The sequence below is a fragment of the Microchirus variegatus genome (genome assembly GCF_963457635.1).
Source record: "Microchirus variegatus genome assembly, chromosome: 16".
Classification (NCBI taxonomy): Eukaryota; Metazoa; Chordata; class Actinopteri; order Pleuronectiformes; family Soleidae; genus Microchirus; species Microchirus variegatus.
In genome coordinates this window covers 23,237,860-23,309,948 of record NC_139817.1, presented here as the reverse complement: position 1 = coordinate 23,309,948, position 72,089 = coordinate 23,237,860, and the positions used below count along the sequence as shown (strand labels likewise).

General features: G+C 41.2%; 2 protein-coding genes across 2 annotated transcripts in view; one reads left to right on the top strand and one right to left on the bottom strand.

Moving 5' to 3' along the window:
* atad1a (ATPase family AAA domain containing 1a) overlaps positions 1 to 3,653 on the top strand; it is a gene marked incomplete at its 3' end in the record, with an annotated part of 6,475 nt that extends 2,822 nt beyond the window's left edge. Inside the window, exons 4-10 of the mRNA XM_083903044.1 lie at positions 1 to 80; positions 513 to 713; positions 939 to 1,045; positions 2,567 to 2,656; positions 2,916 to 2,966; positions 3,097 to 3,269; positions 3,524 to 3,653. The exon at positions 1 to 80 is cut by the window's left edge and continues 41 nt beyond it. Coding sequence (XP_083759170.1) covers positions 1 to 80; positions 513 to 713; positions 939 to 1,045; positions 2,567 to 2,656; positions 2,916 to 2,966; positions 3,097 to 3,269; positions 3,524 to 3,653 — 832 coding nt within the window. The remainder of the gene's footprint in view (positions 81 to 512; positions 714 to 938; positions 1,046 to 2,566; positions 2,657 to 2,915; positions 2,967 to 3,096; positions 3,270 to 3,523) is intronic.
* A 35,685-nt stretch (positions 3,654 to 39,338) lies between these two features.
* On the bottom strand, positions 39,339 to 71,112 carry htr7c (5-hydroxytryptamine (serotonin) receptor 7c; the record flags this gene model as incomplete). The annotated part of the gene is made up of 2 exons (XM_083902244.1): positions 39,339 to 40,077; positions 70,646 to 71,112. 2 exons carry the CDS (start codon positions 71,110 to 71,112, stop codon positions 39,339 to 39,341), a joined length of 1,206 nt encoding a protein of 401 aa, XP_083758370.1.
* Between the last annotated feature and the right edge of the window lie 977 nt (positions 71,113 to 72,089).

The following is a 72,089-nucleotide window of genomic DNA, read 5'->3' as shown; positions in this document are numbered from 1 at the left end:
TGAACTGCAGGACACGGTGATCCTTCCCTTTCAGAAAAGACATCTTTTAACTGCATCCAAACTCTTTCAGCCTCCTCGAGGTACCGCCGCACAACTGCTATTTTGTCAATGTTACACACAACTTTGAAAGGTACAGCGTTTGATACATTTAAGAATAAAACAGGACACGTTTTTTCTGTACAGTACTTTCAGTGATGTGATATACGATGCGATAATTACATTTAATATGTTTTGTGATCTGTAGCACAGTAATTAACACTTAATTAAATAGAAGCACAAAGAACAGAAACACATTCCTACAGCGTGCAATCATGCAATTATATGCCTACATCTATTTTTAAACTCATGTCATGTAAAGGCTATAATTTAACTATTTAGATTAGTTATGCTGCACCAAACTCTCCATGTGTTCATATGGTAAAGATTACACAGACGATTTAAAAGGAGTTTGAACAACATCGTAACAGGAGGTTGAAAGAAATAATGAAAAACACGTCATTTTGTACTCACAGGTGTTTTATTATTTGGACCTCCGGGATGTGGGAAGACCATGATCGCCAAGGCAACAGCCAAAGCCTCGGGGTGCAAGTTCATTAACCTTCAGGCATCCACTCTGACAGACATGTGGTACGGAGAATCACAGAAGCTCACGGCTGCTGTGTTTTCTTTGGCTGTCAAAATCCATCCCTGTATCATCTTTATTGATGAAATTGGTGAGCGAATCTGAACCGGGTGATTACACCGTCGGATGTGATTTATCCTTATTATTTACTCGTGTACAATGTATTAGTGTACAATAACACAACGTTGTTCTGTTGTCATCCCTGTGGAACACCACACGCTGATTTCAGCCTCTTGATCTCAGGCTGTGATGATGGGTTTTGGACTAAACTCTGTTTCCATGCCTTGATTTCCCTTTTTTTTTTCTTGTGTGTCAGAGTCATTTCTAAGGAATCGTTCCAGCCTCGACCACGAGGCCACAGCCATGATGAAGGCACAATTCATGAGCCTGTGGGATGGTCTGGACACGTCCGCTACCACCCAGGTAACACACCCACATCACTGTCCTGTTGTGTTAGATATACCCTCTAGACCAGGGCTCTCAAACTCAAATAACTTGGGGGGCCAATGAGCATTTAGGGGACCAAATATCTCTCTTAATATTAGGAAAATATCTATATTCTATATTGTATATTCTATATATGTTTGTAAGGAAACATGATATTAAGTGGCGGGCTGCAAATAATTGATTATAGTGCAGCATGTGGCCCACGAGCCACGAGTTTGAGACCTCGGCTCTATTCTGAGTTTTTATTTTTATTTATTTTTTAAACCCGTTTGTGTAACATTTAAATATGAATAAATGTCCACTACATTAACCCACCACTACTTGGGAGGTGTGACGGTAGAATCACACAGAACTTACAGAGTTCTGTAGAATCAAAAGTCTCTCTTGCTCTCTGTACATTTTGTGATTGAAGAAAGCTACGTCCTGGAGACTGCTATGTTTTAGTAATTACTGAAATGAATAGGGCTGTAACGATATGCATATCGAAATCGCGACACTCGGAGCCACGAACCTGTCTCGTGGCGTGAGAAAACAGAATTGCGAAACGCCCTTTCTAACTCCCAGTTATTTTCCAGTCAGCCACATGATATGAGCTGATAGTGCTACCACACTTATTTTTATTAGAGGTGTCAAGTTATCGCGTTAATTGTGATTATTTAATTACAGTCATCATTAACACGTTATGTTTTTTAATCACGTTAATCTCTTCTTTACTGATGTCCTCAGTACCGGGGGCAGCGTCAGACGCAGCGACAAAAGCGTGATAAAACCATGTCTAAGTTTAACAAACACAGACGTGCTGCATACCCACAGAAAGGTCAGAAACTCAGCTAAAAGCTCATATAAACCATTCTTATGTTCACCAAACAGTTAAAACACCGATGGATCAAACCAGCAGGAGGTTAAAAAAAAACGTTACAGCGCACTCATTGAAAAGCGACACCGCAGATTTTTATCACTCTAGGAACAAGATTCACGGATCCAGCCCCAAAATAAGAGCAAAACAACAACTGACTTTCAAGAAATACAAGCGGAAATGTTGTCTTACCTTTGCTGTTTATCAAAACAAGTTATTTCCACTGGAACAAAACTGCTTCTCATGAAGAACTACACTTCCCAGCATGCTTTGGGGACAAATCCCAGTCTGATTGATCATTTACTTTGTAATTTTCAACAGTATTGCTTTGTTACAGAAAAGAGAGAATTTTTTGGTTATTTATTTATGTTCAAATCTGTTCACAGTGTTCCAAGATATTTGTTATTAAATAACATTAACATTAAGTTGTTCTATAAGTAAATGTATTTATATTTAAAAAGAAATTGTGGAATGTATCAAATCATTGTGAGTTTGTGTGTCGTTACAGCCCTAGTAATGAAGCTTTAACAAATGTTGCTGTAGTGCTCATGTAAAGAAGTGAGGCATCACAGCTGTTCCAAATTGTGCCAAGTGTTTTAATTTAGCCTAATAGCTTAATGTAGTAATGGTTCTGATTGTAGGTGATGGTGATGGGAGCTACTAACAGGCCACAGGACGTGGACCCGGCCATACTGCGCAGGATGCCCACCACTTTTCATGTTGGCCTCCCCGTAAGTTTCAATCACCAGCACAACTGTCACCTCTGTAAACCAACATTGTCAAACACAACTTGTATACAGTATGTTTGTATGATATCATTTTGAGTTGTGTACTTGCAATAGCCATTACATAAGTAATGTACAATAAGTTCAGGCAGAAGTCTGTTAACGGGTGGTGACTTGCTTATTGAGAGGTTGTACTTTTTTTGGGGGATTTTCTGAAAACTATTCTGCCTTTTTCTTCACAAGAACTTCTGTCCCGTCTTTGCAGAACACGAGACAAAGGCAGGAAATCCTCAGGCTGATCTTAGCAGGAGAAAATGTAAGATGCAATTTATGTTCGTCCTAATCCGAACAAATGATTCTATTCACAGCTTTTCCTTTGCCGTTCTCTGACACACACATTACACATTAGCAATCCATCCATCCATCCATTGACTTTTTCTGTACAGTTGAGCAACGCCATCAACCTGAAAGAGATCGCTGAAAGGACAGAAGGTTACTCCGGCAGCGACCTGCGGGAGCTTTGCCGCGACGCCGCCATGTACAGAGTGAGGGACTATGTTCGCAAGGAGCAGATGAGGCAGATCGCTCAGCAGCTGCAGGACTGTGAGGAGGAAGAAAGGTATGAGTCATCATCTGGCACCCACACCATTGTGTAGCCCTTATGTCGACTGACATTTCTTTATTTAACTACAGTACGACCCTGAACTGTGTGAGGTCAGACCAGCAGGACTTTTTTTTTGACTAATTGGTATAACCCAGCAGCAGATTTATTCAAGTATAAGAGTATAACAGCATGTAGTATGGAATCACTGTTGTCTTATTTTTACATTGCACCTGTTCACGACCTCTGTCATCTGGTGTTGTTTGGTCCAGGCCTGTGGACGAAGAGCGTTTGCGTCCAGTCACTCAATTGGACCTTCTCTTCGGCCTGGACAAGATGAAGGAATCCAAGAGAGCCACAGCCTTCATGTTACCCAGTGCTCCAGAGGTTCCTCTGGACTAAACACCAGCACGTGGGAAGTGGAAATGTTTTCTTCTCACTTTTGTCCTCGGTGAGTTCCAGCAGCTCACCAAGCACAGACTGAGGTGAAGTCTGGCGAGACGGCATCGTTTTTTTTCCCTTGAACTTGCTTCAAATGTTCATTTTCAGCACAACCTCACTTCACAATCTCCTCCTTACACACCAGTGACTGCTCCAGTGGAGCAATGTACTGTCGATGTCTTTCTTCAGAGCACGAGCAAAGTTTTGTTTTGAAGAGGACGAGGGATTTGTTGTTTCATTGCATTTATCAAACTCGTGACTCATTCAGAGTTTGGACTCTGGTCTTTTTGGTCCTTTGACATTTGCTGCTCGATCTCTCGACTGAGCTGTCATTTTCCATTTTGTTTTTAAGGACAAAAACATGTTTGAATGACGGCAGCTTTGATTGCCAAACCACTTAGAAGGAAAATTAGTACAAGTATTCACTCAAAGTGCTTATTGTTGTAAATGCATTAATGAAGTCACGTAGAAATAGAAGTTTAAATATTCCAAAAAACAACAACGACAAAATCTCAGTAAATGTGCCGATACCTTCAATCAACTATTGGTTGGTTTATTTCTCATCTCATGCTTTTAAACGTGAAACATGATGTTGTTTGTGTAGCAGTGTGATGTTCAGGGGTCACTGTTATTGAAAAGTCATCATGTTTCTACTGTGATTTCACTCTACATTTAAATGTGACGAGTCACGTGATCAGCGTCACCGTGTCTGCTGCCAGGCGACAATATGTCGTATCTGACAAGGACGAGGAAGAGCAGACTAAAGTCAGACGGCCTCTCGTGGAACATAATACATTGGCAGTCATTGGTCAACAAGCTCAGACGAACTACATTACATCGATCCTGTGGGAAACTGTAAAAACACACTTATTTACATTGTGACAGGATGATTCCAGCTTCAGGCATGAAGTCAATCACAGTGCGGCGTGTTTAGTCTGAAGGGAAAAACTTGAGCGCTCTGTGAATGTGTGGATAACAAAGCAAATCATCATAGGTCTAATGGGAAAACTTCCACCACTCAAAGCCGTTAATAGAAACCACACTGCATCTAATTATCTCAGTTAACACTGTCCGTCACAAAATGACTGTTAAGTACACTTAACCTTTCTATCATTTCTCAGTACTTTCTCACTCATTGTGTAAAATACTGGGCTGCAGACAGTTGAGACCCAAGAGTTTGGATTTATCTGGACTTTATTTTATTCAGTGCTGTTTTCTGAGAGACCGAGTCCTCTCAGTTTGGTATTATCTTGCCATCAAATGACAATAGCTGAGATGTTAAAATCCTTTTGTTTGTCTGTCATATTTATTTTATTATTACAAAATGTGTTTTTATAATGGACTTTTTATTTATTTATTTTTTTATGGTTCCTGCATCGATCCACAACTGACAGAGCTGCCCGTTAGCGAACAAACAACAATGACTTTAAGGACGACATGGAAATTCATAAAGCTTTTAATGAGCCGTCAGTGTGAAGCTGATGTGACAAGCTTTTCTGTCTCTGTATGAAAAGCCCTATTGTTTCGCATAATCTCAGCATGTGTTCGTTGAAGCGTTTCCCACAGACCTTTTTTCCTGTTCAATCAGAAAACAAGCCAATGTGTCTGTGTGTGTGTGCGTTGCGTGTCACTCGAGCACGGCCACTTGGTGGCACTGTAGCTGCACTATCCTGCTACTGAGGCAGGTTGTGTATTTATATATTTGTGAAGTTCTGTCTATTCTCTCTATTTTGTTTGGGCCCCACAACATTGACCCGGTTTTAAGGCTAGAATTGGGTTTAGGTTGGGGTTAAGGTAAGGAACTTGGTTGTGATGGTTAGAATAAGGGGCTCGGGAATGGATTATGTCCTCGCTCGGATATAAAAACACGTTTGTGTGTGTTTAATCACAATTGTGAGACAATGAAACGGAGATCCCTGCATCATGTGGTGATATCAACAATCTCTTTTTCTTCATCAAAGTACCTCAAGTGACAGTTCAAATCAACAAATGATCTGTTTGCCATGTAAAGCAGTGAGTGTGTCGCTGCAGTCTCGCAGGACTCACTCATGTTCTGTGGGTGAAAGATGACGCCTGTGTTCATGCTTTCATTCAGTGCAATATCACTTATATCACTTCAGTCTCTATATGTTGTTACTGTAAATCCACTCGTGTGTACGTGTGAGATGTTAAATATTGAACCTGAGCTGTAAATACACCGAGAAATTTTAATTTTTAATTTAATTCAAGCATGTATTTTGTTTTTGTCCTTGTTCACGTGTATAAAATGGAATAAATATGAGATTAAATCCAAACTGTCAAAAGCAATGGCTGCTTTGAATACATCCAAATGTACACTTTGAATTAGGAAGTCGATCATCAGTCATTAGGAACGTTCCTAATTCTAGGAATGTGTGAATTGGTGTGTGTGGTTTGTAAAATCGGGCACCACAAGTTTTTATCCAAAAAGTCATCACCACTCTGAACTTGGCATTGAAACACATGGAACGGTCCAATGTACACTATGTGCAATAATCTATTTATATTTTTTAAGGCCACATGTTGGCACTGTGTGGGAGTGTTGAATATGTTTAGAGTGTGATGCCTTTTATCTATTTCATTTTTTTAGGGTGCCTGCTTTGCAATGCAGGCATCTATTGTTGTTCTTCCGTGTTTCTTAGTATTGTTACTTGACCACAGCTTTGAGAAAACCGCACATCCTGTATCAAAACGTGTGATTTGATCGGAAAAGAACACAACCCGATCTGGAGCCTCACTCTGTCGTCATACTTTACCTCAGAGACGTGGTTTAAACTTCAAACTGGTCACAACACTAGATACTTTTCTCACCTAAATCAGTCTTGATATCTATTATCATTTTTACACAATCGCAGTTCAAGTGTTGTACTTTTTTGTGTGTATCGCGACTAGAGTGGTACACGTGAAAATAATCACATAAATCTCTAAAAAAAATCTCTTTTCCTGGCCACAATTTCCAACCTACAAAGACATGGTTGTTGTCTAACTGTGTGTGTATGTGTATATCTGTGTTATATGACATGCAGTTTTTCTTAGAATCACCCAAAAGTGCAGAAAGTTCTGGTCAAACATTGACTCCCATGTTAAAGAAAAAAAAAGATTTTAAAGCTGTCATTTCTGTCAATTCACACCCCTTTTTCACAAATTTAAATGTGGGAGCTCCTGAAAGCCTCTTGACGCTCACTAACCAAAACAAAAACAATCGTTTTTTGCAATATCACAACTTGAAAACATGTTACTTTCTCTGTTTTTCACCTGTTTTCGACTGTTAGACACAGGTGGTCTAAGGGAGGGGGAGGGCCATCACTGACTGATTCTTGTATTTCAGACCGCGGCAGAAGAGCTGAGCTACTGAAAAAGCTATTTGATTCAGAAAACAGCGATGCTACCACCACGCCACTGAGAAATGTTTCTCTACTGATACTCCATTACCAGCTCAGGTCCTGCACCTGACAACATTGGCACCGAGAACCAAGTATTTAATTTAAAACGCATATTTACCACCACAGGTTACTGGATCAAGTCTGCCTGATTTTTATTTATTTTCGTCTCTTTTTTTTTTTTTGGGTTGGCCCTAATACTCCTTCGTAGTGATGAGCTACTGCGTGATTTGAGTTTAAGCTCCGCGTGTGGCTTAAAATGTCGCCGCTGAGTAAATGGATGACTTCCCACGACCGCTGTCCCGCCTGCAGCGCGCTACAGCATCATGATGAACTTTCACACATAGCTCAATCGGAGCGTGGATATGAGCGTCTAATAGATTAGTTTCTCATCCTTTTAACAGGAAAATGAAAGGCATCCTTGAAAGCAATTTACTGCTAGGGTCTTAGGATTTGTGGCAGTCGCTCTGCTTAACATTCATGACACAATTACACCAGGGAAATACTCCGTATAACTATTATTATTTCCGCACGTGGCGCGAGTCTCTGTGTACAGTGTGCTAAAAGGCCTTTGATGTGTGTGGGAAAGTCATTTCCGCCAAAGAAACAGCGTCTTTCCTTACCATAAGAATGTTATTTTGACCTTTCTCTGCAGCAAACATGCTCACACGTCTGCTCTTATAGGACGACAAAGCAGCACTAAGACTGTTCCTCTCCGTCTCTGATCCAAAGCCCCAATGTGGTCCGGGATTTCCAAACTCTAACTCAACCACTAGTGTGTTTTTAATGAAGTGATGCCAAATAATTGCTGTCTGCAGCGCGTGTATATATATGGTAAGGTGATATTTACAGTTCAGGTTTTAATGAGGTAAAGTCTGGAGAGGTTTCCACCAACTAAGTCCTGCAAGTGTGCGCGTCTGATCTTTGACTCGGGAAACCATTGATTAGTTATTCATAAAGCTATTGATGTGTTATTCATGAAGAGGAAGCCAAAGTAGAAGTCTCCATTTCGGGCTATTTTCAATTAAAGGAAGACGATCGACATCGAAACTCTCTCCCCCGCAGCACAGCTGGCTGGAGATGTCAAAGGCTTCCCATGGAGAGGAGAGCTCAGGCACAGATAGATTTACTTTTGTCTGGCTATGGTCTGTCAGTGCAGAAGCTCTTAGCGCTGGGCTGATGGTCTCAACCTTTTTTTTTTTTTCATCAGATAGGATCAGTGGAGAGAGTGTATAATGGCCCCACTCATGCTCTGTGACAGTCCTCTGAAAGCTTCAGCGCCATCGGACATGATTGAGCAAGCCCAAAGAAATCTGCGGCAGCTGTTATCCCTCGCACATTTCTCAGCAGGATATCCTGTTTCCTGCCGATGCTCAGGGTTTTATAGCCGGAGCAGATAACGCACAAAGACACATTGCATAAGCGTACGAAGGGGCCGCAAAGTACAGGAAGATCCAAGGAGTACCAGAGAAAAAGGTGCTGGACGAAGTGTTTGTTTATCATTTTTGTGTGTTCTTATCTTTCTTGCTTTATTGTATAACCATACTAAAAAATAGAGTGAAAAACATGACTTAAACACCATGTGTTAAATGCAAATATAAGAGCTTTAGAGTACATATTTCATCATGCATCTTCCCTATTAATCATTTGGATCCTTAATGTTGCACATATTATACAGTACATTGTGCATACTATGATATATATATATATATATTTTTTATTTAGAACTAACAATCATCATTTTTTTACTTCATTTTAATATACATATATTATCAATCTAAAGAAATGCATCACATGCTTGATGAGGAGAGTAGAACCCACTCTGTCTGTATAATTTAGAAGCTCCTCGTCCAGCAGCTTGTAAGCTTAGCTTTGCATAAAATAGGAAAGACTGTGGAAGAGTCTGTGTCATCACTGCCCTGTCACATGCTCCTCTGAAGATCAGTCATTCAGGTTAAATTTGTATCAAAATCAAAGGCTGAGCAACTGCAGCTCTTTTACTGTAGATACCTCCTATATAACATCACTGCCTTATTTCTCTGATCAGACACGAGGGCATTGAACATGACGTTAGACACGTGTAAGGTGTGTGTTGACCAAACTACATTTCCCACAATGCACGGCGATTGTGTTACCCGCAAAGTGACGGCATCCCGCCGCTAGATCGCAGCGTATCGTTGTATACGCATCATGCGACGAGTGAAATCGAATAAGTAACAAATTACAGAAAGTTATTTAGCAATATGTTACGGAGTAGTTACCTTTATTTTACATTATATTTATATACATTTATTCTGTATGACGGTTACATCTGGTCCTTTGAGGGTCACCATTATGCTCATGTGGCCCTCAGTGAAAATGAGTCTTTTGCAGACTGCAAATCATGTTTATGTTTTGAAATCATGTTTTGGCATGTGGCGCCATCTACAGCCGTCTACCAGTCATTCCAGTCAGTAGAGTCTCAGCTTCCGAGCAACCACTGGTTGCCAGTTACGTCAGAAAACTAAACCTAAAAGACCTCGGTATTTTTAATTTGAATGTAGTAACTGTTTTTGGCCACATTCTTACACATGGCACCTTTAAGCCCAACAAATGCTTGACTCTAATTCCAAGGGCTTTTAATTCAGTTGTAAGTGATGGATAAATAATGAGAATTTGTCATAATACATCTGAAAAAATTGGTTAAAAAAACGGTGAAATTATTATTCACACATGCAAACATACATATTATGGGTCATGTATTCGATTTCTACCAATAAACTCTGCTAAATGTTACACACTGGACCTCTAATGACAGCTGTTTTATTCCAGAATACGCTCAACACTGATTCATTTGCACTTACTTATATAGCTCCCTTACTGCTTTAGAGATAATTCATTACATTTAAATCACATTACATTTTTCCAATGCCAGAAAAGGGGGCAGCTCATCGTGAGCTAAGCAGCTTCATTTTTAACGTGCCTCCTAAAAACAATGTGTTTTGGAAGCTTTCCAAAGTCTTTACGAGGCCACAGATGGCAGAGAGGGAAAAGCATAAGTGGAATTAACCGGCGCAGTCATTTTTATCACTGTAGTGATATGTATGGTAACTGTCTTGAATGTAAAATAGTTTTTTGTTGTTGTTTGTTTTGTTTTGTTGTTGTTTTTAAAAGAATATGGTTGACATGATTAATGAACTACGTGTAAATCATCCACAGACTCAGTTCCCATAATATTTAAAGCAGCATCAGTGTCTGTGGTGAGTGCAGAGAAGGGCTCTTGTCTCCATTAACCTCCTTTTTGCATTACCATAAAATCCACAGAACCCTTGCTCAACCTGAACCAGGATGTAGTAACGTCACGTTTATGTGTTGACAGACATCGCGTTAAAAACGCGGTCACAAATCAACCGAGCTTTGTGTGTTCGCTGTCGTCTTTATGACCCACGGAGGAGTTTTATTAGAAGTTTTAACAGCGAAAAAAAAAAGCCCCAGGGTTAGCTGTGCTCTTTCAAAAAGAGTCATGTTATAAAAAAAAATCCATTCAGTCATCATTAAAAGGGGAAATAGCACATTCAGCCATTTATGGTAAAATACCAATTTGTGGAAACAAGAAGCCGTAAATTATATTCTATGTCTATTTAGTCAGCTGTTTAAAATATATTTAGTGTCAATCACTTTTTTGTTATAGTGCCTGTAAAAATGAGACTGAATCTGCTTTATCTCCATTATGGAGCTCATATTATAAAGGCTCTAATGTACTGTCTACTCTGACAGCTTTGTGTATATATACAGTCTGTGGTAATATACGCCATAATACAAAGGTTGACCGTTTACATTGTGTCACTGCAGCTTCTTTTAGATCAAGTTCAAGCACATGAACCGTCCCACCATCACTGAGAGGTGCAGGGTTCCTACGCAGCATGGAATTTAATTGGAGTATTTTCCAGGTCGAATATGGAAAAAGGGGAAAAAAAGTATGGAAAAATGTTTGTGTTTGTTTGTATTTGTATTATCTCACTTTCTAAAATAACATATATCAATATATACAAATCAATTAAAATTACTTACGCAATGAAACTAATCAAGCTGGCTGTAGATTGGTGTCGGGTTACCATGGTTACTGTTCGCCGTGCAACTGCGATTCTCAGGTTATTTAAAGGTCCAAATATTATGCAAAATCAACTTTTAATCATTTAAAAAAAAAAAAGAGTATGGAATTTTGCTGCCCATAGTCCACAGCTCTGTTTCAATTATATAACAACTTATTTGGTTTATTTGTGAGCAACAGGTGGAGGAAAGCAGCAGCAGGTTGACCATGGCAAGCAGAGGCTATTCTAGAGTCTGTAGGGGCCCTAAGCAAAAATTCCCAGGGGGCCCTTCCTTCCAACCAGTGTTCATCACCATTATGTTATAAATAATCTGACACTCACAAAAAATGTATGAGTTAAATTTTTATTTTTTTGGAAAAAACTTGTAATTAAAAAGTATGTGAAAATATAAATGGAAAGAACAATAAAATACTGTAAATAGCATTTAAAAAACATATATAAACAGAGTAAAAAAGATATGCATTACACTGTAAATAATCCTCTTCATTTTCCAACTTGCAGAACGATAACTTCACACAGGTTAAAGTGAGGTGGGGCCCCTTTAGGGGGGTTTACTACTGAGATGTCATTGTTGTTTAAGGGGGACGGGGAGGCGGCTGCTCACTGCACATTTCACTAAAAACAGCCCTCAGGCTCCAAGTGTTGGGGGCCCCCTATCGGCTCGGGGCCCCGAGCAGTTGCCTGCCTTGCCTGTTCACAAGCTGCGCCTCTGATGGGAATTCATTTTACCATTTAATTTTTAGACAGGATATTCACTACGTTGATTCTTACTAGTCGAAACTACAATTACAGATATCTGCAATTCAGTTTTTTACGAGTCAAAATGGCGTCACGTTTGTGCACGATGAGACTTACTATTAACGTCCAATTCCAGTTTCAGAGATCTCCACGGTTCATTCAGCAGTTCCCGCTCACCTGACTCCGCCCCACTCTACCTGCCAAAGACACACCTCCTCCTCACAGCTGCTCCTCATCTCCTTGTTCTCAGCCCTCATGTTAGACTCTCCAGCGTGTGTTTGCTGACCCTGTCTGTCCTTGACCTACTTCTGCTCTGCCTGAACCCTGGACCTCACCTCAGTCTCCCTGACCACGTTTGTGCCTCAGCGTCTCTGGTTAATATCTGCCTGTTCCCTCAACTGTCTGGTGAGCTTCCATTTCCTCTGCTGTGTTCAAGATATCTTTAATTATCCTCATTTGGTCATTTTACATTGTCTTTTTTTTTTTAAGATATCTTGAGCTGAGTTTCACAAAGTTAGAATGAAGTTGCAGATATCTCAAAATTGAATTGTGAGGTTGTAGATATTCACGATTGAATTTGCACGTAATGTCAAACCCCATACAAATGAATGGGGAAACTCCATAGATCCACACTAGTCACAAATCACAATGGCATCGCAGACATTTGTTGTGATAATTCCAGATCGTCAGATTTGCCGATTAAAGGCACATGAGGAGAGGAGACGACACCATGGTGATAATAACAAACCATAAAAAAAACATTAAATACTTTACATATCCACTGACAGTGTGTATGAGAGAGGCAGAGAGCTTACATTACAAAACCCTCTCTGCTTCTAGTCGTCTACATTTAAAGGGACACATCTCCCGGCAGACCTTATTTATTTATCTATTTGGAGGGAGGCTTTTTAGGTTCAGTAATGTTTGGTTTTTACCACCCGTAGCTACAGCTTAAAGCAGACCTAGACCGGACTGCGTCATTACCTTGTTTATGAAGCCCTGAAGGTTCAAAACAAACAGTTCAGCCACTCGTGTGTTTTATTGTAAATCTCGGGCTCAGCGAGATCTCTGAAAAAACCCGGTCCGGTTACGTAAACAGCGGTTCTCCTGAACAGCAGATCCTCCTGCTCCGGGCACTAGTCCGGGCACATCCGATTGCGTACATTGAACCGCAGAAGAAGAATAACGTCCGTTGTGGAGGTGTTTCACGAGCGACAGTGTCTTCTGACTCTGGGTCTGACTCCGGGTCAAAGGTCGTCAAAGGGACTGCGGCGGGGAGTCATGAAGAAGCTATTTTTAAACACTGTTAAAACAATGTTTTGATAATGAGGAGCAGTGCATCCACTGTTCCAGAGGGGGGAGCTGTGCTTCTGAGAGCTGGTGTGCTGAATATGTCACTTCCGGGTACTGGCCAATCACAAGACAGTTGGGAAGCCGGGGTGAGAGTTGAGTCTGAAACATCGCGGCTGGCGAACAGCGTCAGAAAAGAGGATTTCTATCGGCTAGTTTACAGCAACTAGGAAGTTTTTGTCCTGGTCGTGTACTCATCACTGTCAGACCCACGCAGCTGATGAAAACCATCAGATCACTGAGTCCAGGCTGCGTTTGGATGGATGTGTTTTGTGGTTAAATCATTGACTTGTTAAAAGCATTAAGGTCAGACTTAGACCTCCCTATCTCTCGATGAACGTCTTATGTCTTTGTGCAGAACTGAACTTTATGTAATGTAGATTAATGGAGGCATAACCCAGTTGGACACGTATGCACACACACAATTTTCTTTGCTTAACCCACTGGTTAGGTTCTACTTTTTTATCTATTGATTGGTTTAAATATCACCCTTTCTCATCACCCTCATCTTTTCTATTATTATTTCACAAATCGCATTATCGTATATATATTTAAAGGGAGTGCTCCTAAGTGCTCACAGTCCAGGTGTTCTCTTTTTATCTGGCTACTCTCTCACCTCGCAAGACTGAAGGCCAGGTTGGAGAAAAGGCTGTTACATTAGGGAGCGTAATTGGAGTGTCTGATGGCTGCGCTGCACCAGATGAAAGGTAATCAGAAGGTGTGCGGCTGTGGAGAAGGTGTTAAGAGACGGGTCAGCTCTCAGTGGCCGTGGTCGCTGCTGTTACTGAGCATTACTCCTTGCACTGAGAGCACTTTCCAAATCAGAGGAAAAAGCTCTGCAAAAATCGTCAATATCGCAGCGGGTGTCGAGGACAAAATCCTGATGCTGCAGCTACAGCCTCAGATGCATTTATATATTATTTATTTATTGTTTTAGCATGTGCTGAAATCCATGCCAACACGTCAGTCACACCAGTCTTCACAGCTGCTGTGTCCAATTGGTGACGTTTCGGATTTTAAAATTGCAGAATTCTCAGTGCATCACGTCTAACGCCACAGTTGGTACCGAGTGACAAGAACACGGTATCTTCATTATATCGGAATCACACTTTGTGTCCAAAAGCTGCTTAAGAATTTACAACATCTTAAAGCGACACACGGGCGGATTTCAACCTTCAAATCGTGTATTTTGATGCCACATGGACTCAAAACAGTAAATGTACAGTCATATAAAAATATCTGATCTGCATCGAAGTCACAGGTATTGATAAACACGATGACGACTTAAAAAGCTTCACAGTTTGAATGATTTATACAATAATATGGTCAAAACTTCTCTGAAAATCTGTATTTTCAGTTATATTGTTCATTATTGTGACTTCAATGAAGATACGACCGTGATAAATTCGGCCTTCGTCTGGATCACGGATATAAATAGACAAAGAATAGAGTTCACGTTGCCTTTTTTCTCCCTGACTGATCACTCGTGTGACTGACTCATCAGAAATCTGCAGCTGAAAAAAACACAACTGCATCAATACGCTCAAGTGTCTAATGAAGGTAATATTTCTTTTTTTAAAAAGTCCACAAACACGGTCACAGACACACGACCGCTCCATTAAAAACCAGCATAGTGCATGTTGTTTCTGATGAACGCATGTTAATTATAAACTTTGTTTAGTCGGGCTTTTCCATTAATAAACCACTTCTTTAAACTGGGGCACAATAAGATACTTATCCCCCCTGAAAGACTTCTAATGACACCCTTGCTGTCAATGTTCTTTCCCTCCTTCCTTCCTTCCTTCCTTCCTTGCTTCCCTTCTCCATCTCATATTGTGAAAGAAATGTTAGCACAACACGATTTCAAGCGTCCAATCAGAATACCGGACGGCCTCTGCCAGACCCTTTGCCACGCGAGCGTTCCTTATGTTCCCGATTCACTTCAAAAGACAGTTAGTGGAGCAGCTAGCGTCGTCTAATAAAGACGAGGACAAAAGCGTCGGCACCCACCGAGGGGAGCGGGAATGGGATAATGATCAATAATTAATCATACGCTGGGGTCGTGTGGCTCATCTATTCACCACCGACACAGGAGCAGGAGGGAATGACTCACTTCCTGCTGAAGGCTCCACACAGGATAGCAGCAGAATGAAGTGAGACATGGGGATCTCAGATAGAGAGATGCCTTTCATTAGCCTCATCCAGTGATTCACATGAGTGAGCTGCTCTGGGAGGGGAAAAAAAGGAGTCATTTATGCATGTCCAATCATTTATTATAACACATGCATTTTAAAAACAATATTCATTCTTGTGTTTGGGTGAATTCCAATTCTTTGCTTAACCCTAAATCTCAAAAATGTTCTCCCTCTAGTGCAAATTCTGTCCTGATTCTCAGAAAAATTAAGTTGAGGGGCGAGTTTAAGGGCTGTATCGCCCTCAATATTGAGATTTTCCGAGACCACCCTTGGGAGCAAGGGCTACCCAGAATGCATTGCGTGTTTTCACATGAGAAAGATGGCGTCGAAAGCAGCGAAGCGAGTGTTAATAGAGATATAAAAATGATCTTAGTTTAGGCCCATATTATGGATTACTGACGTCATTGTTGTGTAACATTTATTTTTATTTTACCATCTTTTGTCAATAGTCGATGGTTTGCTATGGTTTACTTTTCAATAAGTCGTGGTGTGTGGTAACTGTCAGCTGAATATTTGTATGAATATCATCTTATAACTAACTGACAACCTAATAACTTGACTGAAATAAAATAATTAATAATTAATCCTGACGTAAAGGTCTTCTTCTTCTTCTTCTTTTTTGGAGTTGACAGACTGGACGCAGCTTTGGCGTTATTCTGCCCCCTACAGTCTGAAGACGTATCTGCATTTAAGGGGTGTCCCATTTCTAAGTGACAAAATAACCCTCAACACTTGGTTTTGAGGGCCAGTTAAGATTAAGGGTTGAGCTTGAGGGTTAAGATAGGAATTGGAATTGGCCCGTAGTCTTTGCGGTGGTAGCCCCTCGGCTTTGGAGCAACCTGCCCGGGCTCATCACATGTGCACTGGCTTTTTAAATGTTCTTGTTCTCCTTGGCCTTTACTAAAGGTTGAGCTGGACCTCCTTTTTTGTGTTGTGTATATATTATAGTTTTTAATTTAATATACTGTCACTATAATGCTCTGTGTTGTTTTATGTTTTGCTATTTCATTGATGTGATCTGAGTTGAGTTCTGCGATTTTCAATTTCAATGAATGTTTATTTGGACGGCTGCATATTAATGAGCATACAATAAATTGCAGTAAATATGCCAGATTTAGCACAATGCTAATTTCCCTCCAGAGTCCCAGACATAAAAGAAACGAACAGTAACAAAAGAAAACAGTGCAATACAATAAACAATGCAATAGAAATGAGCAAACAAGGTCATTTTCTCTGTTATCAATGTTTGTTGTTGGATAAAATGCACCCAACAATGGCAGCCATCACATCTCCATCACTTTAGCGACACTTAATTACTATTTACTATTTTCTTTTGTGTTTGTGTGGACTTGGTTTTGAATAATTTTATTGTTTTAGTTTGGTCTGTTGCTGGTTGCTTTGCTTTTGGTCGTGTGTTTGTTGTCGTTGTGCTGTTTTCCACCATGTTGTGCTTCACCTGTGTCTCATTATCTTTGCCTCCCTCATGGATGTCTCTCTGCTCCAGGTCTACTTCACTGGATTGTCTGTTGTTTAGTTTGTTGTGATATTGTGTGTCATGTGCTCCTGTTCTCTCTCATGCTCCCAGTGTTGCAGTCCTTTTCTTTTGGTTTAACATTTGTTTGTTTTGTTTTGGTCTTGAAGAATCCATGCCAAACCATTAGTTACTAAATCACTAACGCATCTGCATGTGCATCTGATATATTTACGAGCATTACTTCCACAACTTAACATTATATTTAATAATAGGTTATGGGAGACAGACACAGTACACCACTCATCTCACTGACATATAAATGAATACCACCATCCAGTGGCATATGAAATTCCACCTAAACCCACAACATTGAATTGCTGATTGCACATTAATAATATATAAATATGAGATGCATCATTTCATTTTCAAAGTGGTGCATGAATGCGGGGCCTAATTATTGGCTTGTAGAGCAGTGTTTTTTTGTATTTTTTTTTTGTATTTGTACTTAAACATGAGTCAAAGACAGGCTTACATAATGTTTGCTGCAGCAGCTTCTGCTCCTGCAAAAGCAGTAGAAAAAAAAAAAGCCTGATAATTAAGGAAGTGGGTTTTAAGCAATGAGGATGGATGGACACTTAACAGGATGTAATTTCCAATCTGCTGTATGGATCATATAATGCAATCACTCTGTGGTGATTAAGTGTAGATGCAGAAGACAAAGAGAGAGGAAATGAGCGAGTAGGAAATGGACATTTTAGCATTCTTCTCAACATCTTCTAATAAGCTGAATTAATAAGTTTTTGTTTCCCGTTGTTGTGTTTGTTTTCCCCCTGTTTGCCTACATGTAGCAGTGGGGATGGTAATGATTGCAATCAATTTTACTGTGTGTGTGTGTGTGTGTGTTTGTGTGTGTGTCTACACCTGGGGACTGATCTGCTGTGGAACTCACCTGCAAGCAATCACTCAATCAGCCTTCCTAAACCTGGCAGGTTCTTCAGTTCAGTGTTAGATTGTTGCCTTCACTGTGTTGATAATGTCAGAATGCTGCTGTGTGTGTTCCTTATCAGTCGGTTATTTTAGTCCGGTGCTAACCTCTGGATATTTGTCTCCATGCTTAGTTCAACCTTCAACTGATGACTCCCGCTCTGTCCTAGTGTTGTGTCGGTCATGAGTGATTCGTTTGAGTGAACGAACTGACTGGGATCACTTCATGAACTGATTCGTTCTCTTTCTTAGTTCAGTTGAGCTCAGCAGTGATCGTGGCGGCCGGGAGTGGAACTGCCGCGTTCAGTGACTCACTCGTGAAGTCGTTCGCCGGCGCCGTCACTCACTCGTGAATCTTTCGGCGAACGAAGCCAACCAACGTTCGCCGAGCGGGGAGGGAGTGACTAGTAAGAAGAACTGTGTCTGCCGTGCTGCTGTGATTCGTTTGCGCTGTCGGTCACTGACTCAGTCATGATTCGCCAACGAACTGAGACAGAGAGAACTGATGAACTGTGGCTGAGGACGTGAATCTCGTTCACGCTGTCACTCACTCACTGACCCGCGCACGTACAGACACACACTGAACTGTGGCTGTGGACGTGAATCTCGTTCGCATCGTGAACGAACTGACACACAGAGAACTGGTGAACTGTGGCTGTGGACGTGAATCTCGTTCGCATCGCGAACGAACTGACACACAGAGAACTGGAGAACTGTGGCTGAGGACGTGAATCTCATTCGCATCGCGAACAAACTGACACAGAGAACTGGAGAACTGTGGCTGTGGACGTGAATCTCGTGAACGAACTGACACACAGAGAACTGGTGAACTGTGGCTGAGGACGTGAATCTCGTTCGTGCTGTCACTCACTCAATGACCCGCGGCGCGAACGTCCTGCACTCAGGGAGGACGTGAGTCACGAGCAGGACACTGGGTTCCTGCTAAGCACTGAACGATTCGGTGAACGAATCATTTGAACAAATCCTTTTAATGAACGTATTCTAGTGATTCAGTACACTCAAATGAACTGCCGATCCCATCACTACTCTGTCTACCGGACTCTTCCTATGCTTCGGTTAACCCGCCCTGTGACTTGCTTTCACGTGGTCTGTGGTTGGCTGATTGGTCCACACCTTTAGCAGTAAAATAGCAGAAAATAATTGTATTAAATAATAGATAAATATTGAAAAACTAGACTAGAACTGACTGGAATTAAGGCAGAAACTTTGCCATCGCAACAAACTGATTTGTGATACTTGACAGCTTTTAATAAACATGGACTTTTGTCTGGAGTATGAGAATAATCCATCTTGAGCTAAATATTTATATTAATAAATGTATTTGTTTCCATATGCGGACATCTTCCATATTAACATTAAAAGGTGCAGCTGATTCCAATTCCCTGCATTTACATAAAGGAATGAAGAGGGGGATTTCCAGAATGACTTGAAGTGGAAATGGTTCACTAATGAATATTCAGACGGGCACTTGAGAGGCATTTCAGAGGAATGGGCAATGAACGCAGCTCCAGTTGTTTACGACACTGGTCGCTAAGTACGTGTTCCCCGTCAATAGCAAATGTTTGCCGTTATACAGCTGTGATGAGAATGTGAAACATGTTCATTGTTTTCAGGACGGTGCAATGCTTTAATGGATTTGGTTTGTATGTGGTTGATAATATTGTGCTTGCAGTCGAGTGATATTAACGGACTATTGCTGTTTTTGTGAGGTGAGGAGTAAAACTAAGCTCTGAGTGAAGGGTGTTGGTCTTTAGATTGTCTCTGAGAGCCTGCGCTCTAGTACTTAAAATTTCAGTTTTGTTGTGGTTGATCCATTATTTTATATCCAAAACACAGTTGAAAAGGGCACCGACAGGCCCAAAGTCATCAGGGTGTAGAGCTGTGTATCATCAGTGTAACTGTGTCAGCTGATACTGTGCGTCCTGATGTCTTTACCAAGCATTGTATAGGCCACCTGCTCCACAGCTTCATTATTCAGAATCATTCTCTGTTGAATTTCAGATTTCAATGAGAGATTTGTATCAAACACAGTGATGTTTGTCTTTGATATGTCAATGGTACGATGAGCTTATTGGTGATTAAACACTCTGATATGTATAGCTTTCTGTGGATGCGCTCATATGTTATTGTCATCTGCATACTTGGAACCAGAGGAAGTTTGTTGGTACATTTTGTGCCAAACTCCACTTTGGCACAAAATTCTGTTCTGCTAATGACAATCAAAATAAATAATAAACTGGGTTATGGATTTCCATACAGCACAGTATTCATTTTCTTCACGTCTCATTGGAAATTGTCAGCCTTTTGCTGAAGAGGCACTTTGTCACAATGCTAAGCTCGGGGCTGTGAATGGGAAATAAACAAAACTTTAATGCAGACCAATTTCCATTTGCAAAAGAGACATTTGTCATCACCTAAATATTTAAATAAAAAAAGTAAAATCCTGTTATTTTCTAAAAGCCTGATTTTCTCTTGTTGCTCTGTACCAGGGGACAGATACTGATTTAGCCTGTCATTGATCTGACCTGTGGGAGGCAGCAGCAGGACACTGACACTGCTTTCAGATTTCAGCGGCATAGTCAACAAATTCAAACGATCACACCTTCGCGGCCCGTCTCTCCACTCCGCTGTTTTTTGTGCTAAAGTACAAAAGCACAGTCGATACCAGTTGTGACTGATGGACGAGGCATCGTTGCCATTGACGGCAAGACTGTTGTTTGTCATGACCAACAAGTCCTCACAGGCGGGGTAAAAAAAAAAATCCACAAGTCTCTAGAATTACAGAGGAGTGACATTCACACACCGCCCACAGCGGACTGCAGGACATGCAGTAAACACAGATGAGATAAAATACTGCAACCAATAGATACTCAGACTAAAGTTCACTCTCACAACTTTCCAACACAGTCGATTAGAGAATATGGGAGCTTTCACACCACTAGTTAGATTATTTGATCCGCACCAGACAATACAATTGTTATTATGTAACATATGACTCCAGTGTGGTCCGCTTTCACACCAGCAAACCAACCAAAATTGGCCCGATTGACGTTTCATCAATGTGTTTATATCTTCCGGTAGAAAAGCGCCAATTTTGACTCACTATGGAGCAACACGTTCGCACATTGCTACTTGCTCTGATCTTCGTTTATTACATTCTCTGTATCGGCCATTTTTGGCAAAATATCCAATTTGAGAATGAGTCGCGGCTGCGTCTGGAGAACAATCTGCTGATGCACTGGAGTCGGCGAAGACGTATAGCGCGTCATTTCAGGCAGAGGAGACGCGCTATTTTCATGAATGTGATCTCGTGTTCTTTTAGCCGTTCAGAGTGCCACAAGCTAGATACTATCTGGATATGCTTCAAGAATCCAATCTGGGCTGCAGTGTAAACAAGACCTTTTGTGTACACATGCGTACACTTGTAGACTTTTACAAATATGATCATTTCACATCTCACATATTTGCACATTTCTGCTCACATTCACTAAGCCGACAACGCATTTGCAGATTCATTTTACACATTTACAAATCGAACTATGCACACATGCTTTGGATACAGATACATATCTCTGTACACACACACACACACACACACACAGTAGCAGCTCTGTAAACATCATGCATTGGTAAACGTGTCTCTGCTCATTGAAATGACATTTGGCAGCTGGTTCCTCTTGAGGTTTTGTAGTGTGAAGAGATTGAGGCCTAATCACACATCTGTTCACAGCCCTGAATACTACACTCTCTTCTGCTATGTGTGCACATATCAAGAAGTAAGTTAGATGGAGGTATATCTAAAAATTAGATATATAACGGAGGAGGAATTTCAATCCTGTGACGGAGGAGTGTGGGCAGATTCATCTGTGTGTGTGTGTGTGCACAACACTTGAGTGGATGACTTTGGGGTCCTGGGAGTCTGGTGAATCGTCTTCTCTTATGCCCGACGTTATTTTCACCTCTATGACTCAGCGCAGCCTGCTGTTGCCCTGCTTGACATTGTGATGTGGAACAAACAGCCGGCGGCCTAGTGGCTCACCCTCATCAGCAAAAGCTGTTAGCGACTGTCTATCTTTCCCTCCCTCCCACTGGCTTCCTCCCTGTCTTTCTTGTTATTACTTTGATCGGTTTAGTCTTCTACCCTGCAGCTCCTCAAAGCTGCCGAGGGAGGGTTTTTTTTTCCTGCTGAGCACAGGCATAGTCTTACTGTACAACGCCTTTTAAAATAATAGAAGTCATCCATACTTCTTTGTTGAAAACAGACACCTGACACACTGCAACCTGTCACTTTCAGCTCTGCTTAAGAAACACATTAATGCTGTTTACAAGCAAAAAAAAAAAAAAGGGATGCAGCCTTTTGTCTCCTGCAGCCTGTGAGATTGCAGCTTTCTTATCACATCATTATAAATAAGATCTAACAGACTGAAGTCGCCAAGTAATCAAGCAACGTCAGTCGTAAACAATCACACGCAGGCAACCGCTCTGTTCATTGTGTGAGCAGATCCCTGATACACAAACCCCCACAAACCAGCATCCATTTGTTTTGCCTCTATTGTATCTGACTGTTTGGTGATGATAAATATATATGCTGTAAGTCAGGACAAGTTTGTGTGCAGATAAATGGAACTCAGCCATCATCATCCATTAGATTATCTACACCTGCCATGGAAAATGCTCAAAGTCTGTGTGAAATGGGCTACTTCATTTTATTGTGACATGTGCAATCGTAATACGATGTTTATCTGCGTTGATGCGTTAGACAACGAGTGAGGCTCCCTGGGTGTTTACAAAGCTTTTTGTTAAAGTGTGCATCATTTACTCTTGGCCATTATATGTGTCTGTTTCTGAGCGTTAAATTGATGCACTGTGAATTACCCTGGAAAAACAATATAATGTGCCGTAAACTGCAGCTCACTGTCCCACACTTAAAGGTGCAATATGTAAGAATGTGGCCAAAAACGGTTACTACATTCAAATTCAAAATACCGAGGTCTTTTAGGGTTAGTTTTCTGACGTAACTGGCAACCCGTGGTTGCTCGGCAGCTGAGACTCTACTGACTGCAATGATTGGTAGACGGGGGTAGGTGGCGCCACATGCCAAAACATGATTTCAAAACATAAACATGATTTGCAGTCTGCAAAATATTTTTTTTTAATGCAAATATTGTCTGTACTGTTGTTGTTGGTGAGTTCAGTTTGTTATATGAACATTATTCCTGAGTCTCTGTGACATATTAGGAGGATTTTATGGCCAGTTTTTATGGCCAACAGATGCTTAACTTTGTGGTGGCACAACACTGCAGATGTCGGTGGTGATGCAAAATGGCAGCGATGTGTCGGACATCGCAGTTTTCCGCTCACTTTCAGCTGACGTACTGCGTGTTTGATTTAAAATAAAGTGAGAATGACTAAACAAGGAAAGGATTTCAAACCCAGTCGTTGTTTTCCTCTCTGTGTGGGTGACGGCAAGCTTCACTTTTCCATGAAAAGCTATGAGTCAAGTAGCTTGTAGTTTACCGTCTGACTTGATGTCTTTTGGCTCATGTTCAGTTCATTCTTGCTCCAACCGCCACTGTAAAGCGTGGAGTAGTTTGATAGAGATGATTTAGTGACTTTATTGTCTTTCCACCATGCTGTCAAAGTTGAGAGGAGAACACTGTGAACCATTTCATATTGGATGACACCTTTTTTTGAAGTGAAGCAGCATGGACATCCAGCCAGCTCGAGGCAACAGCTCAGCTTTGGCTCCTTCACTCGGCACAGTCTGTTCTGACTTTAAATCACTGTCTACACCTGTGCTTATTTGTACAGTACATTTTCAGAGAGTGGGGCTGGCAGTCCAAATAAAGCCTGAGGCAATTGAGGCCCCTTGGAGAGAAAAGTGGGTGGAGGGTCGTGTCGCACCAGAGGCAACCTTACGGATAAAAGCCACTTCCCCGAGGGGAGTCCAGGTCGGCACACAATTACATTTTCATTAAAAAAAAAAGAAAAGAAACTGAAAAAGCCTATGCATAAACATTGATTCTTCCTATAGATATATATTATTACATTTCTCATTTTAGTGCCAGACTGCATGAAGTTTTTCCCGTTCCCCGGAAATGTAGTTTAAGGTCAACACATGTCTTAAAGCAGCATAGACCTCGCGGGCCACATAAAATGATGCGGCGGTCCACATCTGGCCCCCGGGCCTCGAGTTTGACACGTGATCTAGTGTGTCAATCACTCTGGGGTCCACTCGTGCACATAATGTATCATCTATTTTCTACTTCTGAACGTCTACTTTGTCTATGTTCCCTTAAATTGGTACAACGTCGTTTTACAAAAACTGGCTTCGTGTGCGATTACATGAGAGGCTGAAACTGCTGATTAGATCAGACCATTAACTCCTCAGGAAAAAATGTTTACAAAAGAGCTTTAGAATTATTCCCCCATAGATTTCCATTCATATGGAGCTCCTCCTCCTTACAAACAGTGGAGTTGCTCCCCCGGTGGTTAACTGCTAATTCCGTCCTTCACTTTTCGAACCAGATGACTAAGTCCGTGCAGTCTATTGCTGGAAAAACATAACCTGTTCCACTGATGTACAACAGAAAATCAACATCTTTTCATTCCCACTTTTCCCCCTCACTCGTGCAGATTGCAGTGATAGGATTTTAGCTGTAAATTGCTCTCCTTTTCACCGAGTGCTGCTGTCTGGATAGTTCTATTGTGCATATTTGATACATCTGACTTTTGGCCTGTTGTTAGCTTTTATTTAAAAAATGCATTTCATTTACATAATGTGCAGAGAGAGACATCTAAAGTAGGTGATATATTTTGTTTGAAAGATTTAGAGAGAGAGAGAAGCAACATCCATCACAGAGGACTGTAAACTATACACTGAGAGGCTGGAGTGGTCTTGTAGCTCACAGACATGTTGCACTTTCAGAGATGGTCTCTTCTGCATGGCTTGATTGTTTTGAGTGGTTATGTCCGGTCTGGTCATTCTCCACTGACCTCTGACGTCAACGAGGCTTTTTCACACAAAAAAGTGACGCTCGCAGATATTTTCTGTGTGACCGTTATCTGTAAACCCTGATGGTTTTCCATAACATTCCCACGTGGTGAGCGGTTTCTAAAATACTCTGACTGAATGTTTTTCTTTACCGTTCTCATGCTTGGTTTGAAATCCAGTCAACGCCCACCAGATGCGCGATGCAAATACTATGAGAATATCAGTGTATCAGTAATTATGTGCTCTCTCCAACTGACTCCCTTGCTTTCATGCATTTTCTTTAACCTCCACATGAAGGTGATGGGGGAGCTGGAGCCAATCCCAGGCGTGGCCTGACCCTGGACACGTCACCAGTCCAACACAGGGCAATACTTATCCACTTGATTATTCTTGTGCAAACCAAGCAGATTTGGGAGGGTTGAGCAGCAGCAGCATGCAAATCTGATGCTCACACCTCAGAGATTTCTTCACACAGGGTCTCCAGTGTGGGACTATATTCTGGCAAGGTGGATTTTTAATCTGGTCACACAGATTTAAAAAGCTGTTTTTAGTGTGTATCTGCGTCATTACATTACATTGAACCGCAGAAGAAGAATAACGTCCGTTGTGGAGGTGTTTCACGAGCGACAGTGTCTTCTGACTCTGGGTCTGACTCCGGGTCAAAGGTCGTCAAAGGGACTGCGGCGGGGAGTCGTGAAGAAGCTATTTTTAAACACTGTTAAAACAATGTTTTGATAATGAGGAGCAGTGCATCCTCCGTTCCAGAGGGGGGAGCTGTGCTTCTGAGAGCTGGTGTGCTGATATGTCACTTCTGGGTATTGGCCAATCACAAGACTCTGTCTTCTGGGTGTGAGAGTTGAGTCTCAAATCTCGCGGCTGGGAAACAGCGTCAGAAAAGAGGATTTCTATCGGCTCTTTTACAGCAACTAGGAGGTTTTTGACCATAAAAACAAGTTAATGTATGTAAGTAGACCTCCATAACTAACATATATGTGCAACAGGACCACTCTATGTGAGCTTTAATACTGCAACATGAACAAGTTGATCCTCCAAACCATGTTTATTTAGGAACGTTTGATCATAATATACAGTTTGTGGTGTATATTACATTATAGCATTGCTAAAACCGCTAATCTATGTCATCTTAGCTTATTTACTGCACGTACCTCTTGTGCGAGTTGGGAAAAAGTTTCTTAAGCAAGTGAGGAACTGATAAAATATAAGTGAACCAGAGTTATGTTTATGAGTGCAGCCAAGTTTGAGCTGGAGATTGACTGGGGGATTGATGTGGTGATATTCTGGACATATGTCCCAGGGAAGAAAAATCCTGCAGGATTATTATATTCAACACAGCTTTCAGAGTCCCAGAGGAAGTTCTTCCTCTGGGACGAGGAGTGTGGTCCATCCTGTGCAGCAGAAATAGTGCTGATCTTCTTTTTTTCTTGCGTCCATGGCCACAGTTATGCCTCCACATTTTTGATGAGAAGCTTATTTTTTTTACTTTCAATGTCCCAACAGTCACTCTGATACTACTAAGTACTAAACAAGTGGCCTTCTAGAACACACTGATGTGTACAGTGCATTACATTTGCTTCTTGAAATGAGACCCAGTTCATGACTTCTGACACACCGTCTGCAGCTGCTTATACTGGATGTAGTGCAGCAGCACACAGCGGTAATTAGAAGATGAAACCGCTGACAACATATAGTTTCCTCCCATCGCTTACAGGCTGCCTTCCGTGGGCACCTCAATCATGTTCTCTTATTGGTCTTCAGCAACATATTAATGTGCAGGCTGAATATAACGGTGCGTAGGAGAAGAATGGGACAATAGGTAGAACAATTTGCATATCTTTCCTTTCAAGTGTCAACGAAACATCTTAAGAGGACTGGATGTGAGAACACTGTTGATATGTCATTCTGCTTTTGCATATTGTTATTTATGCTCCATCATCTGTTGCTGCGTTGGGGTCGTGATAACTGCTAACTATGCTCTTTTTATTTTTATTTTTACCAGCATCCTGTTTAATGAGGTGCGTGTTAAGTTGTACTGATTATAAGTCGCTTTGCACAATAGCCTCGCTTTGTGACTAAGATGTGAATTAGTGTCAGTGTTAAAGAAGCAGAAGAGAACAACTTGGGAGCGTTCCTCTCGAAATTGAACTGACTTGTTCATTTCCCGAAATATTTTGGTGACATAATTATTCTTACACCAGAACTAAAACAGAAAGTTTAAAGGGACACTGCATAGTATTTATGCGTTTATATGACCCATAATCCACTTTTTTATACATATTATGTGCTCCTGCATTGTCTAGTCGCTGTGTAATAGTTTTTGTTTCATTTTTGTAGTGTTTCAAAAAGTAATTGCCACTGTAAGCAGCGAGACGCCATGTTTCTACCGGAGCCTGTAAGGACAAACATGAGAGAACAAATCAAGCGTCGCTTTACTTGTAGCAGAAGTCCCGCCTCCACTGACGGAGCTAATACGATATACAAAAGACACACTTATACATCTGAGTAAATACTAGAACCTCATCTGCTGACACGGAGAAAGACGACAAGGACGACATTTGACCGGCTGAGGACACCGTATCGCTCAGGGAAGGGAGGGGGTGAGCAGAGGAGCAGTTCTTTGTTGTACATTTCAGCCTCTCCTCTAGATGTCACTATAAACTACTTACTTCACCTTTAAGTGATATTTGTTGCCGGTGTTATTGTCCTGCTTCTTTTTGGTCGTTGGATGCAGTGTCCTTCAGCTGAAAATGGGCTCTGACAAACAATACTATCAGACCTGACTGAGGGGAGAGTTTTCAGTCATTTGTACAGTCGTCTCACTTTACTCGCACGTTATTGCTGTTGCCTCCGTCCGTCCTGACGTAAAACAAATCACTTCCTGTGTGCATTTCTGTAGGAAACGTCCGAGTCCGCTTGTGATCGAACTCTGTAACTATCGTGGGAGACTTTTTTTTTTCCATCCAAAGCAGAGTACACGCCTCCTTACAGAGCAAAACTCTTCATCGGCTCATTGCTGGGTACAGAAATGCAAGATCCATAATGTTAAGTGCGTGAAGTAGAGCACTCACACTCCAACACACAACAAGAGTCTGAATGCCACAATTCACTCCAACATAGTGTTGTAACAATGCAAAAGCGATGGCTCTTCTAAGCTTCGATATAGTGTGTTCGCTAAAAACATATCTTTTAGACCAGGGGTTCTCAAAGTGTTGATACCTGAGGGCCAATTTAGGAACCCGACGTTGGACTGAGGGGAAAGAAAGGAAAAAAACCAGAAAGAAATCCCATTTGTAATATCTGTAATTCATTGTGGGCCGCCAGAAATGTTTCTGCGAGCCGCCATTGGCCCCCGGGCCGCACTTTGAGAACCAATGTTGTAGAGATTTGGACATGTATGTTGTCATATTCAATTTTGTGGGTATGATTAGATGAGTTGAAGGTTACAACGCATGCATGAATGCAAGTATAACCTCTTAACTAGAGCACTGACATTTTCAGACATCGAAAAAGAAGCCATTAGCCGACGGCCTCGTCATCCATTGTCTAATTCCACTGTATGGCCTGAAAAGTAGCAACATTTTCATGCTCTTTGCAGACAGCAAACTGTGTGGATTTTGGCGATACTTCCAAATCTTGCAGCAGCAAAGTGTGAAAGCTGAGGGTGTCGACGTGTGATTTCTTTCTCTTTTTTTTTTCCTCTCCGTGCAATTGTGTCTGTGACTCATCTTCTTCTTCAGCCCTTCAGTTCTGCGTCGTTTCTGTGCGAGAGTGGGATCCGTGAGTCGTAGTTGCTGCGAGAGATCAAGGATTATAGCACCTTTCTTCAAAGGGATCATTTTGAAGGTTTTTTTTTTATCCTTTTGATAAACACGAGTATCTCCTATTTATATAAGTCAGCGCTAATCCAACATGGCACTTTTCATCTAAGTAACAACCTTCTACACCACGACACATGAATTAACGCAGTCGAAAACCACGATGTCAACAGCATGTTTTTTTAAAACTGATCCACGACGACATTAAAATCAAGGGTTGCACTCTTCCTCTGAAGCTGTTTGCTTACAATTCATTGTGTACAAAAATGACACACTTTAAACTCTACGAAATCCAGAGTGGTGTTAGCAGTAGCTGTTCTGTTTGGCAAATTGGCCAAGAGGGGGAAAATATTTGTTTTAATTGACTCGCTTCATAAACGCTTGAAGTAATACGAGTCGATTATACGTCGTCTAAAATTTTAACCAATAAAATTGATTGTTATCACACCAAATTACTGCTGTCAGTTTAGTTTTGTTTCATCGCAAACGGGCTCAGTTAAGTGGATGTCAAACATGGCGTGGGCATCTTCAGGCACACAAATATATACTTTAGTGCCACAATTGTACAAGTACTGTCGGTCCAGAGTTTGACCACTGACTCATTTGAATTTAAGGGCGCTTTCATACCACTAGTTGGATTATTTGATCCGCACCAGACAATACAATTGTTATTATGTAACATATGACTCCAGTGTGGTCCGCTTTCACACCAGCAAACCAACCAAAATTGGCCCGATTGACGTTTCATCAATGTGTTTATATCTTCAGGTAGAAAAGCGCCAATTTTGACTCACTATGGAGCAACACGTTCGCACATTGCTACTTGCTCTGATCTTCGTTTATTACATTCTCTGTATTGGCCATTTTTGGCAAAATATCCAATTTGAGAATGAGTGAAAACAATTGTATGTGAGAGGTAAAAAAAGGAATTATGGCCTACACGGCCCCTCATAGTTTGACATTTATGTTCCATAGAAACACAAATATGTGCTGCATGATTGATGGTTTACATTTACATATCATTCCGAATCTGACGCAACACGCACGCAACACAACTCAGTCTACTGTACATTACATGTTTTTCTAACGCACACTTACATAACGGACAAAATAAAACCAATATTTTACCTTTTAAACCGTAATTCTCGTATAAACCAGTCTGTTCTTTCTCCTCCTCTGTCCGAGCTCAAAATAACCCAACCATTGGATTGTTTGCCGTTTTTTTCTTATACATTTCTAGTCCCTGGTGGATGAATCCCTATTGACTCTGACGATCACCTGACCTTTTATCCAGTATCACGAGCAGGTCAAGGTTTTCACTTGTCGAGTAGAATATCCATCTGCTGCATTGATTGAGTGACTGCTGGCTTCATACACTTCACAAAGTTCACACTTCATGTCTCCTGTCGCAGCTGTAGCTGCAGCACATTTGATTACTTCCAAGTACTTCATGACTTGTTTTGAACCTGTGTGCATTTCCTTTAAAGGTGCATTATGTAATAAATCATAAAATCCTCCTAATATGTCACAGAGACTCAGGAATAATGTTCATATAACAAACTGAACTCACCAAATTTCTCGGAACTTGGTGGGAAGACGGACAAAAAAGTAGCGACCGTAACCATGGCCTCACCTCAACAGGTAGCTGACTATTTTGAATTTTGAAGTCCATTTTGGCCATTTGCACCCTACGTAAATGAGCAGCATAAAAAAATGCACCGATTTGTACTAGTCATTTATTGTGTTTGTTATTTTATACTGAATTATGATAAGACTGTGTACATCCATATTGCTGAAAACAGGCCACAGCTCTATTGATTGTGAGAAAGACGATGTATTCTGTGTGAAAACCTGCTCTGTATTAACACTGTGAATCCTAGGGGTTCATTGTTATGATCGGATTTGTCTCTTCAGGCTTGCAAATTAGCAGCGGTGAGCCAGTTATCACGTGTCAGGCCGACAGAGAGCAGGAGAACCAGCGGCTTGTGTCAGTGAGCATCAAAGTCTCGAGATGGGAGCACTGTCCTGTGAAGCTCGTGTTCTGAAGGTCATTGGGCTGCATGAGTTGTGTCCAGACTTTGAAAAGCACTAGTGTCCACACTTAAAGGTCATAAATGCTATACCAACGTCATAAAGCCAGTGTGTCTAAACGTGGACAAATACCAAGGGAAGAAAACGAGGAAAAAATAAAAGGGAGAAACCATTTCAAATTCCATAACCATCTGGTTTTTTACTTATGGATAATTCAGTATTGCAATTGACTTTCTATAGGATATAATTGGTGCCATATGTAAGAATGTGGCCATAAACAGTTACTACATTCAAATTCAAAATACCGAGGTCTTTTAGGTTTCGTTTTCTGACGTAACTGGCAACCCGTGTTTGCTCGGCAGCTGAGAGTCTACTGATTGCAATGATTGGTAGACGGCGGTAGGTGGCGCCACATGCAAAAACATGATTTCAAACCAAAAAAATGATTTGCAGTCTGCAAAAAAAAAAAATGTATGCAAATATTTTGTCTGTACTGTTGTTGTTGGTGAGTTCAGTTCGTTATATGAACATTATTCCTGAGTCTCTGTGACATATTAGGAGGATTTTATTGGAGAATCTATGGAGCTTTCAGTTGGTATCAAAACTCAACATTTAGTTTGAGTATTTCAGAAACTGCTGCCGATCTGCTGGGCTTTTCACACACGGTTATCTCTAAGATTAACAGCGAGCGGTCCGGGAAAAAAAAAGAGAAAAGAAACACCTTGTTGATGCCAGAGCAGAATGAAAAGTGATAGAAAAACAAGAGTAATAGTAACACAAATAACCACTTGTTACAATCAAGGTATGCATGAACTGAACCTTGAATCAGATACGCTGCCACCAGCAGCCGGACACACCAGATGGTTTATTAGGTACATCATACATAAAGAAGCAGCCAGTGGGTGTATAATTGAATAAAGAGCAGTGTTGGAGCATATGGGTGGCTTTCTAGTTTGTGCACGCACACACACACACACACACACAGTCACATATCTGTATCACAGATCAGACGAGTTGAACACAATAGATAAACTCATCCCAGACTTGTCGTGTAGGAGGCCTCTGATTTTTGGCAGTCTGAGGTGAGAACATGTGAGAAGACGAGCGAGTGAGTCATCTCTCGGATCCTTCACCGCTCGAGTAAAACACGACATACATGGCAACAAACGAGTGTAAGCGCAGAGATCTCTCCCGTGTTCACTTTGAAGTATACAGTGTTCTCCTCTCCTTTGATACCGGCACCCTTAAAATGCATGAACTTACCTCGTAGCACTATGACAAAACCCAATTACAGAAAGCTGCCTCCAGAAAATAGTGGGGGGAAACTATTTTGGCTGTCAATTTGACTTTCCAGACAACCTCTCTACACGATTTCGCCACAAGCTCATCACTGTCGGAAGTAGCGCAGGCTAATATCGGCCTTCCTTGCCGTGATTGGCCACTGGAGGTGACCGTGGGAGGAAGTTGGCGTTTCAGGACACGCCACGTAATTGGATTAACACATAATTGACATGCTTGCTGGGATATTTATAGCTTGGGTTTGATGGGAAAGTAGGGAACAAGGCCACATTCATGGTCCAATTACAACTGAGGATATAAGTGAAGGGTACACATGTGCCCACACTTCTGTATAAATCTGATTACATCACTGTGACTGAAACTAACTGAAGGTGACCTTGATCAGGCAGCAGAATTGTTTATTTTCCTTTGAATCGATGACCATTACATTTAAAACTAGTGAACATGTAAATAATAATAATAATAACATAGGCCACATAGTGGAGGTCCAATATTTGTCTACACTTTCACACCAACAGCAGTTGGTGCGCACCAAACGATCCATTCGAACCAAAAACACTAGTTGGTTTCGTTTTCGTTGGTGTGAAATAATCCAACTAGTGGTGTGAAAGCGCTCCTTAGACGCTTGATAAATACGGGCCCAAAAGACCAGAAATCTGGAGCGTTGACCAGCACATTAAAAAAAAACGTCTCACTCTAACTTCTAATTAGAAATGATGAGTGAGGAAGAGGAGGATGAAGGAGCTGCTGAAAGAATGATGAAGGATGAAGGAGTGAAACCGGCAGAATGTAACACTGATCATCACAATTCTCTTTTTCTGTTTAAAATCTTAAACTCTCTCTCTCTCTCTGTCACTCAGACACACACATACACATTTTTATATATTTTTTTTCTGTGCTGACAAGTTATAATCATGTGTCCAAAAGATCCACGAGGGATTCCACCTCTGTGGCTCTTTTCTCTCCATCTTTTCTTACCATTTTTACTCTGTCAACAGCTTTTTTTGGGGGGAGTTATTTCTACTCGGAGCAGATTCTAAAGCTCAGCAAACTGCAATTATGGCTTTATAAATAAATTTGATTTGATTATAATTACCTTGTGTGAATTGTCTACACACATAAATGATGCTCTGTGATCCTCACCGCTGTCATAAAGCAGAGACGACTCAGCGAATGGAGTTTTATTTTCACCTTGGTATTTCATATAAAGACAAGACGCAGCCTCTTACAGCGACTGTGAGGATTGTGAGTTTAAATACCAGTAACTAAAAACAACTTTAATGATGTACATCATTAGGAATAAATAAAGCTGCCTCCAGTGAAATCTAACTCTATTTTTACTTAATCATAATGGTTTTACTTCAAGAGCTGAAGATTTCCTCAGTTGGTGTAAAAAAAAAAAAAAATGGTGAACCACATTATTAGAACATTTATTATTACATTTATAGAGTCTGTGTCATAATCACAAAACTCTCTTTTATTGTAATATTTAATGTACGTCAGAAAAATATCAAAAGGGGTTCTTTTTGAAAAAACTTTTAAACCTTTTAAAGGGTTATTTCCTCACGAAATAGTCATCTCACCATGAAAATACACAACAATAAGCCTGCTTAACAAATAAGTGTAAATCTATATATAGATGCATTAATATTGTGTTTTTATTTATTGTCTACATGAATTGTACGTCGTGCATATGAACCCTAGCTGTGTATATTAGTAAAACTGAGAGTATTTGTATGAAACAACTGAAATATAATGAATACACCGTCTCCCAATCAGAGAGAGTTTACACATGGGGGAGTAAGGGACGCATGCACAATGTTAAAATTGCAGCTCTTTCCCCATATTTAATCAAAGCTTCCCGTCTTAATTACTGGAGCAGATTTAAAAATAGCTAAATGTTAGTGTACATTCCCCCATCAGCCCCCACACAGTCTGTCAGATCCGGCAGCTGAGCCTGTGGGCAGCATATGTTAAAGACTCTGTATCTGCTGCTGCGTTTTCCCTTTGATGAATGTGCACAGACATTTGTCAACCTCCTTCCCTGGTTACTGACGGTGATGACACACATTAGGAGTCAGTGCAGAGGGCAAGTGACTGCGTCTGAGAGCGAGGGCAGTGGGCACTCACTCTCGAGTGACACTTGTTGAGAAGCCTCGGCACGCTCAGTCCACCAGGGGCCTCGTGTACAAAGACTTGCATGGATTTCCTACTAAATCTTGGCGTACGGCAAAACCCAGAAACTGTCATACGCACAAATAAATTCAGATGTATCACAGTGTGCGTACGCATGGATCCAAGCACGTTTATTTTGTACATCCCAAATCAACGTGGAATTGAGCGCACGTGCAGTGGTGCCAAACTCCTCCCTGTCCACGCCCAATTTACATATGCAAATCAATTTAAATAGACCCTGAGATTCACCTCTTTGATCAAATAACGCACTGAACAAAGGAAAGTAAAGGAATTTCACACAGTCTGAGCAAGAGATTCTAGTGAATGAATGAAAACGCGCAGGAAGATTTTGTTTGGTACACTGTCAACAGGTATAAATATGACAAAAAAAAGACGTGAGTGGGAGCGTGAGTCTGTAAATGCCGTGGGATCCGAGCAGCGCATATGATCTGAACATTGATGCAATGAAAATGTTTCCTATTAACGTAAACAAATTCTGTGACAGCGCTTTTATAGCAATGTGTGTGCAGTCTATAGCTCTGATTACATGAGGGAAACCGGCTCTCGCTGAAAATTGCGCTTTAAAGGGACACTGTGTAGTATTTATGGGTTTATATAACCCAAAATCCACTTTTTTATACATATTATGTGCTCCTGCATTGTCTAGTCGCTGTATAATAGTTTTTGTTTCATTTTCGTAGTGTTTCAAAAAGTCATGTAAAATAACATGGTCGCGGGCCGCGGTCGCATAGCCACTGTTAGCAGCAAGACGCCATGTTTCTACCGGAGCCTGTAAGGACAAACGCGAGAGAACAAATCAAGCGTCTCTTTACTTGTAGCTGAAGTCCCGCCTCCACTCTCTCCGCTTCGTCTGCTACGGCCGCGGTAGCTCCGCCCTCTCCCTCGCCTCACGAACCTCATCTGCTGACACGGAGAAAGACGACGAGGACGACATTTGACCGGCTGAGGACACCGTAGCGCTCAGGGAAGGGAGGGGGTGAGCAGAGGAGCAGTTCTTTGTTGTAAATTTCAGCCTCCCAAAGGAACAATAGCTGGAGAAACGTTCTTACGCCAGCCATGAAGTTGGCGCGAACGTGAACGTGGAAAAAGGATGTACGCCACGTTTTTGTGCGTACGCAACCTTTGTACATGAGGCCCCAGGACTCCCTGCTATTTCATGAACTGAAACCAATGTCAACATGCGGCTGTTGTTGTTCTTTTCTTCAGAGAGTCACAAACATTTTCATTTCACTGGGTTCCACAAGAACACACTTTTTGCCCCGATGCCCAATTTGGATAGATGTTGCCCCTGGGACTCTGATATGAGGTTTTGTTATTGCTGAATTAGAGCTTAATTACGTAATGTTGCTCTGTGGTGTTGGAGAGATACTCGTGATAAAAATGTGAAGCATAATTAGAAAAGTCCTCATGCTCCATTTGGGAACTTTCCCGGCGAATCAAATGACAACCGTTCAAGTGTACTGCCAATCCAAACAAGCAGTTGACATTTGGAATGTAATATTGTATGAGAGTGTAAACATTGGAACAACTCTGAAAAGCTGAAGTGGCCCTTAATTAACAATCAAATGCTTCCTGCACTCAAATAAATATATGGAAATGCCTTTTTTCTGTGATTATATGAGAACAGGTATGTAATTCAGTCAGGAACATTCATCATATTCAATGCAACAAATGTAAATGGAGTTAGGTTTGATGCTGACGGCTGCCCTCTTTAAATGCTCCAGTAAGCCATGGGAGTGCTGCAAGTGTAAGTCAGAGACATTTGAGCCTGTTAAATTAGAATCTGTAAAGATGGAAGAGATAGTACGGAGGCCCCGAAGTGACAAAAAAAATAAATATGATTTTTATTTTTTTTATTTTTTTTTAATCTCGAGTTTCAAAATAAAAAGTGAAAAAAAAAAAAAAAACATTTTTTGGAAACTCAAGATCTCGACTTTTTGAAAAAAATAGAAAAAAAATTTACAATTTAATTTTTTTTGTATTTTTTTTGGAATCTTTTCCAAAAAATGAGGGAAAAAAAAAACACTTCGGGGGCTCCGTAAGATAGAGGCTGGAGTGGTCACGGCAAAGCTTTGCCAACAGCAGCAGTGTGAGGCAGCATTTGTGTAGCAAGTGTCCAAATGCTTAAAGTTTATTTAAGTGGAGGTTTATGTTAATTTGCTGTGTTGTGCAATAAAAGGATTCAGTTCTGTAGAGCCAACTTGCTGCTGGTTCTGCTGGCCTGAAGATTGTGTACAGCCTTAATAAACAGCTTTGTTCAGTAAACTATATGCTGTATTAATAATATATATGTATTGCATTGATGAGTCTCTACACTGTCCTCGCGTTACGGGCCAGCCTGACATTTAAGTTTGCATTTACTGGGAAAGTAAATGTGTCTTTGTGTTCTCGCTTCATTAAGCGTAAACATCTTGCGCAGACTGCATTAGCTGTTAGTGCAGAGGACAAACAGAGATTCCCTCACTGAGTGAGTGAGTGAGTTATTCGTTCAATATGTGTCTGCAGTGAGTGAACGGATCACTTTTGCCCACTGGCCGCTGTCTCACTCGAGTTGCAGCAGAGCTCGGCTGAACTGTGAGACGGACAAATTGTTTCAGTAAGTGATTCAGTTCAGTTCGTTCACCAAAAGATTTTTCTTTTGAACCAGTTTAAGGGTGAATTCCAATTCCTTGCTTAACCCTCAATCTCAAAAATGCTCTCCCTCTAGTGCAAGTGCTGTCCCGATTCTCAGAAAAATTAAGTTGAGGGTCGAGTTTAAGGGCTGTAGCGCCCTCAATATTGAGATTTTCTAAAGCAACTGGCCATAAAAATCCTCCTAATATGTCACAGAGACTCAGGAACAATGTTCATATAACAAACTGAACTCACCAACAACAACATTACAGACACAATATTTGCATTAAAAAATATATTTTGCAGACTGCAAATCATGTTTATGTTCATATTTTGGCATGTGGCGCCACCTACTGCCGTCTACCAATCAGTAGAGTCTCCCCTGCCGAGCAACCACGGGTTGCCAGTTACGTCAGAAAACGAAACCTAAAAGACCTCGGTATTTTGAATTTGAATGTAGTAACCGTTTTTGGCCACATTCTTACATATGGCACCTTTAATTTTCATAGTAATCTTCTGCTCCAAACTACAAAATGCACATCCATTTTGACCGCCGTAGAAACATGGCAGCGCAAGATGGCCACCTCCATCGAGCAAGGCCCTTCCCTGAGGTGCATGTTAAAAGGCTTCTTCTAAGACTTTTTTTTACGAAAACCAAACCAAGCCGAGGGTTCCCTCATCCTTGTGTCTCTTGCTGAACAGATTTAGTCTTGAAAGCGACCAGACAGCTGTGCAGGCTCTGAATAAATGATCTAGCTCTGAGCAGACAGAGAATAAAGGCATCTTTTTCGGGGGGGGGGGGGTTCAACATCCTTGAAAACATCCCCAGAGTCCTTGCGGCAACATGGAAGCCTTCCAGTGCGATGAATGTTTCAAATGCTTCTCGCAGGCCTCAAGGTGCATCTTTGTTCCTCCTGATAAACCTTTCACTGTAGTGAGCGAGGCGGATGGATTCTGTGTGCATCGGTCCTTTGATGGGGAGGTGGTTCTGTGGAGCAAAGGGAATCTGTGTGTATTGTCTCCCTTCTTTTAGCTTTTATTTAACCAGGATAGAAATCTCTTTTATGGGGAAAGTCCTGGCCAAGACGGCACATACCAGCTACATTTGAATATGGGTGGGAAAGATCTTTTGATTTTTTCAATTTCAAACAACTGTATCTCCATCACTGAGCATTTCAGATTACCTATGCAGACCACAATTTCGATTTAGCCAAGTGTTTGTTTATTTACAAAGTGTCAAGTGCTTTGCCACTTTCCCCCGGCGTGTTACTCAAGGTGATAACAAAGCCTTCAAACAGAGCAAACGCACAGTAGCTGTAGGCAGATCAGTTTTTACACAATATAAAATAGTTAGCAGTTACTTACAAAATGGCGAGGACACCGGTACATCTGATCTGGCTTAAATGCACAGTATTCTCAAAAGAATCGAGGTAGAAAAATCACATAATGCTCCACCTTATGACATTTCACCAAATAGTACAAATGGGAGGGAAGCCAGGAGGGAAGTGATCGAGAAAACAAAGAAACTAAAACAAAACGAGAGTCCGAGCAACGTGTGAATTCTTAAAGTGAAACACAGATTTTCAGCAGGTAGAGTTTTCTGCCTCAACCATGAAGGTCAGCAGCCAAATGTGGGACGAAATGCATTTAGGCCCCAAAATATAAATTCCCCATCATCATGGTTTCTGACACACACTGAGTTCATATTTGGATTATGCAGAAGAGAGATTTGGTGAAAGATTTCTGCCAAGCTGTCTATTTTCACTTTTATAATCTCTATGATTTATGTATACAGTGGCTTGTAAGACGAATAATGTTTCATGCAGACGATAAAACGAACTTGCTTTTGCTTTCTTTTCTTTTTTTATATCAACAAACACCAGATTTCATGAATGGAAAATAAATACTCCCTTCATCCTGCATGTTAACACCAGTATCAGCCCTGTTCAAGTTAGTGAGGACACCAAACCAAAAGCAATGGCTGCAGATAAACATATAGAAATAACATCTGGCACAATCACCGTACACATAAGTGTGTTCACCTCCAGTTTGACATTCGTGTGGAGCGTCTTCAGGGTGTTTGACGAAGCTGCCGGAAGTCATGGTGCACAAATGTGCCTTTTTTCACATCACTGTTGTTATTTTACAGTTCAGTCTGTCCTCTTCCTGTCTCCTTTAGATTCTAGAATGATGGATTGCGTTTATATGTATTATCCTTTATCGCTGCGTTTCGCCACCATAAATCCAGACCCAGGACAGAACTGTGCCGACTCATACGGACCTTCAAGTACAGGTCTATGGTTTTCTTCTCCGAAATAGTCTCACGCGCACACTGAAGCGATCATGCTGTCTATCTGCTTGTGTGAAAATACGAGAGATCCACTCGGTTTGACTCCCAGACTGCTTCTTATCCCCAGGTATATCCTATTTTACACCTTGAGAGCCTCGTGCACGCCCACAGCAGACAGCCGGCGGTTGATGTTGCGATAACGACAGCGGAGAAGGTCGCGATAAGTGGAGCGTAGGTCCCTGTTGAAGAAGGCATAGATGAAGGGGTTCATTAGGGAGTTGGCGTAGCCCAGCCAGAGCAGCGTGCGCTCCAACCAGATGGGCACGCAGCTGCACTCCACCCCGCAGATGAAGGGCCTGGCAGTGGACAGGATGAAGAAGGGCAGCCAGCACACCGCAAAGACCCCCACGATCACCCCCAGCGTCGTGGCTGCTTTCTGCTCCCGCTTGAAGATGGAGATGTTTCTGCGCTCGCGGTTCAGCAGACGGGACAAGGCGGCGCAGTCCTCCACCACGCCGGGCGGCTTCAGGCCCTGCATGCGCAGCGCTTCATTGGCCACTGTTTCGAGGCGTTCGCGCCGCGTAAGGTCAGTGAAGCGGTGTTTGGCGCCGCTCTTGCGAGCGGCCTTGAAGATCTTATAGTACATCACCAGCATGACCAGCATAGGGATGTAAAAGGCTACTGCTGTGGAATAGATGGTGTAGCCAAAGTCTTGGCTAATGAGGCACACGCCGGCCGCATGGACATTTTTGGCCCAGCCGCAGAAAGGTGGCAGGGTGATGGATGCAGACACCAGCCACACTCCCATGATCATCTTTGCCATCAGCTGACCGTTCTGCCGGGCTGGGTAGGTGAGAGGCCGTGTGATCCCCAGATATCTGCAAGAAGACAACAAGAAGATGATGATTTGCACATGCCATCCACAAAAATGTTCTACTCTTTTACACTATACTACGGCACCCCTAAAGTGACATGAGGAAAAAATAAATAAAATGACAAAAAAAAAAAAAAATTGAAATCACGAGTTTCAAAGTCGGGATCTCGAGTTTCCAAAAAATATGAAAAAAATAAAATAAAAATTTGAAAAAATTATATTTGAGATCTTGAAGAAATTTTTCAAATTTCAGAAAGTTTCATAATTTTTTGGGAAACCCAAGATCTCCAGTTTCCAAAAAATATGAAAAAATAAATACATAAAAAAATGTAAAAAAATGTTTTAAAAAATTTGGGAACTCGAGATCTCGCCTTTGATTTCGAGTTTGCAAAGAAATGCATCTGTTTATGTTTAAACACAAAATAAAAACATGATGAAAACATTTTTTTTTAAATGGGGGGGGGCTCCGTACTATTCTAATGTAATAATGACATCTTAAAGATGAACTGTTCCCATCATGTATGTACTGCATTTTCTAAAATTGGCATGGCACGGGGCCAACACACAAGACACGAACAACCACCAAAGTTATTTACAGTCATCAGATAAAGGCTCACTCTACCTGACACTTTGCTGGGTCACAGACACCTGCTGCCTTTTGTCTTCATTAAAATTAAAGAACAGTGCAGCGGCGGCGGCGGCATCACATTCATGTGCTCTCATTTGAAAGACAGGCATTTCAATGAGAGGTCATAATCTCTGTTATTGCCTGGTGGGCAATTAGCTGCTTTTCTTTGGCTTTGGAGGAGCTTAGTGAGTAGAGAGTGGGATATTAATCAAGCAGGCAGCTCAGTGGTTTTAAATTACATCTGCTGTTGTCAGGAAAAATAAAGATAAAGTGAGGTGTGAAAGGTTTGGATTCGTACAAAACTGAAAAGATGGCCACTTTTCACACTTGACTTGATCAATCTGTGCGTGCATCTCGGCGCGTTTTGGCAGCGTGCCCACAGCCTTCATCAACATCAACATTGATGAAAGTTGTGTATTTTGAGACTCGAGGCTGTTTTTTTTCCGCTTTCCACTCTGTAGTTAATCACGAGATAAAAAGCTTGAGGGAGCCCCGGCCAATTCACCCCATCATCCACCAGTGATGCTATCAGCAGAGTGGAAATCAAACTGAGCTCCGTCTGCCTGGACAAGATCCTTCACTTTATCCACAGCTTTTTAGGTTGTTGAGCTTTTACACGTGTCTGGCTTTAATGTTTCTGTGTGGGTAACCGCGGGAAATGCCACAGGACTGTGTGTAATATTCAAATACTTTCACATTAAGGCATTAACACGCGCTTAGTTGTCGGATATGAAAAATAACTGTGATCCATGCCAGTGGTTTTAAAACCCCATTAACCATTGTCAGATTACACAATGCAGCTGATGCGGAGTGTTTCCCCTGCTTAGGGTAAAAAAAAAGCATCCTACAATATTTATATTTAACTTCCTACAGAAATACAACTGTAGTGTGTAACTTCCCTGTACGACTCTATCTGTGTTTCTCATCAAAGCTACTGTGTAGATGTCGTGTCACCCAGTGACATTCCCGTGCTGCACACAGGAAGTTAATGGTTTTATGTCGAGACGGATGTGAAACTGCAACACTGCACTGGTAAAAAAAAAGTGTGGCCTGTGGCTGCAGACAGGTTGGGGTACGAGTGGAAACACAAAAAGCGGCCACTAAACGTTTCAGAAGTGAATTCTTCTTCTCAAAGAAATCTAGCCCGCCGCTGTATTCACACAAATCTTCCCTTAGTCGGGTCTGATGGTGCTTGACGGAGCCCATATTTAAAGCTCACGTAGAGTGGTCCTGTTGCACATATATGTTAGTTATGGAGGTTTACTTACATACGTTAACTTGTTTTTATGGTCAAAAACCTCCTAGTTGTAGTTCAATGTACGCAACTGGATGTGCCCGGACTAGTGCCCGGAGCAGGAGGATCTGCTGTACTTGAGAACCAGTGTTTACGTTACCGGGCCGGGTTTTTTCAGAGACCCGGACCGGGTTTTTTTGCTGAGCCCGAGATTACAATACAACACAGTGTTCTCAGCAGTGGCTGAACTGTTTGTTTAGAACCTTCAGGGCTTCTTAAACAAGGTAATGACGCAGATACACACTAAAAATGGATTGGAACTTCCGGTCTAGGTCCACTTTAATAAAAGACTCTTCTGGCTTCTGTTTCCTATGACCAAACACAGGCAGAATAATAACATTAACAACATACTTCATACTAGTCTGAAGCAGCATTGATCAAGACTATTATCACTATGAAAGGATTATAATAGAATTACAGCTGAGAGGGAAAAACAACTGTCAACATAAGGCTTGACAGTAGCACCGTACAAAGACTCAGGTGTCTCCCTCTGTTATCATTTCCGTCTTAAACGTCCCTTGGTTCATTTTAATCGCGCTCAGTGAACATTACATAATAATTACTGTTCGACCCCGATCCGTCCAACCATTGTTCGGCGCAGCTCACAACCCCCACTGAAAATGTATGTTAGCTTTACAGGAGGAGTGAACACATCCACGCGAGTCGTATCAAGTGGTTAAGAGACAAACCCTGAGACAAGTAAACTACGTGCTGTGAGAATACTTAATAATACATAGCCAGTAATGCAGCACTATACTCTCTGAATACATTATGCAGTAACGAGGAGCTTGAAATGCTCGTTTAGAGGGATATTCTTGTATCTGTGTGAGATGGAGGGAAGTTTCCCACAAGCCGAAAACTCATCATCCTCCTGAAAGAACACCAAGTTTTTTTCAGATTCACCCTCTGTCTGGGGGAGCAAGTCCTTCCCACGTCCTTTTATGAAGCAATAACTGTCAGGTCAGGTATTATCAAACACTTTTGAACGCTAAATCTATGCAGCTTTTAGCGTGTATGTTAGCAGGAAGAGTCCACGTGAACATATGTGGAAACTCCATTGGCATTAGCTTCTTTTTTTAAAGCTCACATAGAGTGGTCCTGTTGCACATATGTATTAGTTATGGAGGTCTACTTACATACATTAACTTGTTTTAAGGTCAAAAACCTCCTAGTTGCTGATAGAAATCTCTCCTTACTGAAGCCCTCCTCAGCCACGATATTTCAGACATAAATCTCACCCCCAGAAGACAGAATGTGTTGTGATTGGCCAGCCAGCGTAGAGGCTTCCCAACTGTCTTGTGATTGGCCAATTCCCAGAAGTGACATATTCAGCACACCCGCTCTCAGAAGCGCAGCTCCCCCCTCTGGAACGGTGGATGCACTGCTACTCATTATCAAAACATTGTTTTAACAGTGTTTAAAAATAGCTTCTTCACGACTCCCCGCCTCAGTCCCTTTGACGACCTTTGACCCGGAGTCAGACCCAGAGTCAGAAGACACTGTCGCTCGTGAAACACCTCCACAACGGACGTTATTCTTCTTCTGCGGTTCAATGTACGCAACCGGATGTGCCCGGACTAGTGCCTGGAGCAGGAGGATCTGCTGTTCAGGAGAACCGCTGTTTGCGCAACCGGACGGGATTTTTTCAGAGATCTCGCTGAACCCGAGATTACAATAAAACACAGCGTTCTCAGCAGTGGCTGAACTGTTTGTTTAGAACCTTCAGGGCTTCTTAAACAAGGTAATGACGCAGATACACACTAAAAAACAGCGTTAATTGGAACTAGCGGTCTAGGTCCGCTTTAAGACAAAAAAAAAATATGCTAATGAAAGCATGATAATGACCTTTATATGGACTAACATAACCAACAGACATCAGGCTACGATATGAACCCTGAACATAGGTATGATATAAATGTAAAGTGTGAAGAAGAAGATACATTTGTCTTATAAATAACATTTAACCACAAGTGACATAGTATATTATTACCTTTAAAACGGTCAGCAGTGGTTTGCTTACACATTCAGTTGACAGAACAACATTAGTATTCATTTAGAGTAACATTATATCCACCTGGTGAATTATTCACTTTGCTTTGAGCTCTGTTTTGCTTCCTGCATGGAAATATCCAGCCATTCACCAGATAAACACAACACTTATTAAGTAGTTTCTAACTTTGTCGACTCTTTGATACACCGGTGGAACAGCTAAAGATAATGTTTCTTTATTGCTGATGATGTAACATTTTTGTAAACAGACAGGGCACAAAAACAACAGGCCTCAAACTGCTGAATGACTGTGTTTGCGCAGCAGAATTAATTTCTTAAACTTTTCATGGGCTCTTCCTTGTTCAGACATACTCCAGCGTGGCTGCACCGTCTCACTTTACAAGCACAATGTTGCTGTTGCCTCTGTCTGTGTTGACATATAATTAATCACGTCCCGTGTGCACCGTGGGAATATTGTCATCCGTTCACACGAGATCTAGTATCACCTCTAACAAAGCCGTATGTAACAGTAATGGTGACGATCACAAAAAAGAGGATGAAGTAAAAAGAAATAAAGACAGTTTTAAGTGTCGCTGCTGGGGAAGATAATGATACAATGATAACATTAACAGTAAATGACTGCTGTTATTGAACTGTTACTTTGTCTAACTAATGGGAACACAGACTTGAACAGCAGCTAACATTAGCGTCAGAACGCTAATGCTAACTAGTAGAAACCGTGATTAAAAGGTGGTCACGAGGAATTGCCTGCTGTGGGTTTAGAACCCCCAAGAAATCTATTTAACTTCTATACTTTATATTTTGTTTATACGTTATACGCATAATGTTAGTTATTTGCAGTGTAATGTATATATATTTTTTTACTAAGTTTATATACGGTATTTTTTCAGTTATTTACAGTATTTTTATTGTTCTATATATTTATATTGTTTTATAATGTGTTTTTTTAAAAAGGTTTTTTAAAGCATGTTATTGTTCTTAACAATTATATTCTCACATACTTTATTTATTTTCAAAATAACAAGGTTTTTCCATGTTATTATTATTATTATTATTATTATTTATAACATAATGGTGATGAACACTGGTCGGAAAAGGCCCCCTGGGAATTTTTGCTTAGGGCCCATACAGACTCTAGAATCGTGGATATGGGACACATCCACATCCACAGCTGCCCTCAGGGAGCCAGACACAGACCAAAAGTGTGCTCCAGCTAATGACGACTCCCATTACTTCCACTCCACTTCTAGTATTTTTGTCCTGTGCTGAAAAAAAACTGTAACTGGCCCTGGTGTGCAACAGTCCACACTCATTTCCAGAAGCAACTCTGAAACCTTTTTATGTTTGAAATGGGGATACGGTGTGAAATATTTACCGAGCTGCACAAGGTTTGGGCAGCAGAATGGTAAATTTAGACCATGTTCCCATCAAAAGAAAGTAACAGGTCAGGGAGGAGGGAGGAGAGGGGAGTTCACTGCTGAATCCTCATTCATCTCACAACGATATACTTTGTCCTTAAGGAATGCTTCAGCTCTGTCATTCTATTCGAGGAACCTCTGTAAGACATTGAACTCCTTTACTCACAGAGAACACGGCAACAACCTGAGATGAGCCATAATTTCCCTCTCAACATGACTGAGTTTGTTTAGGTCACACGTCCTGTTTTGTGCTCAGGAAAAGACTATGGAGGAGTAAAGTAGCACTGGTTGTTCTTCTTTCTTTTCTTTTTCTTGCTTATTTAGACACTTACATAAGCCAACGTGACTCATCCGTGGTCAGACGCAGTTCTTCCCTCAGATTTGTAAGAGCGATTGCTAGCATGGGTCAGTGCATGGTGCAGGATAGTCTGTGAATAACCGATGGCTTTTGTTGTGTTACAGATGTCGGCGAACACACCGCGCACCTGCATCGGCTATGATATTGAGTCATTAACCGCAGGTGATATGCATACGACCACACAGCTGCTAACTTTATAACCTTGAATTGCAGTTTCAGAGAACTGTAGTGAAACATATATATGGTCATTATAAGTAAAAAGGGGAGGCGTTGACACTGTGAAGGGAAACATGATGAGGGAGAAACACTGAGTCATACAGTAATACATTCTATTTCCTGATGCACAAATGCAACACAGTTTAGGCACAGTTTATACCTGTGTCTCTTTAGAGCCCACAGGTCTATGAAAACATGGTGAATCTGCGATTAAAACCACCAAGTATTTCATTATTACTTAATGGAATCACATTTATCCAATGCAAGACTAATCTTAACCCTCAAGCTCAACCCTTAATCATAACTGGCCTCAAAACCAAGTGTTGAGGGTTATTTTGTCACTTAGAAATGGGACACCCCTTAAATGCAGATACGTCTTCAGACTGTAGGGGGCAGAATAACGCCAAAGCTGCGTCCAGTCTGTCAACTCCAAAAAAGAAGAAGAAGAACACATTTACGTCACGATTATTTATTACGATCATACAATTACCACAACCACGGACATATTCAGCTGACAGTTACCACAGACCACGACTTATTGAAAAGTAAACCACACCGGCCGACTATTGACAAAAGATCGTAAAATAAAAATAAACGTTACGCAACAATGACGTCAGTAATCCATAATATGGGCCTAAACTAAGATAATACAATGGTTTTCATCATTTTTATATCTCTATTAACAAAGAAAATACTAATAATTTGTAGCCATCTTTGTTACGTCAAAACACGCAATGCATTCTGGGTAGCCCTTGCTCCCAAGGGTGGTCTCGGAAAAAGCACTTGCACTAGCGGGAGAGCATTTTTGAGATTGAGGGTTAAGCAAGGAATTGGAATTCACCCTAATACACAACAAGAAGCAGCAGCAAATAAATGTTATCTATGAAGCAATATGGTGGGTTTTAAAACAACAATGGCAAAGATGATGTTGATGATGATGATGATGATGATGGACCTCTGGGTTGACCTATTCATGCATTTTCCTTAGTTGGCTCTTTTTTATAAGCTATTTACAGAATTTATTGTGTACTTGAACGCCACTCGAAGCTTCGCACGGTGCATCCACACACCAGACTTCATACCCTGATACCTTTATGATGTCTGTTTTACTTCCTCATCATCATTGTAAAGCATAATGTGCTTATTTTATGGCCTTTCCGGCACAACACACCACCTGTCCCCCACCAGTGGTTTACAGTCTCTCACAGGAATGGAGGTGATGGGCAGCTATTAGTGTTACAGTGATAAATGGATTCCCCCCCTCCAACAGTCGGCATGTCCATCTAACTGTGTCCTTGGACAACAACGCAAATGCCCTACGGTATCTACACAACAGGCGAGAGCAGGCAGAGAACAGTTACGGCGACTAAAACGGCACTAACTCAGAAACAGAATGGGAGCTCATTTCACAGTCATAGTTATTATTATTATCGTCATAGTAACATCCAGTCTGGCAGTGCCTGTAAAGAACAATTACACAACTGTTCCTGCTCCGTGTCTTTCCTCTCTCCCCCCATGTCACTTTTCACTCTCACTGCCACCCGAGTGCGGCAGATGGCCACACTCTCCGAGTCTGCTTCTGCGAGAGGGGTTTTCTTTCTCTCCACTGTTCTGTCATTGTGGGAAGTATTTGGTTTCTTTGTATCACTGTAAGGACTCGACTACACTGTCTGAAATGCTGTTTTGTAACATAAACTCTGCACTGTTTTTTTTTTTCTCCTATTTGCCATGGATTTAAAGTGAAAAAGGCATTATTTCTCTCTTTAAGGTGGGGATTTAAAGGTGAAGTAAGTAGTTTATAGTGCCATCTAGAGGAGAGGCTGAAATGTACAACTGCTCCTCTGCTCACCCCCTCCCTTCCCTGAGCGCTACGGTGTCCTCAGCCGGTCAAATGTCGTCCTCGTCGTCTTTCTCGAAGTGGAAAGCGAGGAGGCGGGACTTCTGCTACGAGTAAAGAGACGCTTGATTTGTTCTCTCGCGTTTGTCCTTACAGGCTCCGGTAGAAACATGGCGTCGTGGCAATGCAGTAGCGGCCCGCGACCATGTTATTTTACATGACTTTTTGAAACACTACGAAAATGAAACAAAGAATATTATGGAGCGACTAGACAATGCAGGAGCACATAATATGTATAAAAAAGTGGATTCTGGGTTATATAAACCCATAAATACTACACAGTGTCCCTTTAAGAGCATTATATTTGCACAAAAGTGACTTGGACTGATCATAATAAAAGGGAGAACCTCAGACAGAGAACGAAACGGTTGTTGGCACGAACATCAAAAGGTCAGAAACCGTCTCAGAGAAGCTAACGGGCTAACAGTCGCCTTCAAAAGCGCTCTCTTCACAGACAAACCCCAGGTTACACTGTATTCGCTTTGTTTGCTGATGTCATTATTGTGGCCCGTGGTGGTTGTGGACTAAGCAATGACAGAGTTGCACTTGCATTTTACCAATGGCAATTTGAACGTGCAAAGATAATAGTGAAGCGTCTGCAGCTCAGTCCTTGTTTAGCCTGAATCCTCACCAGACCAACTGAGCACAACTGGGATGTTTTGGATGAACAAGAAATAATTAGTCAGAGGTTCATGAGGGGTGATAAACGCTCCACATTGGAGCTTTAACCCTTAGAACACAGAGCATTTAGACTGGTTGTTTACATTGCTATGTTAAAAGTACACAGTCGTGTATATAATGAGGCTATAAGTATGTATCTTATATCCTGTTTTTCTATAGGCCACTATATAAACACACCTGAGCAAAAAGCACTCCCATTTTTTTAATCAGATTTAATTTGTGAAATTTTTTATTTAATTATTTTTTTATTTTCTTATATATATATGCATTATAAAATGAACTTTAAAGGTGCATTATGTAATAAATCATAAAATCCTCGTAATATGTCACAGAGACTCAGGAATAATGTTCATATAACAAATTGAACTCACCAACAACAACAGTACAGACAAAATATTTGCATTAAAAAAAAATATTTTGCAGACTGCAAATCATGTTTATGTTTTGAAATCATGTTTTTGCATGTGGCGCCACCTACAGCCGTCTACCAACCATTGCAGTCAGTAGAGTCTCAGCTACCTGGCAACCACGGGTTGCCAGTTAGGTCAAAATAAGTAACCTAAAAGACCTCGGTATTTTGAATTTGAATGTAGTAACTGTTTTTGGCCACATTCTTACATATGGCACATTTAAACTCTACAAGACATAAGGATATGGGGAAAAAAATGCATTTTATAAAGCCTGAAGATGTGACCTGTAAACACACACACCCAGGATGTCCATGTAAGGAGTGTGTATTTTTCCCCACAGCAATTTACCAAGGGTATACTTGTGGCACTGATCTGTGCCGTGTGAGCACTAAGGGTTAAGATACAGAGCTTTATTGAAACTATTTGTAGCGTATGGTCTGAAGTGTGTACATTTTGCCAGTTAAACGGTGTAATCTCAGTGCAAAGTGAGGCACAAAGTGGTTGTTTTAAGTGTCTGAATTATTTGGTGGTGTTTTTTGGGCATAACATCCATTAAGCCTTATCATTACCTTTATGTGCCAGGTGTGTCTGTGTCTGTTGAAACCAGGAGTGATCATTCTCTGCTGAGGATACAACTCTGCTCATGGTCCTTCCCAGTAAGCAGTGATAGAAATAATTGCTCGGTTGCTGATTCGTTGTTGATGCTTTGCTTGTTATTTAGATTCTCAGCTGAGGAAGCTGTGGAACACTTTCCTTTCTGTCTCATGAAGGATCACATGCATATGTCATTCATCTTTTTATCCCCACACATTTGTGGTGATGAGCACAGTTTGTGAAATTATTTGTTTGTTATTCATAGTTGTTGCTTATAAGTTTTACACCTCACGCCTAATAAGACAGTTTGCTCAAAACAAATTAAAGCTAAGAAAATAATTCCACATCAGTGTTTCATACTCCCTGACAGAAAATACCTGACACTGATTTTATTGTATATATTGACATTCCTTGGAAAAAACCGCGGGGCTACTAATTCCCAAGGATCTGATCCCAATCTCCGTCCCCAGATGGAGGCAATGTTGACACATTCTCCAGTCGTCAATGCTGGAGATAAGATAAGATGAGATAACATCAACATTTCACGCAATCAGTAATACCTTATGTCAACCTTTTAAATACATCACACTGTAGGTGTAGAGTTTTTCAGCTCATAAAGTCCAAAAAACGTAAAACGTGGCTTATTTTATCTTCCATTAATCATCAGTGCGTGTTCTTTTCAAGGACTTTTCCCTGTAATGGGTGGATTTTCATCAGAGTAAATGTTCAAACTACTGCTCGCTTTGTTCCTTTGCTACGTGGAGTGCTATTACTGACAGATGAAACGTGCATTTGCTGAATGAAGCAAATCTAATCTGCAAAAATCATTTAGCAAAGATGCCTAAAAATGCTCCGTCTCTCCTCACTCTCTCCTCCTCATTATACGATAACTGAGAGTGGAATGTGAATAATTATCTGCCAGCGAGTCTGTCTTCCTCTCGTCTCCCTGTCATGATGATGTGAGAGAGTGAGTGTGAGGACATGAGCCCCTCCATCTTTGTCACCTTCCCTTTGGTTCTGTCACAGTGAGCTCTCTCTCTCTCTGAGGACACCTCAGGGGCGCTTTTACACCGACAGCAGTTGGTGCGCACCAAACGATCCATTCGAACCAAAAACTCTAGTTGGTTTCGTTTCCGTTGGTGTGAAAGCATCAATCGCACTCGGGTCTGCACCACATCCGAGACCGAGACCACCTCTTTTTGGCGGTCTCGGTCCGCTTGACTCCGCACCAAATGTCAGACTCTGGTGCGGTCCCTCTGGTGAGAACGCCAACTCGGGTCCAAACCATATTCTGCAGTAAATGCCATGGACATAGCCTACCTTGTAGGTCTTTGGAGCAATCTTCGTCTCATAGTTAGCACGACCACATTCATGAAAATATCGCGTCTCCTCTAGGGATGGGACTTTTTTGTCGACAAATCGACCGACAATTCTCGTTCTCTCGAGTGGCTGTGCGCGTCCAAACGTGTGTGTGTGTGTGTGTGCGTGCAGTGCGAACGAGGTTGCGCTTAAGTTTAGGACGGGGGTGGGGGACATAACACAAATGAAGACGGCATCTCACCCAGTCAGGATCACTGTACTTCACTCTGGTGGACACCTAACGAGCGCAGGTTCAAAAACCTGAGCCGTCTGGCGAGTAGCGACACATGCGTTCCAGCGGAGAGTCGCTTTTTTTCCCTTTTTTTTGCCCCTCACTTTTATAATCGCTGTTCTGATGGTCAATAACGGACATTACAGCCATGTTTTTGAGCCTAAAATGAAGTAGTACACTGTAGAATAGTTTACACCCCCGCGTTGCTGCTGTTGCTGCTGCTGTAAAAAAAAGTCGACAAAAAATTCGACACGTGGACCCCGACAATCGACTCTAAAAATTTGTGAAATTCCCATCCCTAGTCTCCTCTGCCTGAAATGACGCGCTATACGTCTTCGCCGACTCCAGCGCATCAGCAGATTGTTCTCCAGACGCAGCCGCGACTCATTCTCAAATTGGATATTTTGCAAAAAAATGGCCAATACAGAGAATGTAATAAACGAAGATCAGAGTAAGTAGCAATGTGCGAACGTGTTGCTCCATAGTGAGTCAAAATTGGCGCTTTTCTACCGGAAGATATAAACACATTGATGAAACGTCAATCGGGCCAATTTTGGTTCGTTTGCTGGTGTGAAAGCGGACCACACTGGAGTCATATGTTACATAATAACAATTGTATTGACTGGTGCGGATCAAATAATCCAACTAGTGGTGTGAAAGCGCCCTTAAACACTAAATAAGGTTAGAGGAACCCTTTGATGTAGAGGATGATAATTCTCTACTCTGCTTTTACTCCTGACCTTTAAAAAAAGAAGTTGAACAATTTTAGTTACCAAGGCTACCACAGGCAGCGCTTCTATTGAGCCAACTCACTTTCTTCTGATTTGGCATGTAGACAGCAGTTAGTCTAACTGTGGGCGCACAGTCCCATTATATGTCATCATTTCATGGCTCTGCAAATGGAAAAGGACAGCGAGGACTCGTATCTATCTTGTTCCTGAGTCAATAGACAGTGCTGTGTGACATGAAGGCAGTAGTTGGGGAACTAGGCTTCCTGTCTCCTATTCTCTTACTGACCTTTTATTTTTTGGGACACGAAAATATCACAGGCCACCGACTACAAAAAAAAGGATTAAAGAAAAAAATAAAAAATACGCCAGAAACATCAAATGGAGAAAGATTTCTCTGAAGTCTGACATTTCATCTTGTGCTCACACACTTAAAAATATCAGCCACAATGATGTGCTCCTGATAAAGCAACATAAAACAGGTTTAGCAGAGGTGGAAAGTAACGAAATACATTTACTCAAGTTACTGTATTGAATGCTTTTTTTGTGTATTTTGTATTTTTTAAGTACAATTTACTTGAGTACGAATGGACTCGAGTATTATACTTAGTTACTTTATAAATCCTATCCGTTACTGAGTAAAAATAAATATTCAGCACAATGAAAACCTACAGGGGGGAAAATATACACCAGAACCAGACGGGGTAGTTTTGGATTTCTGACCCCTTGTCATATTTCTACTACCCTCACACAAATGAACTACTTTAACTTCTACTTGAGTAATATTTCATCAAAGTATTGGTACTTGTACTTGAGTACAATATTTTAGTACTTAATTTAGTACGAATTCAAACCCTAGCAGGGGAAACCCCTACCCAAGCTCAAGCGTTTATTTTGGTACATCCGGTTACCGGCAGTGTTAATTTGCATATTAGCTAAACATTTAGTTTCAAACGGAACATTTAGATTTAACATTTAGATTTAGATTTAACATTTAGATTTAATATTTAACATTTAGATTTAATATTTAACATTTAGATTTAATATTTAACATTTAGATTTTTTTATTCAGATATTCAGAAACATTGAATACATTTTTCACATGAGAAGTAAATGTCACAAAATTCACAAATATTGCTGTAAATCTGGTCAAACTAACATTAACAAAATTCACATGTTTTTTTGCTAAATGTGGCAAAAAGTTGCTGTTTATTTTTGCATGCGCAACTTTACAATCGGCGCCTCATAAGCCTACACCTCTCTGTATTCACATTAAAGATGAAAAATGTGTGGCTATAGGCTGTGTTGGTGGACCAATGGAATACCTGATGGATCTGCAAGAAGATCGCCGGTTAATGATGAAATGATCATTCAGGAGGAGGAGGGCATGTCTCTTCTCCCTGAAGTGCGGAGAGTCGAATAAATCATGAAGTTTGTTTGGAGTCGCAGCCGCGAATCATGTTCCAAGTTAATTGTTTCAATTGAATAATTCATGAATTAGTTAATTGTTTGCCAACAGAGGAAGGGACAGTAAAAGTGATGAAGTCCTGGGATCTTATAAGCTATGACTAACCTGAGTATGTATAGGTGGATAAATAAAGTGGGATATAGATTTATAAATTAAATTATACCAATGATGACCAGCAGGGAGGACAAGGTGCTGTGGTGTGTGAGGGGCCGACAGCCTGTAATGAATCTTAGCGCCACGTGATAGATATCATATAAATGATATCTCCATAATCAAGAAGGTGGGAACAAGCTGTTTCCTAAAGAGAAACGTGATTTGTTTCTCAATTTCAATTTAAGGCATGGTTGAGACATTCACAACTTTTAGTCCCATGATTCTAATGGACACAAAATGTACGGAGCCCCCGAGGTGACATGAGAAAAAAAAAAAAGTTTGTGAATTTGTTTTTCACATTTTTTTCTTCATATTTTTTTGGGAAACTCAAGAATTCCAAGAAAAAAGTTCTTAATTTTTTTTTCATGGATTTAAATTCTTATGCAAAATGAATATAAAAGTGTGTTGCCTTGACTTTATATATCTTCTGAGCATCTCTTGTGACAGAATAAGTAACTCCAACACAACGCTTGACTCAAATTCCACAGAAGAATTTGAGTTCATCCACCTTGACATTTTTTCTACACTCATACCATTCATTTATACCTTTTTCTGTCTCCTGAAAGGAACTTTAAATCACCTTGTTTTTGATGGATGCTTCTCCAGGAAACTCACCTTGGTTTGCTTTGCTTTAAAGTGCAAATGAGAGCTCAGTGTGCGGGAAAAAAAAAACACAGAATTAAATCAGAAAAACATCTTAATCTATTTACCGAAACATCCACAGTCCACAACACGGCGAGTTGCACCGATGACAAAAGTGTTTCTCGGACACATGCAGTGCTTAAATGATGACCCTTGGACTTTCTTATTGTTACATTTTCCGTCAATCAATCGAGTCGCATAATGCTTCATTTTCAGCTATGCCGGGACAATAATTCAAATAAAAACCAATAATAGCGGCGGCGCTGTTTACATAAGCAAAACAGACACTGTTGTTTTTCATCAGAAGGAAGTAAATTGGATGTAATTTGACTTTGCGGCAGATGACACACACCAGATACAACAGATATGGAAACAATGAGTAACTGCAGGAATATTCATTACAAGAACAATTTCACTGCTGTTTATCTGGGCAGTGATGGGGAGCAAAGAATTCTGCCTTATTCATCCTCTTTCTACCGGAACAGATTGAAATGTACGGCGCTAGATTCGCTCACCGCGACTCGGGCTAATTTGAAAGATAGACAAACAGATACCATTATAGGTGAGCAAACACAGCTGTGGCAACGCGGTCAAAACACCAGATTATTCAAATCCAGGAAGATAGAGTCACCTCAGGAGACTGTGAAATTACAAAACTATCCTTCTTTGTATGGTTTTGAGGAGATTAAGATTAATTGACTCTAAATCCTTCATTTTGGCCCTCCAGATTATTATCTTAAAGTTCACACAGCTTGTTGAGTGACAGTGGGCTCTCTCTAATGTTTGACAATGAGGGGTTTTATGAAAGATTAATAGCCGTTGCATGGAGCCACATTCACATGACCTTTATAATAGTGGTCTTCAGACTCATCAGGCACATTTCAGTTTGCACACACACGAGGGGAAAGGTAGATAACACAAAATAACAAATAGCAGTCACGTTTAGATCTAATTTTCATAAAATAGTACTCTTAAAGTAAAATAAAATACAGAAAGATTTTTAAAAATGCTGAATATACTGGCCAATCCCAAGACTCTGTCTTCTGAGGGTGAGAGAGTTGAGTCTCAAATCTCGCGGCTGGGAAACAGCGTCAGAAAAGAGGATTTCTATCGGCTCGTTTACAGCAACTAGGAGGTTTTTGAGCATAAAAACAAGTTAATATATGTAAGTAGACCTCCATAACTAACATATATGTGCAACAGGACCACTCTATGTGAGCTTTAAGGATGTGTCTTTTAAAAAACGTACAAAAAGCAGCCAATGTCTGTGGTTGTCGTGCAAGTGTAGACAAGTGTGTTCATTTTTCTGAGCACTTCACGTGATTCCACCAAAGCATCAGTAACAGCGACTAATGGAGCTGGAGGAGAGAGACTTGTTTTTCAACAGTCTACATTTAACTGTCAGTCAACTCAAATCAACAGTGTGTGTCTCTGATGTCGGCGCGCTGGATTACATTTGATGCTGTTTGTGAATGTAGTTTCATATTCCCAGTGTGTCACACACACACACACAGAGAGAGACACTGAATTCTCAAAATGTACAAGGGTGCATACGGTGCTGTGACCTAGTTAGCAGTCAGTTCTGGGGTTCACTATCTTGCTTAAGGACAGTTGGCAGTAATGGAGGGCGCCACAACTCAATTTGATATTTCACAGCAGGGATACAAACTCAGTTCAAGTCCGTAGGGTCCAATCAACTAACTTCTAAGCATCAGTATTCAGCTATGAAGTTACACTGAAAATGTTCATCATACAACACAGTGAGTTATGTCATATTCACACCAGCTCCGGTTCATTTGGGGAGGTGTGAACGCGCAACCCAACTCTGATTCTGCACACACACCAATTAGTGATAGTGAATTTGTCTTTATTAAAGTGTCCATTTAAACATACGCTGGCCCAGAGGTGTCAGGCCAAATACAAACAACACAAATACAAAAGCCACAACACAAACACAAAAGAACACAAAAGCCACAACACAAATGCCACAACACAAATACAAAAGCCACAACATGAACACAAACGCCACAACACAAATACAAAAGCCACAACACAAACACAAAAGCCACAACACAAATACAAAAGCTACAACACAAACACAAACGCCACAACACAAAAGCCACAACACAAATACAAAAGCCACAACACAAACACAAAAGCCACAACACAAACACAAACGCCACAACACAAACGCTACAACACAAATACAAAAGCCACAACACAAACACAAAAGCCACAACACAAACACAAAAGCCACAACACAAACACAAACACCACAACACATATACAAAAGCCACAACACAAACACAAATGCCACAACACAAATACAAAAGCCACAACACAAACACAAAAGCCACAACACAGTATTTGGCCTGACACCTCTGGGCCACCGTATAAACATCCTTATTACACACCTGTAGTGAACACACACAAGCACTTTTCCGCAACAGGGGAACAATGCGAGATTCAGTGCCTTGCTCAGGGGCATCCCAGGATTAAATCAGTGAGAGCCCAACTACAATACAACAAATCTCTGGATGCTACAGTATGAAGAGCAATGTAGGAATATGAGGCATGTTGATAATTGCTGTTAAAAGCTGCTTCCTTCATTAGTAAATATATATTCTTAAACGGAGACACTAAGCCCGGTGGTAAAGCTCTGGCTGTACATTAATACTCATTAATGTACAAACTCGATCTCTAGTTTAAAAAGCCGACTGTATTTTATAGGATCATTCATACTTGATGATTTAATGGACTGCATACATATTCAGATGATGTACTCAGGGGAAGCGAATGCCAGAACTTGTGTTGCGTCGTTATCCCGCGACGGGCGGCAGCAGTAATTCAAAAGCTCATAACGTATTATCTGCAATCCACAGCACGGTGTGTGTCTGTTTGTTTGCAGCCTCTCGGCTTCATCAACAGGAAAGCCATTATCTCACCGCTTAGTAAATCATTGTCGCTCCTTTGTTCGGTCTCGATGAATAATAGACTCCACCTCGTTTGGTCCAAAATACAAAGCATGATTTTGTTCCACAATAAAGTCACACAGCATTTTTGCCCTTCTTTGCTTTCTGTCCCCAAGGACATGTAAAAAAAAAAAAAAAAAGGACGACGGGCTGAAAATTGATGAATCAAACTCAGATCTCTATCTACAGAGTGGCTACTAATCCATCTCCTGTCACATCAAATTGCAGAGGAAATGACAACATACCTATGCTGATGACATGTGATGGTAGATGTTTTCCAACGTCCTCTTTATAAAACAACATCAAGCCCTCGATTATCATTTTTGTGTCAACAAAATAAAGCAGAAACATCAAATTGAGGTCAGCTGGCTTTGACACAACAACACGCAAATAACTTCAAACATCGAGCAGCACCTCGTTTATGAAGCCCTAAAGTTTCAAAACCCCTAAAGTTTCAAAACACATCTGCTGAGATGATGAGTTTCTGAGAGCTGGTGTGCTAATTCAATCACTTCCAGGTATTGGCCAATCACAAGACAGTGGGAAAGCTCTCGTTGGTTGGCCAATCACAACACAATCTGTCTTCTGGGGGTGAGATTTCGGTCTGAAACGGCGCAGCTGAAGAGAGCTTCAGTGAGGAGAGATTTTGACCGGCTCTTTTCCAGCAATTAGGAGGCATAAAAACAATTAAATGTATGTAAGTAGACCTCCATAACTAATAATAATAATATGTGTGATAGGACCACTCTGTGGGAGTTTCAAAACTCTGCTGTCAAATTGGATATTTAATATGTTTTGAGGGAAGTTCCTGATGGCAGAGTAAAAAAAACATGAGTGCAGGGTGAACATTAGCCATGCAAATGATGTGGGTTGGCAGTCTCACCCTGTCCACCACTTTGGTCCAGACTGAAATGTCTCACACAACTGTTCCTGCTAAACATTAGTACATCCCTGTAAGCATGTTTCCATGCCAACATTGAGCTCCAATGACTCATCCAAGTGTAGCCCTACATGGCTGCTGTGTGACTGCAGACATTAAGCTTTGATGGGGGTTTTTTTTTTGCACTCTTTCCTCCAACACTGGGTGTGCTGGGGTTCAGTTCGAGTGACTTCTACCTCCAGAGTAGGTCAGATCCCAGACTCTATATAAAAATGGTCTTACCAGAAGCAGCGTATAAAGCTTTTGAATCTGGAAGTTCACGGACATCGCCTGATACCAGCTGTCAATCACATTGTGTACAATCACACATGTCGTGCTTTATCGTCCATTTTAACAAAAATTGACATCATGTTGAAGAAACTTGTGATTAAGACCAGGGAAATGCAAAAGCAGAAGATCATTTTCCCAGAGACTTCTCTTCAGACAGAGTTCTTTTTTTGAAGACTAGGTCCATTTTTATGTTCAGTCTATGAGTCAGACACTTTCACTTTCAATTATTCACACAGTAGTAGGATAACGTGGGCAGGGGTTATGCAACACAACAAACTGAGACAATCACTTTGGTAACAGTTGTCTGTATTAATAACTATTCCAAGAGAAATCTTTCAATTCTATGATTGGTCAGATATGTATAATACTTTTCATTGAATCCATAACTACATAACTGGGCTAAACCCCCTGAAAGCCTAAAAAACAAAATTTGAGGGGGGTCGAAACATGTTACAATGTAATTGGAAGACATGTTTGTTTGTTTTCAAATAGATTTTTGTCATTTCAGTTTTACATATATTATGATCTACACAGGTTGCATGCTTTCTTATCCTTTATAACCCAGACAAAATGTAGTCGTGACGAAGCTGCATCCACCGTTCCACAGGGGGGAGCTGCGCTTCTGAGAGCGGGTGTGCTGAATATGTCACTTCCGGGTACTGGCCAATCACAAGACAGTTGGGAAGCTGGGGTGAGAGTTGAGTCTGAAATATCGCGGCTGGGGAACGGCGTCAGAAAAGCTCATTTACAGCAACTAGGAGGTTTTTGAGCATAAAAACAAGTTAATGTATGTAAGTAGACCTCCATAACTAACATAATATGTGCAACAGGACCACTGTATGTGAGCTTTAAAATCGCGTCTGATAACCCCTCACCCTACAGGATAATTATGCCAGATAATCTATTCAAATCCGAGCTGTCCAGGGTGTACCACGTCTATCGCCCTATGTCAGCTGAGATAGGCACAGCACCGCCCGCGACCCCCCCCCCGGTGGAGGATAAAGCGGTAGATAATGGATGGACGGATGGATCAATTCAAATCAGCCTACAATCGGAAGGCGCACACACAGTTGGCGGAAGGAAATCTGGCCAATTATACTCTAGTGTGGTTGGCTTTAAAATAAATTTAAAGCACAGGGGGTGGTAGGAAGATTGTTAATGTCATCAACCGGCTGCATCAGAAAACCACTTCATACAAACTGAAAGGGTGCATATCACCACCTGGCATATGGCGGCAGACATTCAATCAATCAATTCTCTGCTGATAGAATAGTCCACGTTAACTGTGCAAAGCAACCTAATGACAGAGAGGTTTAAAAAGCATAGTGTGAAAGAATATTGAATCTAAAAAACCATCAACAACAAGCAGCTGTTGATCCTTATGATTTTCCTCTCCCCTGACATTTCCACCCTCTTTGGTACTTTCCCACACACCTTTTTTTTTTTACGTGATCACGTGATCCGTGGATTTTGTCTCTCACGCTTTGCCTCTGTAATAAAAAGTGTGACAGGATGGACACACAGAGCTGCGTGTCAATGATTAAACTTGCCGCAGGCGTTCACACACAGCATTTTTATTTAATGGTGCTCAGAAATATTTCGACAGCAGCTTCGCTCCAGAGGAAGATCCTGTTTACAGGAACATGAGAAGTGGCGCACTTTAAATTGAATTGCTGTTTCCTCAGCAGAGATTTGCATGGTTTGTCTTCCCCATAACAGAAAATAGCTGCTGTCGTGGTTTTTAACCTAAAGCGTGTCCGCCATGGTTTCTTAAGAATCTAAGCACTCCCTGTAAAGTGTGATCTAAGGATTTTTTGAAAGTCATTGTAACAACGCATTCAGTAGAGGAAAAATTTTGCTTTACTGCATTTGATCTCGTCACACTGGCCTATAGCAGCATATACTGTACGTCCAATCCTCCACATATTTTTAAATTAAAGGTGCCATATGTAAGAATGTGGCCAAAAACATTTACTACATTCAAATTCGCTTTTTTTGACGTAACTGGCAACCCGTGGTTGGTCGGCAGCCGAGACTCTACTGACTGCAGTGATTGGAAGATGGCAGTAGGTGGCGCCACAGGACGCCAAAACATGATTTCAAAACATAAACATGATTTGCAGTCTGCAAAATATTTCTTTGAATGCGAATATTTTGTCTGTACTGTTGTTGTTGGTGAGTTCAGTTTGTTATATGAACATTATTCCTGAGTCTCTGTGACATATTAGGAGGATTTTATGGCCAGTTGGTTTAGATCATTGGTTCTCAAAGTGCGGCCCGGGGGCCAATGGCGGCCCACAGAAACATTTCTGGCGGCCCCTCAATGAATTACAGTTGATAGTTTTAATCCAGGAGCGACTAAGCTTGTTAAATGTTTATTGGACATTACTGGATACAGACCAATAAGTGTAAACAAAAATACTGGGTATTTACCTGGTTTCTATATGGTGAATTTTAGTGTATTATTGTGTTATAAGCAGGTAATAAGCAGGTATCTACAGCCCCCAATTACTAGCTATTTACCCAGTAAATATGTGGTAACAGAAATGTGTTACTTGGTATTAACCTGTAATTAGAAGGTAAGAACAATGGCCAAAATACTGAGTAAATTATAAGCGTTATTATATTAATGTTTAAATTAATTTTATTAACGCTTATATTACTTAACGCTAAACTGTAGAACTGCAATCTGGTCATTAAAATTATTACAAATGGGATTTATTTATGTTTTTTTTCCTTTGGCGGCCCTCAGTCCAATGTTGGGTTCCTAAATTGGCCCTAAGGTATCAAAACTTTGAGAACCCCTGCTTTAGATGTATTACATAATGCACCTTTAACCAGGAAAAAAAACACATTGAGATTAAAAATCACTTTAAGTGTGTCCAAGACTGTTACACAGTACAACAAGGTTAAAGCCAGTCAGCAGCCATACTATACAAAAACATCAAATAATCAAATCCACCGAATCATAAAAAAAACCATATAAATCAGCAAGAGCGTATACAAACAGATGTGTGAGACCAAGCCTATACGTTTTAAATGTTGTCTCTAGTTCATTCCAGGCATTCCCTTTTCTCCCAAATCAGCTCTGACCCTTGGGCCAGACCGTGAGAGCAAAGCTGATAAGATCCAGAGCTCCTCTGATTGACAAAGGTCGACAAAGGTCAACAGGTGGGAGGGGAGAAGACCGAGAATAGCTCTGTCAATTAACATTCGCCAGTGTTTTAGTCTGCGTGTCGACAAAGAATTCCAGCCAACACGCTCATAAAAAACAGACAGTGATGAGTGAGAGATCGCAAGTTGGTGATAAACCTCAGGCCTCGTCAAACACAGCGCGGTGGGGATGTGGACTCTGGGAGGAGGCGTGCACGTGCAGAACATATCCGTAGTCCGAGACCGACATGATAGTGGCAGCAAACGGCCTCTTTTTGTGTTGAAAAGAAAGAAAATAAATAGAAACCCTGTTTCAGTGTCAACCTTTTTTACAAGCTGATTGATATGTGGAGTAAAAGAGAGCGATTCATCAATTAAAAATACAGAGATATCCGTATGATGATACAGACTCCATCTGCGAAATCACGGAGAATTGACAATTAGGGGCAGGTTGTGTGGCTTGGCCTTGGCATTTAAAAAGAGCATGAACTTTAGTTTTGTCTGCATTTAACACCAATGTTAAATGACAAAAGTTCTGCTGAACAGTGTTAACCCTTAGTGCACCTCATGGTTATTTGACTTTTGTGTGTGTTTTTGAGTCAAAGTTATCATTCATTTTATATCACATTTTTAGTAGTGATATAAAGTAGCAATAATTGTGCAAATTCACAAAATAGACCAAGGCTGAATTCCAATTCCTTGCTTAACCCTCAATCTCAAAAATGCTCTCCCTCTAGTGCAAGTTCTGTCCTGATTCTTGGAAAAATTAAGTTGAGGGTCAAGTTTAAGGGCTGTAGCGCCCTCAATATTGAGATTTTCCGAAACCACCCTTGGGAGCAAGAGCTACCCAGAATGCAATGCGTGTTTTCACATAAGAAAGATGGCGCCGAAAGCAGCGAAACGAGTGCGATACAAATGAAGTATTTTCTTTGTTGATAAAGATATAAAAATGATTTTAGTTTAGGCCCAGATTATGGATTACTGACGTCATTGTTGCGTAACATTTATTTTTATTTTACCATCTTTTGTCAATAGTCGGCCGGTGTGGTTTACTTTTCAGTAAGTCGTGGTCTGTGGTAACTGTCAGCTGAATATTTGTATGAGTATCATCTTATAACTAACTGACAACCTAATAACTTGACTGACAAACGGATCAGAATAAATAATCCTGACGTAAATGTCTTCTTCTTCTTCTTCTTTTTTGGAGTTGACAGACTGGACGCAGCTTTCGCGTTATTCTGCCCCCTACAGTCTGAAGACGTATCTGCATTTAAGGGGTGTCCCATTTCTAAGTGACAAAATAACCCTCAACACTTGGTTTTGAGGGCCAGTTAAGATTTAGGGTTGAACTTGAGGGTTAAGATTGAGATTGTAGATTGTACTTTTTGCCTAGGTGTGTTTATATAGTTGGTGAAAATGCTTATTTTTAATCAGATTGCCTAGGTTGTGCTGAAAACGGGATATAAGACACTCTATGTGGCACATTCTTATACTCTTTGTATATACTCTACGTTTAAAGGTAAAGTAAGTAGTTTATAGTGCCATCTAGAGGAGAAGCTGAAACTTACAACAAAGAACTGCTCCTGGAGTGGAGGCGGGACTTCCGCTACAAGTAAAGCGACGCTTGATTTGTTCTGTCGCGTTTGTCCTTACAGGCTCCGGTAGAAACATGGCGTTGTGGCAATGCAACCGCGGCCCGCAACCGTGTTATTTTACATGACTTTTTGAAACACTACGAAAATGAAACAAAAAATATTATACAGCGACTAGACAATGCAGGAGCACATAATATGTATAAAAAGTGGATTTTGGGTCATATAAACCGATTAATACTTCACAGTGTCCCTTTAAACATAGTAATGTAAAAATGCAGCCAAAATACTCAGTGTTCTAAGGGTTAAGAGGGTATGATTGGTTAATGCTGATATTCCATCAAATTACCAGAGTCAGCATCATTTAGTGTCCATTTAGATGGATGTTGCCTGACTGTGCTCAGCAGCAGCAGCAGCCGTCTCTCCCAGGATGAACTTTACACACTGACCTCACAGAATTGTAATCATACGTGGAGGCCAGCAGGCTGCAGGTTGATGCGTGTGGAACTTGGCTCATCGATGACACGTCAGTTGGCACAGAGGATGTGGAAGCTGCGGCTAATCCTGCCGCCATCTATGGTCAATTGCTATGGTGATTTTCTCCCTCCAATTCCCCGCAGGAGCCGGTGAGTGCGATCACGCCTACGCCATGTATCTTTTACTGGACTAAAGAAGAAAAGTTTGTTTTTCTACACTGTATATTTTGCAGCTGACTCACATCTCATCCACAGATAGTTCACACATAGTTAAACATGGCTCTCTTTGATTTGTAAATTCCCATCTCTCTCTCTCTGTCTCGCCACACAATCGCTCATCCATTCCTCGAACTGCTGGAGTCTATCTTTCCTAGACATCAGAGGGACAACAGAGAGGAACCACGGTCTTTCTCACTGTTGTGAATAAATCATTCAGATTTGACTTGAATTATTAAACGTACAAAATATTACTCTCAGTGAAGTTAAGAACTGACTGGTGCCAAAAGAGATAATAACTTTTTTTGGGGTGGAAGTGGTGACGAACGTGGGTAAAGTACATGCTGGGATACGTTAGATAAGAGCCAGATCTAGGAGACTGGAGGCATTTATGATGTCACTGGTTCAGGCTGTGGCGTATGCGGTGCTGAACTTCCACTGAACGAGGCTGGAATTGATGGCAAAGCATGGCTTTGACAGCATTGTCCATGCAGTACAATATCAATAATAATATTCTGATTCTGATGAGAGGATGAGACTGAAAAGACGAAAGTAATAATAATGGCAGACTGGGTAGTGTAGGTGTTTTCTAATACCAGACGATGGCAGTAATGCAACATCGTGGCTGTAAGGTGGTAAAGGAGAAGAAGAAGACGAAGATGGCATCATTCCAATAGAACGAGGAACCTTGATAATGTGCGATTAATGAAATGCTATTCAAACAGTTGAGAGGTACTTTTTACCTCCATTTACACTACTTATGTTAATTAGGGGGTGGGAGAAAAGTCGAGTGAGAATGTTTTCATTCTTATACGATTCTTGCATTAATGTATGGAGGACGATACCTGACATATCAATAAATAAATAAATACAGGTATAAATAAATACAGGAATAAACAAATTAATGTATAAATAAATACAGAAATAAATAAATATAGAAATGCATATATTCTACATTTCTGTTCACCTACATTTATTTATTTATTTCTGTGTCCATATGTTAATGAGGTAGGAGGTCCTAGCCTCAGTCAGACAGCATGATTGGTCAAATCGGAGAGCCAGACAAAAGCGTTTCATCATTGGCCAAGTCCCTCAAGATACTTCTTAGTTAAATAAAGATTAAATTAAATTATTTTAAATTAAATTAAATTAAATTAAATTAGTATACATATATATATTTATATACACACACATATATTCCAGCCATTTTTTATTTCTGATTTGTTCAATTTCATGATAAAGTGAGGTAAAATGACAGTAATGTATTAGAAATGTGAGCTAAAAACCAAATTGTGTGCCTCGACCATCTCTCGGCTTTACACAGAATTATCAGAGGAAGAATCCAGTGAGCAGCTTGTTCTCTGGGCACAAACGACTTGTTGATGCCAGAGGTCAGAGGAGAATGACCAGACCGCTTCAAATTATTCAATTCAGCTTGCAATAATATCTCAAATAACCACTGATTACAACCAAGGAGTGAAGAAGACTATCTCTGAAACCACAGCATGTTGACACTTGATGCAGATACTGCTACAGCAGCAGAAAACCACAAATGGTGCCATTTTAATTAAGAGACGTGTTAATTAAACCGCTGTCACGGCCTGCAAATGAATGCTGGCTGTGGTGGTCGGGCTGAAACAACAAGTAGTCATTCTGACACACGGCAGCAGAGGCAGCAAAGGGAGAGACGGAGAAGCTTAATATTACAGCTTGGATAGACTGAATGGACCCTGTATGCACGGTCGCCGTTACTGAGCATGTCAGTAATGGATTAAAATGTATGAGAGTGTGACAGTGAATCAGCATTCACCCTGAAACTGACCAAGTTAAATGGAACTCTATTTGCACCTGTGATTTACGGCTGACGGTGCTGTGCAAAGGAGCCATTAGCAGGGTGCATGTGATCAGGGTTGCAGAGGTGAGATGAGTGGCCGGAGTCGCTGTCCGTCCTGTCCTTATAATTGTAAATATCTAACTGATCTTTGTCGGATTATATAACGTTAGATACAATTATTTTGTCAGAAGTCGACGGAGAAAACTTAGGGAATGAGTTTCAGACGGACAGCGACTCCAAGCCTGTGACTATACTTCCTGTCACTTAATCATCATTTAAATCATCATTTAATCATTTAAAATGTGTTCAAGTTTAAATGATCCGAAAGTCAGCAATTTTCAAGTTTTTGATCCAATCCAAAATCTGAGCGGATTACTTTTGAAAAACTTTGCCCGGGTGATTGTTTTGATTCTGACTGATCATGTCCTACACCATGTCGCTTACACTATTGATTGATTGATTGATGGTAGAGAAGGTCATCCTCCAAATGGTTTGATCCCATACTCAGCTTGTGTCAAAGTGTCTTTGGCCGCTAACCCCAACATGCTCCTGCTGCTTGTGCCTGCAGTCTGTGAGTGGCTGTGACTGTATGAACGTGAGAGTGGATGTGGAATTGGTGAAAGGCAAAACTGTAGTGTAGAGAACTTTGAGTAAGTGCTATATAAATACCGGATATTTAGCAGTAGTAGAGATTGTGTTACCGCACAGCAGTCCCTCTGAGATTCAGAAGTGTCAGGCCAGTCAAGTCCCTGCGGTATCATAAATGCTTTGGCCTCGTACACTGGGGACCAATCCTGTAAGGTTCAGCATCTCCCCTGAAGGAGCTGCTCCAGTCAATCAGCATCTGTCGCTGCAGTCGAACACCTCGTCTCCCGAGACTGTTTTTTCCTGTATAATTCTGCTCGTCATTGACAGCACTTCCCAGCTTCTTTTGAGATCGGGAAATGTCAGATGACGGTGGAGGAGCACTGATTACAGCTGTGTCTAATTGACAATTCATTGAATTATCTCCATGATTCAGATTGTGGACCCTCTGAATGTATTGTTTAATTTAAATTTAAAACACGTCTGATTTCACAGAGATCGTGGAAAAACGGTTAGCAGAAGTGTCTGTCTACAGTTCTGCCTGGGGACGAAAATGATCCCAAACAAACATAACATTATTATAAATACTTCAATTCACACTTTCAATCATTTACTCCATTGACTCAGATCATTCACAGGGAGGAGTCATTTGTTTTGTTCTGATTATACGAACAATTAGCCCCTTGTATTTCAGACAATTTAACAGGTCACAGTAGGGAAGTCCCGACTGTAAAAACAAATAATCCCCCCCCCCCCCCCCAAAAAAAAAATTCAGGAACTTGAACAGAACCATAGTTAAAGGGATACTTCACCGATTTGAATGTGGCTTTGTATTGCTAGAATAGCAGTAGTAATTTTTAGAAAATGTGCTTCCCTTCCTCAGTTTTTCCCTGACTTGTAAAAAAATCTGTTTTCCCTTATCCAAATGTGTGCGTTTTGCATCACATTAGGGCAAATTTTGAAAATGGAAAACAGATTTTTTTACAACAGTGAAAAACTGAGGGAGGGAAGCACATTTTCTATAAAATACTACTGCTATTCTAGCAATACAAAGCCACATTCAAATCGGTGAAGTATCCCTTTAATGTAATCAGCGACACCTGTGCTTTTCTTGCTAAAAACCAAGTCAAAATGGCTGCTGTGTGAACGTACAAATCACAAACAAGGCCACATGAGCGGCTGACAAAGCTGGTTTGCCACACTTTCCCCGATGACGGAGTGGCACCTGCTGCTGCTGCTGCTGCTGCTGCCACCTCTTGGAATTGTTTGTTTCCACTCACGTCTTTGTCGATTTGCTGAGGTTGACATGAGGAGAGTGTTCCTCCTTAGGAGGATGTCACAGAGCATATGGTGTCATCATATACCGACCGCCTAATGACATGACAGAGGAATCACTATTCATCCATTTTCAGTTAACCCCTTGACCATGGTGACCTCTGACCTGACCCCTATCTGCCTCTACAGAACTTATCTTATTACTCAGAGGAGCCGCAGATGGGTCTCAGGGTGTTTTGGCGTCACAGAATTGCAAATTATTAACATTTGTCCTAACAGGCTCCCGTAGAAGCATGGCGTCTCGTTGCTTACAGTGGCAATGCAACCGCGGCCCGCGACCATGTTATTTTACATGACTTTTTGAAACACTACGAAAATGAAACAAAGAATATTATACAGCGACTAGACAATGCAGGAGCACATAATATGTATAAAAAAGTGGATTTTGGGTTATTTAAACCCAAAAATACTACACATTGTCCCTTTAAGACTGTCGTTTTAACGGTAGCACGTTTTAATTATACATAGATTCAAATGAGTTGACCCACATGAGTCTGTCTGTGATGAAGAGGTGATTATATCACATACATCGCTCAGAAATGTCCGATGTTATCACATTTCATCGAGATTTGTTGGAGGATCACAACATGAATGTCCTGAAATTTGTTTTTCCAAATATTTGTCTGTGCAAATAATGTTTCCTACAGACTTCCTACTTAATGCATATTTATACTGTGAATGGCATCACTGTCTTACTACACAGCCATGCTCCTGTCAGCGATATCACAGCTGAGCGGAGTGGAGCCGTCATGCTCTATCACAGCATCAGCATATCCATTTCCTCTCATAATGTCATTAGCCCAGACATGAAAAATGTATAGCGCAGGGTGCAACACACCGAGGTAATAACGCCCGATTGGCAAATGCGAGTCAATAATCAGATCATCAATACCGCCATGTACTCGTGTCCTCATTAAGGTGAATGAGGCAGAACAGTGACACCATCCGCCTATTTCATTGTGGATGATAATGGGAGCAGTAGATATTTGTGATGAGTCACAGGATGCAGCCCCTCAGCATTTCCATCAAGAACACAGACTCCAAAGAGCTGTCGGAGAGAGAGAGAGAGGCTCTTTATGTCTACACTGATTGGTAAGGAGGAGTGATCCTGGCTTTACTCATACCACTGTACATGCAGAAGTACTCTCTTTTATGCATAATATTGAGGAACTGTCATGATACCAAACTCTGTGTGTGGTAAAGCTTGTGTTTAGTGTAGTGAATCCCAACATCATTTGTGGTAAGTGAGCGGCTGCTGCTGCTGCTGCTGCTGCTGCTGCTGCTGCTGCTGCTGCTGCTGCTGCTGCTGCTGCTGCTGCTGCTGCTGCTGCTGCTGCTGCTGCTGCTGCACGTGTAATTGAATTCTGATTGATTTCCCTTTGATTTAAATATAACAGTGATTTAATAATAAAGGTATAGACCCAAGACAGAAATGCAGAACAATAAATGTATTAGTGTAAAAAAACTACCTGGTACAGCTGATCGCACATCATCGCTGTATCACAGTCTGTGGATTCTCATCAGTGGCTTTAAAGGGATAGTTCAGGGTTGTTTTAAAGGTGCCATATGTAAGAACGTGGCCAAAAACAAGTTACTGTATTCAAATTCAAAATACCGAGGTCTTTTAGGTTTCGTTTCATGACATAACTGGCAACCAGTGGTTTGCTCGGCAGCTGAGACTCTACTGACTGCAATGATTGGTAGACGGCGGTAGGTGGAGCCACATGACGGCAAAACCACAGATTTCAAAGCATAAACACGATTTGCAGTCTGCAAAATATTTGTTTTAATGCAATTATTTTGTCTGTACTGTTGTTGTTGGTGAGTTCAGTTTGTTATATGAACATTATTCCTGAGTCTCTGTGACATATTAGGAGGATTTTATGGCCAGTTGCTTTAGATTTATTACATAATGCACCTTTAAGTAGATGGGTACCTAGTGTATACTTGTGTCAATGGGGTGAATGCAGTTCATAGTGTTTGGCACACTGTGTGGAGAATGGAACATAGTTGATCCTTTGTTTGACATACTGTACAAGACTCGTGTGGGCAAAAAAAACTGCATTCTTAGTGTTTGCTATAATATTTTCATTCACAGTCCCTTTTCTTGGGTACTATATTTCTTATCAACATTAATACGCGCAAGAGCGCAGACGTTGTGTGACGATGTGGCAGATCAGCTGTTTGGATTCTCCTGTCAAATCGCAAGTATTTCAAATTCACAATTAAACTTTGAATAAGCTATAAGTGACTGTACTCAGAGGCGCAGTTTGTGAACAGGCAACTGCTTGGGGCCCCGAGCTGATAGGGGGCCCCCGACACTCGGAGACTGAGGGCTGTTTTTTACTGAAATGTGCAGTGAGAAGCCGCCTCCCCGTCCCCCCTTAAACAACAATGGGCGATTTGCAATGACATCTCAGTAGTTAACCTCCCTAAAGGGGCCCCACCTCACTTTAACCTGTGTGAAGTTATCGTTCTGCAAGTTGGAAAATGAAGAGGATTATTTACAGTGTAATGCATATCTTTTTTACTCATGTTTTTTTCCATTATTTACAGTATTTTATTGTTCTACATATTTATATTGTTTTATAATGTGGGTTCTTTACAGTTTAAAAAGTTTATATAGTTTTTAAAAGTTATTTACAGTATGTTATTGTTCTTTACAATTATATTTTCACATACTTTTTAATTACAAGGTTTTTCCATGTTATTTCGTTCATTTCGGAGAAAAAAAAACATTTTGAACTCGTACATTTTTCGTTGGTGTCAGATTATTTGTAACATAATGGCGATGAACACTGGTTGGAAGGAAGGGCCCCCTGGGAATGTTTGCTTAGGGCCCCTACAGACTCTAGAATCGCCTCTGACTGTAATCAGTTTCTGGCAGATAATCACTTTTTGAGACTCCAACTTCAAAAAACCTGAACTATGCCTTTATTTATCAGAGGAACAGCGGACACTGAGGAGCCATCCCCTGGCGTAAATATGGCCAATCAGTTCGTGCGTATAGATGATGCACTTACATTATCCATCGCCTTGAATTCCCCATACACTCAGGGTTCTTCTTTCTCAACGCTCGTGCATTTGACGCATCCAACTTTGGGAACTCACCTGTCCACGCTGATCACACACAGGGTCATGATGGAGGCAGTGCAGCACATTACATCCATGCCGATGAAGATGTTGCAGAAAACCTCCCCAAAGAGCCACTTCCCCCCGGTGAGATCCGTCACTATCACAAACGGCATCACAACTATGGCCACCGACAGGTCAGCCACGGCCAGTGACACCAGCAGGTAGTTTGAAGGCTGCCTCAGTTTCTTCACGACGCACACCGCGATCACCACCAGCGTGTTTCCCATCACGGTGACCGCCGTGATGATCGCCAGCATCACCCCGATGATGATCTTCTCCGGTCGCCCGAAATCCAGCAGCTGCTCCCCGCACGACTCGTTCCACATGGCCGTGGGACGCGCGGTGTCGAGGACATTGTAGAGAAGCTCCAGGGTGTCATTGATAACTTCGGAAATATCCTCTTTCTTGTTCAAGGCGAACTCAATTCCCGAAGTATTAAACATCACGACAGCGTTATCCCGGCGGGGATGCAAGGGACGCCGCGCCAGTGCGCTCCAATTACGCGCATATTTGGATATGTGTGACCTGCTCTCGGCTCCTGCCCAGTGGTTTTAGACGGAGTCCGCTGTAACTGCACCTCATCAGAGCTGCCAACGATTCAGTCACACGAGTTTTTCCTTCTTTAAAAACTGCACTTTGTTTTAAAAAAAAAGAATCCGTCTGTGGAAGATTTATAAAGATGCGCGTTCCGTCACCTACAGGAAAAGAAAACTCCTGCTCCAGAACTCAATTAAAGCCCAAAAGTAAGAGAATCTGAATCGAGTTGCTCCAGATGTGCGCGTGTTCCTCACGACACTTCCTCCACAAAAAAATGGTCCATTTGGGAAGCTGCGCTGCGCAAGCCGCACCTATCCATGTGACGCGTCACTCAAGACGCACCAACAAGCAGCTGAACACACAAACGAGGCTGAAGACGTGAAACAGCCCCGATGCCTTTTCATGTTCGAGATACAAAAACCATTGTCATTCATTTCTGCACTGTCTCCTGTGGCTGTGGTTGGACACGGTTGTGTGTGGTGTGATATCTTTGTCCTCGTCCTCTCGTCGCTGACAGGGAGACATCAGAGCGCTGGTGTCATCTCAGCTTATCACAGACACTCGGCTCGGTTCCTGTGTGACTGTCTTCATACACGCGTTCCAATGATTCACTGTCGCTGCTGCTGAGTCTGAACTGTTTCATTAACCGAACACTTTTGCAGAATTTATGCACATTTAAAGGACCAGTGGCCAGATAGTTTCTTTGTGATTGTTTTTAAATACTATAATAATCCTCTTCTTGTTTATATTTATAAAAGTCCAGTAAAATCAAGGTGAACGATAAATAAATAAATACACGTTCTAACAACAACAGTACAGACAAAATATTTGCATTAAAAATAATATTTTGCAGACTGCAAATCATGTTTACGTTTTGAAATCA